Consider the following 72,089-nt stretch of genomic DNA (forward strand, 5'->3'; position numbering starts at 1 on the left):
TTTCCGAATGTGAAGTACTTTCTCTTCTCTCGTTAATCTTCTACTTCTTATTAGCCACACTTTTACAACGATTGTAAAACATAGTTACTAATACGGAATCAAACATTCAAGTAGAAGAACCAACTGTTTTGAACTATTCAAGAACAATTTACAACACCTTCGAAAGGTGTGTTCTTGACACTTGCAAGACATTTCTTGCAAATACCTCTTCCAATGTCCATCCTTTCATAAAGAAAGTTTGTTCCCTTGGAGTTAATTTAATCTTCTTCATTTGACTTTCACCTTTGACTACATTAGTCATGGTCCCTAAACTCCCACTATCTCTCTTGAAACTTTATTTCAATTGTGTTGTACACATCAAACATTTTGGAGAGCATGTGGTTATTGTACACTACATAGTTTACAATAAACTTAGTGAACCATAAGGATAGGGACACAAAGGTGAAGTCCTTGCCTAGTTTCCGTCTCGTTAAGTGGTTTATCACTTCAACACTCAATGATTCAAAATGATCATAAGTCCATGTTAATGGACTATTTTTGTCAACCAACCATTATGTTCTAAACATAATTACAAACCTTCAAGAGTTGTACAAGGCAACTCTTATTTCTTCATACAACAAATTGTAAGTGAAGAATCATGGCACATAAAGTGTCCATGCCTTTGTGCTTCTTCTCAAGTTCTTTGTTCATTTAACAAAGAAACAAGCACTAGTGTTTGCATTGACTAAGGGTTGTTTAAAGCAACTATTATTTCTTCATACAACGATTTGTAAGTGAAGAACTAATAACACTAAAAGTGTCCTTGTCATTATGCTAATCTTCGTAAGTTCCTTTGTTCTTTTAACAAAGGATTAAGCATTGGTTGTTTGTGTTGTCCTCTTCATGATAGACTTATCTAACATGTTCTTTCAATGATACATTACCAATAGAACGATTTTGAGGATGAGACTACTTAGGTACATATACAATCCATTTAAGACATTATTTGGGATTGTGGTACCAAGTCCGGAAACTAAAACATTCGGTTTTTATTTGTCAAGTGTTGGATAACGTTTGCAAATATATTGGTAAACAAATACATAACGAATATAAATTGATTGATTTTAAGCCATTTGATTCGGGTCTTTAAATCAAATAGCACCACCTACTATTTTTGGCAAATTCCATATCCCTCATTGGAATTCGAGAGTTTTGGATGAAACTCCTAGTAGGGTATGGGAGGCTCACTATTACCAAGCCCACCTCACGATGATACGATGTTTGGCTAGCAACAATAATAATGAGAGAGTACGCTTACTCATTTGCAACTAATGCAAGTACCCATCTTATTTGGCCTCTAGAGAATGTAACCTCACAATGATATGATGTTGGCTCCATTGCACTTAGTTAAGTCATTCCCACCATGCTTAGTGCGTGAAGGGGTTCAAGAATAGCCTCACGATGATACGATGTCGGCCATCCTCGTTGCCTACACTCACCTCATCATATGTGTATGGATTCCTCCTGAGTATAAGCATGCACTTTGTACTCCCCCATGATAGGGTGAAGCCGGTGTACAAGTCATAAACGATTGGATCCCACCACGGTGGAAGGCCTACGAAAGAGTGTTCTAAGCACTCTCACACTTATCAACTTAATAATGGTTTGGTTGAGGGTTTTAGGTCTCATCACATATAAACATACATTTTAATCTTTATTAAAACTATTTTGGTCCTATTACAACTATTGGTCCATATGATTGTTTTTAGTTGTATATAATACTCCCACTATGCTTATAAAACGGTTTTTAAAGCAAGAGTATATGATACTACTAACATAACCTTTGCATTCATTTGATGGACTATATAGTTGCCTTAGGGCCTTAGGATGACTATGAACCTTTGTTTAGATTCAACACGAGCCTTGTGTTGAATCTCGGTCTAGGAATGGTGATTGATTTTAGTTACGCGTTTAATCACATTAAGGCGTGTTGTCTTAGGGGCGTTGGACCCAACTACTTCATTTTCATGCATATCAAATAAAGCAAGAAAGAAGTACTTCAAAGTAAAGGTGAGCTTATGCTCATTACAACATTTGCATAAAACAAATTACTTTAAAGTAAAGAAGAGCTTAAGCCCTTTTACAACATTTGATCAAATCAAATTACAACCAAAATCTAATCTACACATTCCCATGGTTCAAACAAATTTGAAACGGCCTATCACATAGCTCAATTATATTAGGCTTAGGTTCATAATCACCCTTTAATTAATTAACACTTTAACTAATTAAATTGAATGCAACATTTTCATTTGGTTTTTGTATCCATAAAATTGATTTAAATGGAGCTAAACAAAATGAAAATCCAATTCTCATTTAAAGAGACAAAACAATTTTGTTCTCAACCTAATTTGGGCCATCATGCAATAACCACAACTTATTTGGGGTCATAAAGCAATTAACCTCAACTTTTGGGCTATGTTGCAAAACTTTCGGGGTCACTTTGTAAAGACACAAAAGTCCACTACTTCATGTAATTACAATAGAACCCAAAATTTAATCAATGTAAAAACTTCATTAAAGGAGCAAAACAATTTGTCCTTTAGCGTTTTTGGACCTAAACGTAAAAACGTAAACTTTTGGGCCAAAGTGCAAATACACAAAAGTATCAAAACTTTATGTAATTGCATAAAAGGCCCCAAAAGTACTCCCATTGAGGGAGGGCCGGTTTTTAGAGAGGGAATGGGAGTGGAGATAAGTCCACAAAAATTTGGAAATTTTTTCAACAATTTCATAAAGCCTTGCAAGTGGTTTTTGGTTGGTGTAAATCATTAAACCATGCATGTGGTGTGTAAGGTGTGTAAGTCTTACACACCCATCACAATTTCTATCACCTTTCAAAAATTATAAATGTTTTGATGATAGATATTTCACACCAATCAACACAAAACAAAGACTTTATGAAATTAATCAAAACTTTGAATCAAAACACCAAACTTTTTGTTCTTGGCAAAAATGTCAAGAACAATGAAGAACATTCATGAAAAACCCAAAATTTTTCCATGAACTTTTTCCACCCAAAAACATTCCAAAACCATTCAAACTTTAGGGAAATAACATCTAACCAAACTAGGGTACATAAGGGTTCCAAAAGTCACTTGAAAACACTTTTAACAAGTCAAACAAGAACCCAAAAATCCACCCTTTGTATTTGGCCGAAAATTCCCAAAGTCATGGCACCAAATTTTAGCTCCAATATTCATGCTTATATGAACTACATCTACAACATTTGAGATGGCAAATTTTCTAGCAAAATTTACATTCAAAAAACAAGAATAAAGCTTGTAACATATTACAACTTTTAAATCACAAACTATGAACTACAAAACCCAAAAGGATTCACCAACTACTAGACCTAGGCTCTGATACCACTTGAAGGAATATTTTGTGAAAACATGTTCATTTAAGCAACATCAATAAGCATGCAATTAACAATTAAAGGCAGAATCATGCTAGCATGCACTTAAAAACAAAACATTAACCAAGAAATTCAAAGCCTAGTAGATTGGTGAACCAAAACTCAACTCAAATCAAAGTGAGTTGAAATTTATACCTTTGTAGATTCCTCTTTGCATAAGCAAAGGCTAATCACCCAAAGAGAGGGCCTTCATTCCTTGCATCTAAAATCTATGGATTTGGACGGAAGAATAGGTTTCTCCAAGTTCCCAAAATTGAGAACCTCTAAGTCTCTTCACCAAGGAAAGATTGGAGAAGAAATGAGTGACCTTGGAGTAGTGGGATTGCAAGATGCACCCCCCAAGGTGGCCGGCCTCTTTAGAGAGAAATGGAGAGACAAGTTCTCACCAATTTTCTCCAAAACAAACCCTTAATGAATTTTGGCTATAAAGTCATATTTATACCTTTATTCATTTGAGTGGCAAACTTGTAAATAAGTCCAAGTTCACTACCCTAAACATCATGGCCGGCCATTGGGATATTATTGGGCTATTATGCCCTTGTGAATCTTTATTCATTAAGTTGTCATACAACCTAAGTCAATGACGTTCGAAGCCCATTGGGCCTAAACGTCCAAAACTATCCCGAGGTCTTTTAATGAACTTATTCGTTTGATTAATTAACATATTAATTAATCCTTGCCATAAATAAATGATTAAACCATTTAATCATTCTTACTCATCTCCGTTTAATCTCCAATCTCCACCTCTTATGGTGTGCGATCCATTAGGTTCCTTTTAGCGAGGCAGTGGGCGATTAAAACCATTTCAAATCGATTGTGAATTGAAACTTACTTTCAATTCTCCCTTTAGTGATTATACACGTTTAGGGCTTCCACAAACCATGAGTGACACCTTGCAGCATATCATGGTTACCCAAGCTAATCAGAAGAGGTAGAGAAAACCTATTCAGTTTGGGATTACAAATGCAATACGGTCTTTCTCTAATCTAATACTCCTGACCACATTGTTTGGTTTGATAGTTTATTTATTCATGTCTACTATCCAATGTGATTCATGTGCTTATATGATTACCTTGAATGTGATTTGGAACGCATTCCTAAATCTCATTCATACTCTGGCCAGAGATTCTAAATCATATCATAGAGTATTCTCCCTCAAACGGTTTGAAGGTTAGAGATCCCTTGTTGCGCATTCACTTGCCTCCATGACTAAGTGGCTTAACCCCAATGATGCCGTGGACACCCCGATGGGGTGACTTTGACATAATCAAAGATCAAGGACTTAACCACAAGACAACTGTGATGCCTCAGGTCAAAGGACTAATTTGCATTATCCCAAACATGAGTTCTCATGTGACATGAGTATGAGAACTCTTCGTTGATCACGTTCAGTGAACTCATTCTCTACTGAGCACCTACGTACTTGTCTTGATGTCACACACACCAATGGCTCGAGACTAGTCATTCTCCCTGAGAGAAGACATAGCACGTACCGATCTTGACGGACTGTCAATGCCCAATTGGCAATCCTATGATCAGGAACATTTAGGATGTGTCTACGAAAGAATGGTCTCATGAATCTAACTTCATTAGATTACATTCTTCCAATCACATATTCCTTGGACTTTATCGTTTAAGCATCTAACATTTACATGAGACGGCTCAAACAATAATCTTTGCCCTTTATAGTTAAACTAGATTAGTTTAACATGCGAAATGTTCGTAAAGTATCATCATATGATTGGTTTTAGGGCACATTTCCAACACTCAGCATAACGGAGTTTCTGAACGGAGAAATCGAACCTTGATGAACATGGTTCGTTCTATGATGAGTTCTGCTAATCTACCAGTATCATTCTGGGGATACGCTCTATACACAGCAGCTTACTTGCTTAATAGAGTACCTTCCAAGTCAGTTTCACAAACGCCATATGAGATATGGCATGGCAAAAGCACAAATCTTAATCATATTAGGATTTGGGGTTGTCCGGCTTACGTTAAAAGGCTTGAAGCTGACAAGCTTGAAGCAAGATCTGTTAAGTGCTATTTTGTGGGGTATTCCAAACAGACTTTGGGATACGAATTCTATCACCCTGACGACCAGAAAGTCTTTGTCGCCAGAACTGCTATATTCATGGAGGATGAATTTGTTCTTAATAGAACTAGCAAGATATAACTGAAAGAAATTAATGAGATTAATGATGAACCACAAACCAGCACTCGACAAGTTGACAACCCTGTTCCTGAACCCCTAGCTCCACGTAGATCTGAACGGGTTAGTAGGCCACCTAAGAGGTATGGCTTAGACAATGACTTTGATGAATTGTACCTTCTAGGTGACAATGAAACAAAGGAGGACCCTAGGAACTACACTGAAGCAATGTCCGACATTGATTCAAGGAGATGGCAAGAGGCCATGAAATCCGAGATGGATTCCATGTATCAAAATCAGGTCTGGACTCTTGTAGACCCTCCAGAAGGTATTGTACCTGTTGGAAACAAATGGGTCTTCAAGAGGAAGATAGGCGTTGATGGGAACGTGAAGACTTATAAGGCTAGATTAGTAGCCAAGGGTTACAGGCAAATAGAAGGGATTGACTATGAAGAAACCTTCTCTCCTGTAGCCATGATTAAGTCCATTCGGATTTTGCTTGCTATAGCTGCGTACCATGATTATGAAATCTGGCAAATGGACGTGAAGACGGCCTTTCGGAATGGCTACCTAGAGGAAGAGCTCTATATGACTCAACCCGAAGGTTTCGTGTCCAAGTCTGAAAAGACTAAGGTATGCAAGCTTCAAAGGTCTATTTATGGACTTAAGCAAGCCTCTAGGAGCTGGAACATTCGTTTCGACACTGAAATCAAAACGTTTGATTTTACTCAAAACGAAGAGGACAATTGTGTTTATCAAAAGGTCGTTGGGGAAGCAGTAGTATTCCTAATGTTATATGTAGATGACATATTACTATTCGGGAATGACACTGCAGTACTTTCTTCTGTAAAAGTGTGGTTGTCTAAAACCTTCCACATGAAAGATTTAGGAGATGCATCTTATGTACTTGGGATAAAGCTCTATCGTGATAGATCCAGAAAATTAATTGGATTATCCCAATCTATGTACATTGATAAGGTGCTAAGTAGGTTCGAAATGGAACAATCTAAGAAAGGTTTTCTTCCTGTGAGACATGGAATTCACTTTTCTAAGACCATGGAACCTAAGACTCCTGAAGAGATACGGCAAATGAGTTGTATTCCTTATGCTTCTGCCATAGGAAGTCTCATGTATGCCATGATATGCACAAGGCCAGATATTGCATATGCTGTGAGCATTACTAGTCGATATCAATCTAACCCAGGATCAGAACACTGGGGAGCTGTCAAGACGATCCTTAAGTACTTAAGAAGAACTAAGGACATGTTCCTCTTGTATGGAGGAGCATCAGAGTTGCGAGTGGAAGGCTATACAGATGCAGATTTCCAATCTGACGTCGATGATAGAAGTTCCAACTCCGGATATGTATTCACTCTGAATGGTGGGGCTGTCAGTTGGAAAAGCAAGAAGCAAAGTGTAATTGCTGATTCCACGACAGAGGCTGAATATGTCGCTGCAGCTGAAGCCGGTAAAGAAGCGTTCTGGATGAAGAAGTTCATCACTGAACTTGGAGTGGTTCCAACCATTACATCACCAGTAACTTTGTACTGTGATAATAGTGGGGCGATAGCTCAAGCTAAGGAACCCAGGGCACATCAAAAGAACAAACATTTTGACAGACGCTTTAATATCATTAGAAGATATGCTGCCGAGGGGAAAGTCAACATCCTCAAAGTTGCTTCAGCCGATAACGTAGCAGATCCACTGACAAAGCCAATGTCTCAAATCCAGCTTGATCGTCATATGGAAAAGATGGGTATTAGATATATGGGAAGGTGGCTTTGAGTGCAAGTGGGATATTGTTGGAAGTATGCCCACAAAGCCACTCATTTGATGTAATAGCTTTTTGGAATACTTAATGTATTAAACTTTTATATGTTTAATGGAGGGCAAATCTTATTGTTAATCACTATTTATTGTATCATGTGTTTAAGCAATAAGGGAATCCAAGGAATATATTTGTTCTAAGAGATAAGTGATCTAAGTGAGTTAGATTATCGAGACCTTTCTCTTATGTTCATTACTAAAACGTTCCTAGCCATAGGATTGCCAATTGGGCATTGACAATCCGCTAAGGTTAGTATGTGTTATGTTGACTCAAGCGTGAGTATAACTAGTCTCAAGTCATTTGGTGTTGGACACTAAGACAAACACATAGGTGCTCGAAAGAGTACTCGAGTACACTGAACTACGATCAAAAGAGAGTTCGAACATACATGTCATGTATGAACTGTAAGGTTGCAATATGCAAAGTAGTCCTTTGACTTGAGGCATCATAGATGTCTAATGGTTAAGTCCTTGATCTTTGATCATGTCAACGGCATTCCTTCGGAGTGTCCACGGCATTGTTGTGGTCAAGCTATCTAGTCATGTAGGCATATGAATGCACAACAAGGGATCTCTAACCTTCCATGGTGGAGGGAGAATACTCTAAGATATGATTCTAAAGTCTTTGGCCAAAGCAAATGAATATGACTTAGGAAGTTTGTTCCAAATCATATTCAAGGGAATCATATAGGAAAGTATCACATTGGATAGTAGACATGAAACAAACTATCACTTAAACAATGTGATTAAGAGTATTGTATTAGAGAAGGACCGTATTGCATTGTAGTTGTAACTGGATAGGTTCTCCAACCAATTCTACTTAGCTTGGGTAACCATGACATACTGCTAGGTGTCACTCATGGTTTGTGAAAGCCCAAATGATTAGGTAACACTAATCATTAAAGGGAGAATTGAAATGTGGTTTCAATTCACAATCGATAGTTAAGAGTAACATCGCCCACTGCCTCGCTAATTGGAACCTAATGGATCGTACACCGAGTAAGGATGTATGTGAAGAAATTATATGAAATGGATAAGCAATTAAATGGTTTAATTGAAGAATGGTCAAGATTAATTAATTAGTTAATTAATTTTACGAAAGGTTCGTATAGGGCTTATATGTTGGTTTTGGGTTTCGGGGCCCAAAAGCGTTTTGGTCCAAAAGGCCCATTATGTTTAAGTTGTATGACAACTAAAACAAAATGGGAAAATAGCCCAATAACACCAAGGAGGGCGGGCCATTAGGGTGAGTGGGCAAGTTTGCTTAATTGCAAGTTTGCCACTCACCAAAGAAATGAAGTATAAAAGGAACTTTATAGCTTTATTTTCATTTAGGGGTTTTCTAGTTGAAATTGGGTGAAACATTTTCTCCATTTTCTTCCAAGAGGCCGGCCACTAAAGGAAGGGACATCTAGCAATCTCTTCTTCCTTAAGTCATCCATATCATCTTCACAAGATACATCCTTGGTGAAGAGACTTAGAGACATCAAGTTTTTGGTGTTTTGGAGAACCAATCCTTATTTCCTCAAATCTTCAAAGGAGCACTAAAGGGAGGAAAACACAAGGAGGATCCAAGGAGCAAGGAGGTGACTTGAAGGCCCTCCACTTGGGTGAATCCCTTGTGTAATCAAGGATGAGCTTCAAGGGTAAAGAATCACTAAATTCTTCTTTCTCTTTAATGTTGTTAAAGAGTTTATTTTGGTTCACCATATACTAGGCTTTGAAAGTCATGGGTTTTATGAATTGTTTTTGGATGCATGCCTACTTTAAAGTGTTAATTGCTAGCATATGTATTCAAATGTTCATACTTGTTCTTAGCTAGGACAAAAAATTTCCTTCAGAGGCTTCGTGGAAAATCTTGGTAATGGAGATTTCCTTCAATGGTATGATTCTCAATCCACTCTATTGTACTTTACTTATACTCTAACGTCATGTGTGAAATGGGTTCATTCCCGCTCACTAACGCACTCTTTTATTTAGGCACTTTTAGGTTTAAATTTATTCACAATTTCCACATCACTACACTTTATGGCTTCGTCACCTTCCAAGTGTCGGCCAACACAACTCGATTTAGAGTCCTAGTAGACACTTTGGGTCGGGATGTGTCACCCTGTTTGTAGCCGTTGAATCAAATTTCAAATGATTTGGAGAGGATCTGGGTTTGATATACACAATAGCAAATTAGCAAAAAGGCCAAGATCTTTCTTTTTTGTATTTAGTCAATGAATTCAAATAGTTAAACGATCTTAAACACTTCGAGCATATCATGCTCCGGTGCATAATAAAAAGCTTCACCTCTTATGGCACGTTTACGTACCCATAATCGGAATCAATTTACGAAATTGGATTCCGATTACGGGATACACCTTTGTTTACATAATCTTAGGGAGTCAAAATACCTGTGGGGTCCACACGCATTAAGGAATCCAACTCCAAATTTTGGAGGAATTGGACTCCCTACATAAGGGAGGTATTTCAATTCCTTGTGACTTGAGGAATCCGGAATGAAGTTTATTTACCAATTATGCCCTCACTTGTTTCTTATTATCCCAACATTGCCCTTCATTTGACACTCATTATGCCATCTTTTAATAAATAAATAAAACCTATTTATATATTTTATATAGATGAATTTTATTATGTAAATTTAATTCAATTAATTAGTATGAAAATAATTTATTTATGTAAGGGCAATTTAGTAATCAAACTAGTTTTCATTTCGATTGAAGTGAATTAGTAAACAACTTATATGAATTCAACATCATTCCTACCATCTTTTAATAAATAAATAAAACTTATTTATATATTTGTATATAGATGAATTTTATTATATAAATTTAATTAAGAATTTAATTTAATTAATTAGTATGGAAATAATTTATTTATGTAAGGGAAATATAGTAATCAACCGAGTTTTCATTCCGATTGAAGTGAAGTAGTAAACAACTTATATAGACTCAACATCATTCCTACTCCAATTCCAGACAGTTTTAGTAAACAACTTTAACATGAATCTGATTTTGATTCCACCTTATTTCAATTCATCCTTAATCCAATTCCTTCTCAATTCAATTCCTCTTAATTTGATTCCGGATTAGTAAATGTGCCCTTACTACCTGTTGACCCTAAAAACTACCAAGCCTATATGGTGCACATTTCGAGTAATTAATAAGCTAACTACGTCATTCGGTTGTGTGCGGGGCGTGCCAACTCAACGGCCGAGCTTGGCTGGTGAGTAAAATTTGTTGATGTTGTGTTGGGCGCATTGCCGACTTCTGAATCTTGCGATTGCGGCTGAGGAAGGAACACGTCTCGGCCTTCGGGTTCTAGAGCCTGAAGACAAGGTTGCTAGTTCTGCAAAGTTCAATATCAAATTTGGCACTCAATGTGTTGAATGTAGTAACCTGGTAACACCTCACTTCACCAAGAAGGCTGATGAGATGACCTCTGCCAATAAGGATTCAAAATTCCTCCTCGACCGAGACTTGGATAGGTAATCAGTCAGCCGAGAACCAGTGTTGTTTATCCAAACTGAAGGTGCTCCTTGATCGATTGATTATACGGCTCTAGTGTTGTTTATCCAAATTGAAGATGTCGCCGGTTGCCTTCACAATGCTGTTTATCCAAACTGAAGATGTGTCGGCGAAAAAAGAAAATAAAAATCTCAAAGTTGTTGAGAGGTTTCGCGAAGAGCGAGAGTTTGCGTAGGGAAATTTTTATGTTGAATTTGAGGGAGCCTCGAATATTGCATGATGTCTTATATTTATAGGGACGGATATACGGTCCATACGCTTTGAAGTTCCACCATGCTACTAAAACTCTTCCACCGCTCAAGCTTCGATCAAATCTTAATCTCTTTAGTGTAATCCGCATACATCTTTATCATGTGCCAATGCGAAGGCAAACAGTATTTCATGATGAGACCATGTGCTTGATGAGATGTACTTCCATCTCAAATGGGACTCTAGGTTGATAACAAGGAGACACGTGGGCTTGTCTCTGCCTCAAATGTCACATGCATGCCTATCTCCATGAAATCTTTATTAATTCACATGGAAATTCACAAACCAACTCAAATTGATTGTGAGTCAACCACTCATCACCTGCAACCCCGTACCTAAGCAAGATAAGCACCCACTGTTTAATAGAACGTACACCTTTGATCAAAATGTCTTTCATCCCAATCACTTCACCTCCATGCATATCATTTATTTTCACCTTTATCTCACTTGCTGACTATTATAACCCTTATTCAACACCTTATTATTCACATCCAACGACTTAGAACCTTGTTCATTTAACGGTCATGATTGCTCGAACCGATGGTGCAAAATTGGGTCCAAACATTGCCCCCTAGTTTTCTTGAGCTTCAACTCGTAAGCCGAACGATTAAGGAAATTGATTGTTCTTCCTTGGTATCCTCAAATTTCTCGGCCTGAGTGTGAAAGGCCTAAAAAATATCGTCGAACCAAGCGCCAAATTATGCTTTCTTGAGACTCCATCTAACAAAATCACTTCACATCACATGTGCAGAGACATGTTTCTTTTGAAATGAAAACAAACTCCAACATGTGAACATGGAGAATGCCATGCATCCAGCATGTGAATAGGGAGAATGCCATGCATTCCGATAAAGCACATGGTATCTCATGTTTTGGATGATGGCAAGCTCCACCGTATGAACTGGAGTAATGCTACTCCACATGCAAATGTCTATCACATTTTCATTCTTTTCTAACTTGATATATATTTTTCACATGTGATTGGGCAAACAAGTCAGCAAGCTCCCACATTTCTCTTGGACTTGAAAATTACCCCCTGGCTTTTGGACTTAACCATTTTTCAAATGGAATTGATTTGTAGTCAGAAATGTAAGGAAATCATTCTTCATCTAGCCAGGCATTAAATCGAGCCCTGTCTTCGTTTACCCATTGCTCTTGTAGGGTAACATGAGCTTTTATTCTCAACATATAGGCGAATGATTTTTGCTTGGCTCTCACGCCACGAAGAACTTTTACCGCTTCCCATGATCTTTTATCCTCCTCAAGGCGTTTTCTATCCTCCTCAAGATGTTTTTTACCCTCTTCATTGCTTCTTTTCAATTGCACAATAATCTCGTGCAATCAGCTACACGAAGCCGGATTGGAATCTTGATATATCATATGAACTTCGTAGTTTTAGCATTGGGTCCCACCGGGCGTGCCAAAATGTTAACCCTAAAAATTACCAACCCTACGTGGCGCGCATGCTGAGTAATTAATAAGGTAACTACGTCCTTCAGTTATGTGCGAGGCGTGCCAACTCGACAATCGAGCTCGGCCGATGAGTAAAATTTATTGATGTTGTGTTGGGCGCGCTGTGATGCAATGAAAGTTAAGCACTCAAATTAAACCCTCTTTTGACAATTGTAGTATATGTATAAGTAGGGATCGTTCTTAAACCGGGGATTAGGAGGGCTTGCTAAAACCTCTAAAGTTACTCAAAAACATAAAAATAAATTAAAAACGTTTGAATAGACTCAAGGGACTCAAAACAGATTCTAAAGACTCAAAACAACTTAAAAACACTCAAAACTGCCTAAAAACAAAGACTAGGCAGTTTCTGACTCTAACACAACTTTGGACGAAATTTGGTTTTTGACTTGACTCAAAACACTCTAAAACACAAACAAAACAGATTTTAACACTTTGAAACAAGAAAGTAAAAGGGGGGTTTTAGTTTTGATGAATTTGAAACAAACAAACAAACAACTTATAAAATTAGACAGATTGTAAAACGAATTTAAGAAATGAGATGATGGATGGATTAGTTAGAGGTCCGTTCTTCACACATGACACACTTGTATATGAATCGATTTCCAATTGCTTTTCAATTAACTATGATGCTCAACACCCCAAATTAACCGTAATGCACAAATTAACCCTCAGATTTTCCTTTACTCATTGAGTTGGATGAATGCATGCAACAACCCAAATCATTCTCTAAAAGTCCCCTATATGAATGCATAATAGAGATACAATCAGAGATCATTACGTTCAATGAAAATCATAAGTGTTGACGAGGCAATTATAACTATGAATGCATGATACATTTGCCAAGAATTCAATTAATGCGATTATGATAAACAACCTTCACTACTCATGAATATAAACTTGTAACGATTAGGTGAAACTCATTTATATTCTAGCATCTAATTCATGCATGAAAACTAAGTATGCATCCTTAATAAACATACAAGAATTAGTTATGAATAAAATAGATAATTGAATTGCAATCACAACTTATCAAATCACAATTGGAGGAAATCAATTCAAATCTCAAGCATGTTCATGGCTTCAAACTTCCCCCTAACTAAATAGGGGTTTAGCCACTCATAATTGCAACAAAATTAGAAAGTAATAAAGTAGACATTGAAAGCAAAAACGAAGTACACCTACAACGCTCCAAAGTTCCAAGCTTGAAACGCCAAGGACCTTTGTTTTCACCACCTTGTTGTAGCACAAGTGTCTAGGATGTGTATGGATATATGGATGGAATGGATTTGCACGGCTAAGAGATGAAAGTGTATGGATTGGTGAGATGTAGTATGGCTAGATGAATGGACGGAGGTCACTACAAGGAAATTGTGTTTGTGAATGAAATGAAGCTCTTTTGATGGATCAAGATTGTACCCCTTTAGAAGGGGGGTGATGGATGTATTTATAGGCTAGGGAGAGGACCACTCCATTTCCTTTGCATGTGCAGATTGCATGGGTGTGTGCTGTCCATGTTTCTCCTTTCCTTTTGCACACACATGCTTCATCATTTCAGCCACCAATCCACCCATTTTTTGCCCATGTTTCTCCTTTCCTTTGCATGTGGGTGTGTCTTCTTTTTCTAGCTGTGCATTTCGACCTGCTCCGAAGCCAAATGAGTGCAATCATAACCCCATTTGCTGCTGAGTGTTGATGACAAAGCAAAACACAAAACAAGTGCCTTTACTTTCTCATTTTATTAGCCAAATCTGCTTAGCCCTTTTCTGAACCTTTCAGTGTTACAATGCCAATAACTTCTTCTAGAAAAATGATATTAACAATCCGTAAATTTCTCCAGAAAATAGACATCCGTAGCTTTCCAAGAATATAAGGATCATTCTCTCATTCATTCGGAGCTGTTCGTAACATGCTTCCAAAGTCAGCTAATCTGCACAGGCAGTTTTGACGAATTTGTTGGCTGTCCATGTTTCTCTTTTGCACATGCCTTGTATAATGTTGTCTCCATGTTCTTGTGGCAGAAATGTTAAGTAATGATGAAGGGTTGCTGCTGCACAAGTGTGAAGGATGGTGCTCAAGGCCTCTTTGCATGTGTGTGTATGTCCATGTAATCATCATTTCCACATCTTCATTCTTCATTTTCTGATTTCCTGTTACCCATGCCGTGTGTTTCCTTGCATTCCCATGTGTGTGTGCTGCCATCTAGTCATCATTTCCACATGTACAAGCTGTCACACTTGCACACACACATGCTCTTCATTATTTCAGCCACAATTCAACTCATTTCCTGCCCATGCCGTGCCTTTCTTTCCCATGTGTGTGCTGCCATGCTTTCTTCCATGTGCCGTGCCTTTCTTGCTGTTTTCTTCTTTGCATGTGTGTGTTGTCATCCTTGTTTCTCCTTTGCACATGACATGTGCTATCCATGTTTATATCCCCTTTGCATTTGCACACACTTGCTTCAACATTTCAGCCACAAACCACTATACTTTCTCTCCATGCCGTGTGTGTGTTGTCTTTGCATGTGGGTGTCTTTGCATGTACCTTGCATGATGTTGTCTCCATCACATGGCAGCTATGATGTTTGTTAGTTATAGGTCACACACTTACACACATATGCTGAATTCTAATCTTCCCAAAACGTCCATCCTCATGTCTCCAAGTGCATGCAATCCATTTCATCCAAAAATTGTTCTAAAATGCACCAAAATGCACTTTTCTTGCCATCTTTGTTATTAGGACCTACAAACATACGAAAATGGTTTAAAACACTCTTATAAGCAATAACTAACTAAGTAAGTGTAAGAAAACATGTTAACTAAGTTGCATAAATATGCTCCTATCAAATTCCCCCACACTTAGCTTTTGCTAGTCCTCGAGCAAAATAAAGAAAACAAACAAACAAAACAAAGTAAATAAAACACATTCTAATCCTTCCAACATTTGCCTCAGGGATTTTCAATGCACATGACATGTTAAAAATCATTATTCCCACAGATTTTAGTTATCTTCACACTTGAGGACATACTTAATCACAGTCACCACTTACTAGTTCACATTTAACCAATTAAAATGATGTTTTGAATGTAGTAACATGCCTTAGAGAATTTGCTCAATTCCTTACAAGATACTCTCTATTTTCACACATTTTCTGACTACACACCCTACACTAGTTATATGTGAGAAGATTGATGTAAACATGGAAACGAACACTCACATATATGTGTTACAAAGAAAGCAATTTCTGGAGTTATTAAGCATGTTTAGATATGATCTCATGAATGGAATGCTACTACTTAGATGCGAGAACCAGTGACACCATATGCTCATACCAAATTCAAACTCCACAAATTGAAACACATAACACTCAAGATAGAAGTCAAGGGTTGTAACGGGGCTTGGGGTAATGGTTAACAAAGGAAAGATAGGGATAACAAACGTTCTTAAAGCAATAGCAAGCAAAGTAATGAAATCGAAACTTAGAATTCACTTTAGAATGCAGAAATCAACTTTTAACACAAATGGAATATTTAAGCAACACTTAGGGCCGAATTCAATGTTTTGGACCCTTTCTTCAACAAACAACACTTTAGAACTCTTTTTCATACATTTTCACAACTTTTTTTTCTTTTTTTCGACCCGTGCCTTATTAAGGACTTTGGCACACACACACACAAGAATCACTTCCCCCACACTTGTTTTCTGCAATACATTAATCAAAAGGAATTCAATTTGAGTCATGCTTTACTATGCTTCAAGAACAAGGGTATGGATGGTCCTAATCTAGGCTAGGTGAGGATAGTGTGGGTTAACAAAGAACGTAGGCTAAACAAGGCTCAACGGGATTAAACTTAAACATATAATGAATGGGATAGGCTTTTTGGCTCTCGGCTCACTAAACAACTTCATCTTGAATATGTGTTATGCAAATTAATAACATGCTTTGTATGAAATAGGTATGAGTTCTAGCATTTGGAACTAAATGATGAAACACCTTCTAAGTAGCAACCAAGCAAAAAATAATGAGATCATGCAATGACTTTAGAAAACAATGATGCACAGTTTATTAACTCTCCAAATAAACGTTTAGGCTCAAGTCTCACAAGGTTGTGGCGTACATTTGAGTTCCTTCTTTCAAGCATGTTACAAAACTGATTTTTCCTTTATGATTGCATGTGAATTCATAAATTATAACCACAACCAAGCATACACCAAAGAGTAAATCAAATGTTCATCCATGTTTATAACTCTCTTTAACAGTCATGTAATTAAAAACCAAATCCTCATCATTGTGTTGGAAGGTACCCTAAGACACATACAAAAACAACTCTTTTTGGTTTTTTTTTTCAAAACAATTTTTCAAATTTTTATGAGATTTTCATGTCAAAACACACTAAAATACTCCAAAATAGCTTAAAAACACTTAAAACAGCAAGGAACAACACTAAAAGTAATGGGTGATAAACTCTTACGAATTTCATGCAAAACAACTTGGTTACCCCCCCCACACTTAAATCAAACATTGTCCTCAATGTTTTAAGCATAAACTCACACAAAAACAAGCAAACAAACAATTAACGAATAAACATGACAAATATGGCAAAGTAAAAACCAGACAGAGTAGAGTTTAAGAATGCAAATTTGGTTTTGGAGATAGATGATCTTGTTGACTTTCCACAGCTTTGATCTCGAACTAGTTTGGAATTCTGAGCGAGAAATATGAGAGTTCCTTGGTTTCAAATCAGACTCCTTCTGCTGGGATGATTTGATTGTGCAGTCTGCATTCTTCTCTGCTTGTTTCTTCTGCACGGCGGGTAGGCACGAGGTAAAGGTGTTGGTCTGTTTCTTTCTTCAATCTTTCCAAGTGCCCACCTCTTGCTTTCTTTCTCCTTGTCCCTAGCTGAGGATGAATTGGTAAATTAGCTCCACATGCTTCTAGGTATCATTTTCACTTCCCTTATCTGTTCCTCAGGCAGATGTGGTAGACGAAACGGAAGCATAAGATGATGAAGATGAGTACTCGAGAGCAAGGCTAGGTAAGCAATCAGGAAGGTGTTCCAGGCAGTCAGTTCTAGATCGGAAGATTGATACCAAGTGCTGGCTGATTACTCACTTTCTCCTTGTCTTAAAACAACGACAAGGAGAAGGACAGGGAGAAAGCATGATATGAGATACTCTTGCTTTCAAGCTTCATGATATGAAATACTTTTGCTTTGGATGGGTTGTTTGCAGAGGTACCCCAAGGAATAAGGAACACTGAGTGACTCGAGAGGGTTTATTGGAAAGGCATTCTCTGAGAAGAAGAAGGGTTATGTATGTCTGCCTTGCAATTGAGGGTGAAGGATGACATTTATAAAAATCAATAACCGGTACTAGTCTTTCACTCTCGTCAGCAACCGTTGGATGATTTAATAGTAAACTTCACGTGTTTTCTACTTCACAAGAGATCTTCGACAGATTGCCCGTAATTTCCGGAAAGCTGACTCTGCATGTGACAGATGTTGACACGTCTGGAAAAACAGATGGTTGGAATCGGTGTTTCGACAAACTGCCCGTGATTTCCAGAAAGCTTACTCCGCATGTGACAGATGTTGACACATCTGGAAAAGCAGATGGTTGGAATCGGCGCTTCGACAAACTGCCCGTGATTTCCGCATAGCTTACTCTGCATGTGACAGATGTTGACAAATCTGGAAAAGAAGATTGGTCGTGGTTTCTAAGCAAGCTCAGCTTTTGAGAAAGCTAGCGCCTCTTTGATTTTTTTTAGTTGGCCTCTTCGATTTCTGAGCTCGCCTCTTCGATCTCTGAAATCCCATCGCGTGCTGATTTTTATAGAGGTATGCAGGACGTTCAAAGCACACTTGAATTTCTGCTTGTAAAAACTCCCGTTTTGCACTTCTACGATCTTGACTTGTCCGATCTCCTCTTTCTTTAACACCTCTGAAAAATGTCTGGCCCTTCCGACCGTCGTTTTGACTTGAACCTTGGTGAAGAGGCAACCCTGCCTTCTCCAGACAACATATGGCGCCCATCCTTCATATCCCCTACTGGTCCCCTTACTGTTGGGGATTCAGTGATGAAGAATGATATGACAGCTGCGGTAGTGGCCAGGAACCTTGTCACTCCCAAAGATGACAGATTACTTGCCAAACGGTCTGATGAGTTGGCTGTTAAGGAATCTCTGGCTCTCAGTGTGCAGTGCGCAGGTTCCGTGTCCAATATGGCCCAATGCCTATTTGCCCGAACCCGTCAAGTTGAATCATTGGCGGCTGAAGTGATGAGTCTCAAGCAGGAGATTAGAGGGCTTAAGCATGAAAATAAACAATTGCACAGGCTCGCACATAATTATGCTACAAACATGAAGAGGAAGATTGACCAGATGCAGGAATCTGATGGTCAGATTTTACTTGATCATCAGCGGTTTGTGGGTTTGTTCCAACAGCATTTGCCTTTGTCTTCTGGGGCTGTGCCGCGTAATGAAGCTCTAAATGATCAACCTCTGATGTCTCCTCCTTCTGGGGCTTCGCCGACTACTGAGACTTCTCCTAAGCAGCCTTTGTGAAGGCTCCCTCTTGTATTTATCTGCTTAATGTTCCTTTCTTTTTTTATGAATGTAAAAATACCTTGCATAATTGTCAGTGTTTCAAAAATAAACCCACACCAAAAATAATTTAAACAAGCAACAAAATAAAAATGACAATCATGACAAAATAAAACTACAGAAAATGGAAGGTTTTTAGAAACGCAAAACTGATTGTGGAGCAATTCAAAAATCTTCCTTATTTGAATACATGGGTTGCCTCCCAAGAAGCGCTTTCTTTAACGTCTTGCAGCCGGACGATACCTCATTTTAAGCTCCATTAGGGCTCACGGCATGGAGAGGTATTTCCTCCACGATATGCTCCTCAAACAGGTCGTAATAGGGCTTCAAACGATGCCCATTCACCTTAAATTCATGGCCGGTTTTCATGCTTTGGACTTGGACTGCACCATGGGAAAAAACAATAGTAATAACAAAGGGTCCAATCCACTTAGAGCGTAACTTACCGGGGAATAACCAAAGGCGAGAATCAAAGAGAAGCACTTTCTTACAAAGCATCTTGTCATGATACGCCTTGGTCTTATCCTTGTAAATCCGAGCATTCTCGTACGCCTCGTGCCTAATCTCCTCGAGTTCATTTAATTGGAGCTTTCTATGCACCCCGACAGCATCTATATCCATGTTGAAGCTCTTCACAGCCCAATGTGCTTTGTGCTCTAACTCGACGGGAAAATGACATGGCTTACCATAGATGAGCCGAAAAGGGGACATGCCAATGGGAGTTTTGTAGGCCGTACGATAAGCCCACAATGCATCGTCTAAGCGCAAGCTCCAATCCTTCCTTGTTGGCCCCATAGTTTTCTCAAGGATTTGCTTGATCTCTTTGTTTGAAACCTCGGCTTGCCCATTGGTCTGAGGATGATAAGGTGTTGAAACCTTATGTGTAACGTTGTACTTTTTTAGCAAAGCCTCAATGGTTCGATTACAAAAGTGGGATCCTCCATCACTAATGAGAACTCTAGGCATTCCAAACCTAGCAAAAATGTTAGTTTTCACAAAATCTGCAACAACCTTAGAATCGTTAGTATGAGTGGCTTTTGCTTCCACCCATTTTGAAACGTAATCAACAGCTAGCAAGATATAAGTGAAACCATAAGATGGAGGGAAAGGACCCATGAAATCAATACCCCAAATGTCAAAAATTTCAACAAATGATAGGGGTTGCTGCGGCATTTAATCCTTGGTACCTATGTTTCCCATTCTTTGGCACCGATCACACGTTAGACAATAAGTTCTAGCATCTTTAAACAACGTGGGCCAATAAAATCCACATTCAAGAACCTTTAATGCCGTTCTTTGAGTGCCAAAATGTCCACCACAAGCATAAGTATGACAAAATCTTAGAATCGAAAGAAATTCACAATCATGCACACATATACGCAAAATCTGATCAGAGCAATACTTCCATAAATAGGGATCATCCCAAACATAGAAACGTGCATCTTTTCGAAGTTTATCACATTGGTGCTTGGTGAGAGTGCTAGGAACTTGTTTAGACACTATGTAATTCACTAGATCGGCATACCATGGTTCACTTACCTCAATGGACAACAGCTGCTCATCAGGGAAAGTTTCAGGGATAGGCACGTTATGCTCATGCTCCTCATGGACCATTCGGCTCAAGTGGTCAGCCACCACATTCTCGTTTCCTTTCTTGTCTCGGATTTCAATGTCAAACTCTTAAAGAAGAAGCATCCAACGAATGAGCCTCAGTTTTGCTTCCTTCTTCGTTAGTAAGTACTTTAAAGCTGATTGATCAGTATAAACAATCACTTTAGTTCCAATTAAGTAAGATCGAAATTTATCTAAAGCAAAGACAACAGCTAGAAGTTCTTTTTCCGTTGTGGAGTAGTTCAATTGGGCATCATTGAGAGTTCGAGAGGCATAGTATATAACATGCGGCTGCTTGTCTTTTCTTTGCCCCAAAACAGCGCCTAATGCATAGTCGGATGCATCGCACATAAGCTCGAAAGGAAGGCTCCAATCGGGAGGAACAATGATAAGGGCTAAAGTGAGCTTCTCTTTGAGCTGCTTGAATGCTGATTCACACTCCTCATCAAACTGGAAGGGCATATCTTTTTAAAGCAATCGGCAAAGGGGGTTGGATATTTTGGAAAAATCCTTGATGAAACGCCTGTAGAACCCTGCATGGCCAAGAAACGAACGAACCTCTCTAACCGAAGTAGGAGAGGGTAAGTGACGTACACGGTCTATTTTTGATTTAACTACTTCAATTCCTTTTTCTGAAACAATATGGCCTAAAACTATACCTTGTTTAACCATAAAGTGGCATTTTTCCCAATTCAACACAAGGTTAGTTTTAACACATCGTTTCAAGATCAAGGTCAGATTATCCAAACAATTATCAAAAGACTCCCCAAATACACTGAAATCATCCATAAATACCTTAATTATCTTCTCAACATAATCGGAGAATATACTTACCATACACCTTTGGAAAGTGGCAGGTGCGTTGCATAGGCCGAATGGCATGCGACGATAGGCAAAAATTCCAAAGGGACATGTGAATGTGGTCTTTTCTTGGTCATCCGGTGCTATCACAATTTGGTTATATCCAGAATATCCATCAAGAAAACAATAAAAAGCACGATCGGCTAACCTTTCAAGCATTTGGTCGATGAATGGCAAAAGAAAGTGATATTTCCTCGTTGTAGCGTTTAGCTTCCTATAGTCAATACAAACACGCCATCCGGTTTGAATTCGTGTAGGTACCAACTCGTTCTCATCATTCTTGACAACAGTAACTCCAGACTTCTTGGGAACGACTTGAACTGGTGAAACCCAATGGCTATCGGAGATAGGATAGATCACGCCACAATCTAAGAGCTTGATTATTTCCTTCTTCACAACTTCCATCATAGGAGGGTTGAGACGGCGTTGAGCCTCTCGAGATGGTTTAGTCCCCTCCTCAAGAAGTATGCGGTGCATGCAAGTGGTGGGGCTAATTCCCCTAATGTCGGCCAAGGTCCACCCCATGGCTGTTTTGTGCTCTCGTAGCACTCTCAAAAGCTTTTCTTCCTCATGTGTCGTGAGACTTGAAGAAACAATGACGGGCAATGTCTCATCATCTCCCAAAAACACATATTTCAAATGGTCCGGCAACGGCTTAAGTTCAAGAGTAGGTGCCTGATCAACAGAAGGTAACATCTTAGTAGAAACTGAACTTGAAATTGAGAGCGGAACCTTACCATATTGTCGTGGAAGCGATTCAAGTACAGCCACAACCTCCACAACTTCCTCATTAAAGGGCAGGACATTGGGCTCCCCAATTTGGCCGTGGGTTTGCATTGCCCCAAGTTCTTGGTTTTTTAGTTCTATGCCCTTCGTAATGGCTATTTCAAGGGCATCCTCGTTCAATTCCTCAAGATACTCCTACGCCAAAGAATCAATAACATCAATAGAAAAGCAAGAGTGATCATCAACAGGATATCTCATAGTTTCAGAAATATTAAAATTGATAACTTCCCCATCAAATTCCATCTTCAAAGTTCCTTTGTATACATCAGTCTTTGTACGGGCTGTCTTCATGAATGGCCTACCAAGAAGAATCGGCAAAGAGGTGGAATGGACTGAATCTTCCATGTCTAAAACATAAAAATTAGCCGGAAAGATCAAATGGTTCACCTGTACTAAAACATCCTCCAAAACACCTTTTGGGTATGCGTTAGAACGATCAACCAATTGTATAATCACACCATCCTTTTTCAATTCACCCAAGTTCATAGATGCATATATAGAGTAAGGCATGACATTTATAGATGCACCTAAATCTAGCATTGCATTTTCAAATCGAGTATTGCCAATCACATAGGGAATCGTAAAACTTCCGGGGTCTTTGCATTTAGTGGGCAGTTTACGTTGCAATACGGCTGAAACATTTTCACTTACCTTAACTACCTCTTTGTTCGACATTCTTCTCTTGGTTGTGCATAACTCTTTGAGAAATTTGGCATATTTCGGGACTTGTTTAATTGCCTCAAGGAGTGGAATGTTTACTTGCACTTTCCGGAATGTTTCAAGAATGTCCTTCTCATTCTCATCCTTCTTCGATTGCATGAACTTACGAGGAAAAGGAACATGAGTCAGATTAGTATTAAGTGAATTTGAACTCAACTTACCTTGTTTGGCCGATTTAGGAATGATAGGGGCCTAGGGCAACGGTTGATTCACTCTTTCCGTGGGTGTGCTAGTGCTCCCCTCCTCATTTTGCAGCTTTTCATCCTCTTTTTGGGCAGATTTAGGAGTGTCGGACTCACTTCCAACTTCTTTTCCACTACGCAACATGATGGCTTTGGCGGATTCGAATCCGCCCTTTGGATTCACATTTGTTGAACTTGGTAACTTGCCTTGTTCTCTACTGAATTGCCCCATGAATTCAGCCATTTGTCCCATTTGTTTTTTCAAATCTTCCACCTCCTTGTCTTGATTTTACATGCCCTGCGCCACATTGGTTAGCAATTGAACAAGTTGATCATTATCCATGGGCAAACTTGTTCTCGGTTGGGCCGGGGGTGGTTGATTTTGTTGATATGGTCGTGGGAACCCAGGGGGTTTTGCCTAAATCCCCCTTGTTGTGCAGGTTGTTGGGGCTCTCTCCACTTCATATTAGGGTGATCTCTCCATTCGGGGTTGTATGTGTTCGAGTATGGATCGTATTTGGTTTGATTTTGGCCTTGGAATCCAATAGCATTGGTAGATTCCCATCCACCATTCTCGATCAACTGAGGGCATTTCTCGGATGGATGCCCTTGGATGGAGCACACGGTGCAAACTTGATTTTCTTGTGGTTTTGACCCAATTACAACCTGAGACACAAGAGAGGTAAGATTAGCAAGTTGTGATTGAATTTCAGAAATTGCATTTACCTCATTCACACTATGTTGCCGTGGGCCTTCTCTTTGTCCAACACCCTCATATTGTTGTGCATTGTGTGCTCGGTTTGCAATTAAAGTCTTGGCAGCCACCGGAGTCATGTTAACCAACGCACCACCCGCCGATGCATCTAGCATTTGATGTTCAATGGGGAGTCCTTCGTAGAAGTATTGAATGAGCAGCTCCTCCTTCATTTGGTGCTGTGGACATGAAGCAACAAGAGTTTTATAACGTTCATAATATGTGGGAAACGATTCACCTTGATTTTGTTGAATCCCACTAATCTTCTTCCTCAAGAGAATGACTCTCGAAGTGGGGAAGAACTTCTCTAAAAACGCCATCTTCATGCTTTCCCAAGACGTGACCGTTCCGGGTGCTAACTCATAAAGCCAATCTTTAGCCCTTTCCAAAAGAGAGAATGGAAAGGCCTTCATCATCAAAATGTTCCCATCGACATTGATGGGAGTCATGCTCGAACAAACCACTTCGAACTCTTTAAGATGCTTGTTTGGATCTTCCATGGACAGCCCATGGTATTTAGGAATGTGTTGCAACAAGCTTGACTTCAATTCGAACTCATTGGTCTTGCCTTGCGCAGCCATAGGGTATTGAATGCAAAGGGGTGCGGCATTTGCCAACCCCGAGGCCGAGAGTTCTTTGATTGTACGATTGTCCGCTGCCATAACTTCTTCTTCTTTTTCTTCAAATTCAAATTCGGCCTTTGAACTTGAACCAGGTTCACTAGGTTCTGGATGCCTCTTCTTTCTTCTCAAAGTTCTTTCAAAATTGCTGTCGAACTCCGAGATGTTTGCACTAATATGTTGAGAACTACGAGTCATAAACTAGTACCTGAAAATAAGAAATAAACCCAATCAGCAAACTAAAATAAAAACACACAAAAATAAATAACAAGAAACAACGAGGGATTAGCAAAGTTGCTAATTCCCCGACAACGGCGCCAAAATTTGATGCAATGAAAGTTAAGCACTCAAATTAAACCTTCTTTTGACAATTGTAGTATATGTATAAGTAGGGATCGTTCTTAAACCAGGGATTAGGAGGGCTTGCTAAAACCTCTAAACTTACTTAAAAACATAAAAATAAATTAAAAACGTTTGAATAGACTCAAGGGACTCAAAACAGATTCTAAAGACTCAAAACAACGTAAAAACACTCAAAACTGCCTAAAAACAAAGACTAGGCAGTTTCTGACTCTAACACAACTTTGGACGAAATTTGGTTTTTGACTTGACTCAAAACACTCTAAAACACAAACAAAACAGATTTTAACACTTTGAAACAAGAAAGTAAAATGGGGGTTTTAGTTTTGATGAATTTGAAACAAACAAACAAACAACTTATAAAATTAGACAGATTGTAAAACGAATTTAAGAAATGAGATGATGGATGGATTAGTTAGAGGTCTGTTCTTCACACATGACACACTTGTATATGAATCGATTTCCAATTGCTTTTCAATTAACTATGATGCTCAACACCCCAAATTAACCATGATGCACAAATTAACCCTTAGATTTTCCTTTACTCATTGAGTTGGATGAATGCATGCAACAACCCAAATCATTCTCTAAAAGTCCCCTATATGAATGCATAATAGAGATACAATCAGAGATCATTACGTTCAATGAAAATCATAAGTGTTGACGAGGCAATTATAACTATGAATGCATGATACATTTGCCAAGAATTCAATTAATGCGATTATGATAAACAACCTTCACTACTCATGAATATAAACTTGTAACGATTAGGTGAAACTCATTTATATTCTAGCATCTAATTCATGCATGAAAACTAAGTATGCATCCTTAATAAACATACAAGAATTAGTTATGAATAAAATAGATAATTGAATTGCAATCACAACTTATCAAATCACAATTGGAGGAAATCAATTCAAATCTCAAGCATGTTCATGGCTTCAAACTTCCCCCTAACTAAATAGGGGTTTAGCCACTCATAATTGCAACAAAATTAGAAAGTAATAAAGTAGACATTGAAAGCAAAAACGAAGTACACCTAAAACGCTCCAAAGTTCCAAGCTTGAAACGCCAAGGACCTTTGTTTTCACCACCTTGTTATAGCACAAGTGTCTAGGATGTGTATGGATATATGGATGGAATGGATTTGCACGGCTAAGAGATGAAAGTGTATGGATTGGTGAGATTTAGTATGGCTAGATGAATGGATGGAGGTCACTACAAGGAAATTGTGTTTGTGAATGAAATGAAGCTCTTTTGATGGATCAAGATTGTACCCCTTTGGAAGGGGGGTGGTGGATGTATTTATAGGCTAGGGAGATGACCACTCCATTTCCTTTGCATGTGCAAATTGCATGGGTGTATGCTGTCCATGTTTCTCCTTTCCTTTTGCATACACATGCTTCATCATTTCAGCCAACAATCCACCCATTTTCTGCCCATGTTTCTCCTTTCCTTTGCATGTGGGTGTGTCTTCTCTTTCTAGCTGTGCATTTCCACCTGCTCCAAAGCCAAATGAGTGCAATCATGACCCCATTTGCTGCTGAGTGTTGATTGCAAAGCAAAACACAAAACAAGTGCCTTTACTTTCTCATTTTATTAGCCAAATCTGCTTAGCCCTTTTCTGAACATTTCAGTGTTACAATGCCCATAACTTCTTCTAGAAAAATGATATTAACAATCTGTAAATTTCTCCAGAAAATAGACATCCGTAGCTTTCCAAGCATATAAGGCTCATTCTCTCATTCATTCGGAGCTGTTCGTAACATGCTTCCAAATTCAGCTAATCTGCACAGGCAGTTTTGACGAATTTGTTGGCTGTCCATGTTTCTCTTTTGCACATGCCTTGTATAATGTTGTCTCCATGTTCTTGTGGCAGAAATGTTAAGTAATGATGAAGGGTTGCTACTGCACAAGTGTGAAGGATGGTGCTCAAGGCCTCTTTGCATGTGTGTGTATGTCCATGTAATCATCATTTCCACATCTTCATTCTTCATTTTCTGATTTCCTGCTGCCCATGCCGTGTGTTTCCTTGCATTCCCATGTGTGTGTACTGCCATCTAGTCATCATTTCCACATGTACAAGCTGTCACACTTGCACACACACATGCTCTTCATTATTTCAGCCACAATTCAACTCATTTCCTGCCCATGCCGTGCCTTTCTTTCCCATGTGTGTGCTGCCATGCTTTCTTCCATGTGCCGTGCCTTTCTTGCTGCTTTCTTCTTTGCATGTGTGTGTTGTCATCTTTGTTTCTCCTTTGCATATGACATGTGCTATCCATGTTTAGATCCCCTTTGCATTTGCACACACTTGCTTCAACATTTCAGCCACAAACCACTATACTTTCTCTCCATGCCGTGTGTGTGTTGTCTTTGCATGTGGGTGTCTTTGCATGTACCTTGCATGATGTTGTCTCCATCACATGGCAGCTATGATGTTTGTTAGTTGTAGGTCACACACTTACACACATATGCTGAATTCTAATCTTCCCAAAACGTCCATCCTCATGTTTCCAAGTGCATGCAATCCATTTCATCCCAAAATTGCTCTAAAATGCACCAAAATGCACTTTTCTTGCCATCTTTGTTATTAGGACCTACAAACATACGAAAATGGTTTAAAACACTCTTATAAGCAATAACTAACTAAGTAAGTGTAAGAAAACATGTTAACTAAGTCGCATAAATATGCTCCTATCACGCTGCTGACTTCTGAATCTCGCGATTGCGGCCAAGGAAGGAACATGTCTCGGCCTTCAGGTTCTAGAGCCTGAAGACAAGGCTGCTAGTTCTGTGAAGTTCAATATCAAATTCGACTCTCATGGTGCCTGATGTAGTAACCTGGTAACACCTCACTTCACCAAGAAGGCTGATGAGATGACCTTTGCCAATAAGGATTCGAAAATCCTTCTCGACCGAGACTTGGATAGGTAATCAGTCGGCCGAGAAATAGTGATGTTTATCCAAACTGAAGGTGCTCATTGATCGGTTGATTATACGGCTCCAGTGTTGTTTATCCAAATTGAAGATATGTTGGCAAAAAAAGAAAATAAAAATCTCAAGGTTGTTGAGAGGTTTCGTGTAAAGTGAGAGTTTGCGCCGGGCAATTTTTGTGTTGAATTGGAGGGAGCCTCGAATATTGCATGGTGTCTTATATTTATAGGGACGAGTATACAGTCGATAAGCTCTGAAGTTCCACAATGCTACTAAAACTCTTCCACTATTTAAGCTTTGATCAAATCCCAATCTCTTTAGTGTAATCCACATACATCTTTATCCTGTGCCTATGCGAAGGCAAACAATATTTCATGATGAGTCCACGTGCTTGAAGAGATGTACTTCCATCTCAAATAGGACTCTAGGTTTATAACAATAAGCCATGTGGGCTTGTCTCTGCCTCAAATGTCGCATGCATGCCTATCTCCATGCAATCTTCATTAATTCACATGGAAATTCACAACACCAACTCAATTTGATTGTGAGTCAACCACTCATCACCTGCAGCCCTGTACCTAAGCAAGATAAGCACCCACTATTTATCAGAACGTACACCTTTGACCAAAATGTCTTTCATCCCAATCACTTCACTTCCATGCATGTCATTTATTTTCACCTTTATTTCACTTGCTGACTATTATAACCCTTATTCAACAAATTAATATTCACATCCAACAGCTTAGAACCTTGTTCATTTAACAGTCTTGATTGCTCAGACCGATGGTGCAAAATTGGGTCCAAACATTGCCCCCCCAATTTTCTTGAGCTTCAGCTCGTAAGCTGAACGGTTAAGGAAATTGATTGTCGTTCCTTGGTATCCTCAAATTTCTCGGCCTGAGTGTGAAAGGCCGTAAAAATATTACCGAACCAAGCACCAAATTATGCTTTCTTGAGACTCGATCTGACGAAATCACTTCACATCATATGCGCATAGACACTTTTCTTTTGAAATGAAAACAAACTCCAACATGTGAACATGGAGAATGTCGTGCATCCAGCATGTGAATAGGGAGAATGTCATGCATTCCAATAAAGCACATGGTATCTCATGTTTTGGATGATGGCAAGCTCCACCGTATGAACTGGAGTAATGCTAATCCACATGCAAATGTCTATCACATTTTCATTCTTTTCTGACTTGATATATATATTTTCACATGTGATTGGGCAAACAAGTCAGCATGCTCCCACATTTCTCTTCTTTCAGCGCAAACCTCACCAAATGTAATACGGTTTGGCCTATTGAAGTTCCATGGCAGCACTTATGAACGCGAGAGACGAACAAAACTTGAGATTGCTCGGACCGGTGGTGTAAAATTGGGCCAAATACTACCATAGACCGTAATGTTTGGAGTAGGATAAGACTTTTCCTGGTTGCTTGCATTTATGTGGAGAGGAGTCGAAATTTGCCTTTGGCAGTAAGTCTACCCTAGGTTGTCACGTGGAGGCATGTGATTCATTAGTGTGGTGAGCTCGTTTTTATTATAAAAATGGAGAACAGTGGGAAAACAGGGTATGATTGATGTCGGAGTGTCAGAGATGGGAAGTGAAGTGTATGACTCGGGTGAGTTGTCTTGTTTGTACTCCATGATGAAGCTCCCTCTTAGACAATCTCCAATTGAAAGGGCTAAAAATAGTTTTGTTTAAAATTATAATCTTATAAAAAATTATTTTTATATAAACAATTTTAAGTCATACTCATATATCATTTCTAACCAAATAGCTAAACCTATCCCTCTCAATAATTTATTAGTTTTAAATTTATACTTTAAATTTATTGGTTAATTTAATTAAACTATTGTTGAATGTTTTTAAATTTAACCGTTAAATTTGAATCAATTATTGGAATCGAAAAGTTGATCGCCAAAAGAGCTAAAAGGGGGCTACATTTGAGCAACCTGATTCCCTTTTGGCTAAATAATGGTCTTGTGGGCTCCATAAAAATTATAGCCTTGTCATCGGCTAGAGATGGTTTTTGGACAAATCAAGCTATTTTTTGGTTTTTTAACCTTTGACCCTCTCCATTGAAGATGACCTTACTTCATGATCTTTTAACGACTTGTCGTTTGTCTCATGCTTCTTCATACTTCTCTCCTTTCCTATTCTCATCATTTTTCCTCCTCTCCTCAAACACTTTGTTTTTTTGTCTTATTTTCTTTATAAAAAAAATTAATATAAAATATTGACGTAACTTAACCATAGTTGTTCAAGTAGCAAAAAAGGAGAAGGTGAGAGAGAACAGAAGGAGAGAAAATCTGTGAACACGGAAAATTCCTGAAACGAAAGAGACAAGAACGAACGTGCACAAACAAATATTTGTATTTGTGATGATTTTGGGTTACAATCTCTCTCTATTTTGATCCTCTGATTCGATCTCCGTAAGGTGTGTATTTGTGGATGTGTGATTGATCCAAAGGGCCGTTGGGCTTGATCTAAGGATGAACGTTTCTTCAAGGGCTGTGGACTTGATCTTGAAGGTGGATTTGAGCGGATCTTCAAAGTGTTATTTGGGCTTGATCTTTGAAGAACAGTGATGAACGGATCTCCAAGGGCTTTTGGGCTTGATCTTGAAGAACAGTGATGAACGGGTCTTCAAGGGCTTTTGGGCTTGATCTTGAAGAACTGTTGGATGTATGGATTTGTCGACGTTCGTTGATCCAAATGGCCGTTGGGGCTTGATCTTGGATGAACGGATGATGAACGATGGTGCTTTCTTCAAGGGCCGTCGGGGCTTGATCTTGAATTAGTGGATGATTGTTGATCCAAAGGGCCTTTGGGGCTTGATCTTGGAAGAACGATGAACGAAGAACACTTTCTTCAAGGGCCGTCGGGGCTTGATCTTGGAAGAACGATGAACGAAGAACGAAGAAGGCTTTCTTGATTCTTCAGGAACCTGGATGCTTGAGAGCTTCGGAGTTTCAGAGCTTCAGAGCTTCAAGGTGTAATATGAATTGGTTCCCTTAAATGAATGAATTAGCCTTCTATTTATAGAATTTTCCAAGGCCTAGTTTTGAATATAATATTCCAGATGAAATAAGTTGTTTCTGCCAGGTGTTGACACGTGTCCTATTTGATGACTTTTCCAACTCATTTCAATTTTCGTTGAGTTGCACGCTACGTGTAAAATTTATGTAATACATGAGCGTTGACACTTTAATTTATCGGTCGACATTTATTTACCGAAATTTCGATGTCTACAAAATCATCCTCCATTTGAAAGAACCAAAAAAGGACATTAGACTTTCCCTTGTCTAGGCCCGAAAGATTGGTTGAATAGGAGAGATTTTTCAATATTATGAAAATACGGTTTGGTACTCTAAATATAATAAACCATTAGTTGAAATAAATTTCTTGTTAATAAGATAGAATCATGTGCAAAACATGTGAGTAATTTATCTTCTTCTTTCTTTTTTTAATTTGTTTTTATCAAATAGAGATTCATATAAAAGTAAGAGGAAAACCTAAGAAAGAACTACAAGACTTATGTGGCACGCAGATTGACTAATATTGAGCTAACTGGGAAAGGGTCCAGATTAGTTGATGGGGAGGATTTGGTGGAAGGGATCCGGAGAGGATCCCTTTCCAGCTAACTACATCATTTAGTTGATGTGGGCATGCCAATTCTCAACCAAATTCGATCAGAAAAATGAGATGAATGCGGTGGTGTGGTGATGAACCGCATTGCTAATTTATGCACCGAGTGGCTTTAGCCAAGGAAGAAACATTCTCGGCCTTGAGTTTTAAAAATTGAAGACAAGGCTATGTACAAAATTCAATCTTATGCACCGGGTTTAGCCTCTTTAACTATATTTCTGAAAATATAGGTGCGTCGAACTGGAATCATGTTGTATGAACAAAAATAATTAGAGGAAATGAGAATCTTTACGGTAAAGGTACCGAACTCTAAATGCACTTGTGAGTAACTTCATAGAACACCTCACTTCATTGGAAAGGCTAATGAAGTGACCTATTTAAGCGAAAGAATTGTAGATTCTTCGTAGGCTAAGACTTGAGATAAATAACCAACCGAAATATTAGTAGCGTTGTTTAACCAAACTGAAGGTACTTCAAAACCGACTATTTTACGACTCCACCGATGTTTAACCAAACTAAATATGTTGCCGGTTTGTCAACCTAATAACATTGATAGTTTGGCTAAAGGCAGTGTTCTAAAACGCGGGCTAGGCGGCTGCCTAGGCGTTAGACGGCAGGCCCTCGCAACGATTATTATGAAATCGTTCAACAAATCGAAAGGGCTATTAATCGGTATCTAGGCGGCCTCTTGGTTTTGTAATACAAAAAAAAAAAAAAAAAAAAAAACTCTTTGTACTAACGACAAGAGAGTGATCTGTTGAGGAATGAGAGAGAGATCTACAATTTTGTTGTTGAAAGAAGAGAGAGAGAGCTGTCTGGAACTTCTTGAAACCATCGCCGTTGGGGATCACCACTACACTGACCTACACAATTCAGTTGATTTTTAGGTTGGGTTGGTTAAAGGGAATCCTAGTCCTGCTGCTTGGGGGGTTAAGGATTGGCATGGTCAATTTCTTGGTGGTTTTTGTCAAGGTATTGGTCATTGCAATTCCTTTTTGTGGAATTATTAGGAGTTCTTCTTGGTGTTGATTTTGAGTATCAGAGGAGTTGGCATATGCTTTGGTTGGGATGTGATAATTCCATGGCCTCTTCATACACAATGGTTTACTTTTTTGGCTCGCTTCAAGATGATGACTTTTTACTGCTTTCACATTTACTGGAAAGGGAATGTTGTTGCAGATAGCTTTGCTAACATGGGTTTGGCTTTCTCAACCTTGGTGTGGCATGCTTCACCTCTGTCGACAATTCTAGCTTCACTGCATTCAGATTTTCTTGCCTTACTTGGTTTTCGATTTTCAAATTAGTTTGAATCTCAGTTTACATGTCAGTCTTTTTCTCATGATGTGTGATTTGATTATTTTTCTAATATTTTGTATTTGGTGTGTTCAAAGTTTATTTTCTAGGTTTCTATATTTTAGGCATTTTTTTAGTAAACGATATTATCTATACTACGGAGGTGGGGGAGTGGGCTAAGCTTCACAATGGGCTAGCAATAATATGGTTCAAATTTTTCATTGGCAATAATCAAACATAAGACCTCTCATTTATAAGTGAAGAGAAATATCACTAGACCGTAATACTTAGGCTTTGTTTTAGAGGGTTAGGTTCTATGCCCCCTTCTTTTTCTTGTAATATTATTTTTGTTTTCAGGAGGATCAGGTTTATGTTCCTCCACTTTTACTTGTATTTTTTTTTGTTTTAGGTGATGTTATCCACACACCAATTTTTATTTTCCATACACCCTTTGATTTTCTTCAATCATTCAATTTGACAGTCGGAAATTAAGAGGATTTATGAGAGATAAAAATGAATGTGTGGATAACATTACCTTTTGTTTTTTCATCTTCTTTGTAATAAGAGGGATAAAATTCATGTCCTCCTAAGTATAACTTTCTTTGACCCATCAAAACTCACCACCTTCCGCCGAGGTTCGATTGAAAAGAAAAAAAAATATTAGTCGCAACTTGTGGATGCATGCTTTGTTGGAAAAGTCCAAATTCAAAGCCACCTTAATTATTATAGTAAAACAACCACTTATTACGATAAAACAAGCCAGCCAACTTACCATATTCTCAATCTTTGTTCTATATTTGGTTTTGAAAGTCAAAAGCATTTCAGACTTGCAAACTAAGCAACAATCAAAAGGATCGATGGTCGTTGATTACATACAGTGTGTGGATTGGCAAACTAAGCTACATTATTAAGAATACACGCGTAGTGGTCTGTCGTTTCGAATGGATTCGGGGGCTGCCATGGCTGATGCAATATACACATAAGAGGTCGGTAAACGTTGGTTAATTTTCGTTTTAGTACTACGTGAGGCTTCTTTCCTTAACCGGACTTTTTCCCACTGGATTTTTCTCGGTTAAGATTTTAGAGGCCGTTCTCTTTCACATGCTTGTTAATGAAACTGTGTAAATTCATAATTTTGTACTAATTAATACACTAATTAAACACAAAAGATCAAAGTGAAAACTCTATCTAACACCGAAGTTTAACCTATTATTATAAAAAGTGCTGTAGTCAGTTTCCCACATGCACGTGGATCATTTTTGTCCGTACATGTATGTAATCCTAAAGGAGTGACACGTGTTAACGACAAATGTATGTAAAGGAGACGGGCATTAGCATTCAAGTGCATTGAACATGTACTGTTTATCCAATAAAATTCATGCATTTATAAGGATGGTGCAGCCTGTCAGCAACCCCACCTCCAAACATTAATTTAATTATTTTATTTACCTAATTGAAGAAGTTGGCTAGGATTTCATTAATATATTTGAACTTGTAAGGTTTAAATAACTTTAAATACGACCAGTTGGATATATCTTAGTGCAAAAACCTGCAACGACCTTAACATCCATCCATTGCCATGGAGTTGAATTCTTCGGCTAAAAGTAGTGTTCCAAGATGGACACCAAGTCCAAGCCCAACAAGAACATTATTGTCATCAGATGATGATCATATGCAAAGGCAACAAACCAGAGATTCTGCAGAAGAAGATGATGATGGTGGGAACATATCATTGTCCTGCTCCAGCATGGACAGAATTTTCCCGTTCCGCATTGAGTTTAAAGGCGGTTTGGCTTCGAACTCCGGCAAGGACGTTCGTGAAGCTCCGCCTCTGAGACTGGAATCCGTTGCAAAGCTGAGTTGCGGAAATGATCATCAAAGTAGTGGTGATGGTGTTGATGTCGAAATCAGGTCGAAAAGGAAGGGAGTTTCTTTGACATGGAAGGACCTGTGGGTTGGTGTAGCTGATGGGAAAAATGGGCAAAGAATGATCTTGCAGGAGGTTACAGGGTATGCTCAACCTGGTGAGATGTTGGCTATCATGGGTCCTTCTGGCTCTGGCAAATCTACCCTTTTGGATGCTTTGGCAGGTAACTCTCAACTATGTATAATTCTTTTGGAGATTGGCTGAAATGATGAAAATACAAATCTCAGAAGAAGAAATGACCATTTGTTAGATCTTGTCAAGTTATCGTTAATATTTAATGGATTATGTCACTAATATTTGATCCATATATTATTGGAGATGTTTATCATTTCAACATTTGAAAGGGTAAAATCTTCATTTCAGCCTATTTTTCAATATATTTTTTTATGAAAAACTGACCAACTTTATATAACAGATCATAAAACAAATTTAAAAAATTCATTTATTTCTTTGATTTCATATATTCTTTCTTGTTTGTCATGTGTAACTGTGTAAAAAGGCTTCTAATTTTAGGGGGAAGGGCAAGTTGAAATTGTTGGAGAATATGATTCTATATTGATCATATATAAAATAATATATAATTAATATATGAGAGTTTTCATTTTAATATCACCGATATCATTTGTTGATGAAACCTAATATTTAATATTGTAATAGTAGGTGGAGAAGTTGGGAACCTGACAAAATATAGATTTTGTTTTGGTGTCTTTGCTACTGGATACACTTCCTCCAAATCTCTTTCGTTTCTCCAATTTTGGTCTGCAATGAAATTCAATTAGTCACTGCTCTAAAATCTGGAAGAGAGAGAGATGTCTGGAGCATGAACGCAGGGAGGAGAGAGAGCGGAAGGGGGCTTAAAAGCATGGATTTCTTTGTCTTTTCATTTTCTAAAAGTTTCTATTTCGGCACAACCATTTTGAAAGCCACTTATATCTTTTTATTTCGGAACAACCTGTTTGAAATCCGTCTAAAACGGCTAATTTCCCATAAAAATGGAGCAGCCATTCTGCTACGTGAAAATTCTGATAAAGTCAGAGCTCCAATTAAGATCTATAATCAAGGTTCTAAAAGATGGTAGGCGCTACTCGGGCGGCATGTTGAGGTTTAGCGCCTAGGTGGCTAAGCAAGGTCTAGGCGGTGTCTAGGCAGACTAGACGGATTTAATTAAATCTATTATATTTCGTGTAAAAAAATGTATGTTTATACTTAAAATACATATAATTTCATCATAAAATACAAAATAGAATGACATATATATTATGAGGTGTGCTATCCACACACCCCTTTTTACTTCTCCCACACCCCTTGTTAATTTCTGTCATTTGATCTTCTTTAATTTATCCGATCCGACGACCGAAAATTAAAAGGGTGTGAGAGAAGTAAAAAGGGGTGTGTGAATATCACACCCCTATATTATTAGCTATTGGAACATAATGAAAACATGAGAACAAACATATAATGTGTGTTCATTTAAGTATTTAATAAGTCTATTACAATTTATTGGAAAAAAAATAAAATGCAAAATAAAAGTTATCTATTTCTATCTAAGTGAATTGCAACCTAGGCAGATGCCTAGGCGGGTCTGGGCGCGCTAGGCAAGTGCCTAGGAGGGCGCCTCAATAGGTTTAGGTGTCATTTCTTAATTTTCAAACGTCTAGACATTAATTAGGAAGGTGGCTAGCCGCCTAGCGCCGTAGAGATTTTTAAAACGTTTAAATATTGCAGGAAGGCTAAGTTCAAACACACAGCAGACCGGGGAGATCTTAATCAATGGCCGTAAAGAAACACTTGCTTTCGGAACATCGGTAAGAAAAATGAACATATATGAAGATGTACAATCTCATCACTCACATATATAATGCATCACTTCCTCACTTTAATGTCATAATTCCTATTTATTTTAGGAAATAATAGTTCCTACGTTTGATTTCTCGATGATATAGGCGTACGTGACTCAAGACGACACTCTAATGACAACATTAACAGTAAGGGAAGCTGTATATTACTCAGCGCAGCTGCAACTGCCCGACTCCATGTCCCAAGCAGAAAAGAAGGAAAGAGCGGAGATGACGATAAGGGAGATGGGGTTGCAAGACTCCATGGACACAAGAATTGGAGGTTGGAGCATAAAAGGACTTAGCGGTGGCCAGAAAAGAAGAGTTAGCATTTGCATTGAAATCTTGACTCGCCCGAAGCTTCTCTTCCTTGATGAGCCTACTAGTGGCCTAGACAGTGCAGCGTCTTACCACGTCATGAACCGCATTGTTAAGCTAGCTCACCGTGATGGAAGGACAGTTATTGCATCGATTCATCAACCTAGCAGTGAGGTTTTCGATCTTTTCCAAAATCTTTGCCTACTCTCCTCTAGTAGGACAGTCTACTTTGGCCTTGCTTCAATGGCAGAACAAGTAAGCTTTGAACTCTCATCAGCATAAACTTGTTTACTTCTTACATACGAGCGATTAAGCAATAGTACTAATCCGAATGGTGCAGTTTTTTGCTTCAAATGGATTCCCATGCCCGACTCTGAGAAACCCATCAGATCACTACCTTAGAACTATCAACAAGGATTTTGATGTTGTAAGTCTTCTTAGAACAATCTACTCGCTATATTTCAACTTTTTGATACCCCGAAAAAAAAAAAAATTAAATAAATAAATCTTGATAGGAAAACTAATTAGATATCTTCATATGATAAAAATATGGAAACTCCAACTACGAAAACTTACGTGGAGCCTTTGATATTAGGATATCGAACAAGGGCTTGGGGGCAAAACAAGCACAGAAGAAGCGATTAATATTCTCATACAATCATACAAGTATTCAAATATTAACAAGCAAGTTCAGCTGCAGGTAGCTAGTATTTCCCAACAGGTAAACCATCTGTCACTCAATTAAAGTATTATGAGCTGATCGAAAGCATAGAAACGAAAAAAGAAAAGAGGTTAGCGAATACTACTTAATGCGCTTTTCTTTTGTATTGTAGAAAGGTGGAACTCTAGAGAAGGGAAGTCAAGCCAGCTTCGTAAACCAATGCCTTGTTCTCACAAGGAGATCGTTTGTGAACATGTATCGCGATCTTGGCTACTACTGGCTTCGCCTTGCAATTTACATTGCCTTGTGTTTATGCGTAGGCACTATCTTTTACGACATTGGCTCCACTTTTGGGTCCATACAGGTAATTCACTGAAGATATCACCGATATATTTCTCTACTGTCATGCAAAACATTAGCCAATACTAATTTAATAGCTCCAAAAATGACCGAATTTTCAGGCGAGAGGTTCGATGCTTATGTTTGTTGGAGCATTCTTGACTTTCATGGCAATAGGTGGATTCCCTTCTTTTGTAGAAGACATGAAGGTTTGTCAGTTTGCTGGATCGTTCCTTATTTTGTGAGCATTGCATCTAATAAGCATTATTGATGATCTGACCGCCTTTTATTTGTCTCACGAACCAGATCTTCGGGCGAGAGAGATTGAACGGGCACTATGGTGTTTCGGCATTTGTTGTTGGAAACACGTTTTCCTCCATTCCATACTTGCTCATCATCTCTTTAATTCCCGGAGCTATAGCCTACTACCTTGTCGGTCTTCAAAAGAGCTTTGATCACTTTGCCTATTTTGCATTGCTACTCTTTGTGACCATGATGTTGGTCGAGAGCCTAATGATGATTGTCGCAAGCGTTGTGCCAGATTTCCTCATGGGAATTATTACCGGTGCTGGAATTCAAGGAGTAATGATGCTGAACGGAGGTTTCTTCCGACTACCCAATGACCTCCCTAAGCCCTTCTGGAGATATCCAATGTACTACATTGCATTCCACAAGTACGCAAATGAAGGATTCTACAAAAATGAGTTTGAAGGACTGACATTCCCAAACAATCAAGCAGAAGGATATTCAACAATTAACGGTGAAGAAATTTTACGAAGCGTTTGGCAAGTGCAGATGGGATACTCCAAGTGGGTCGATCTTGCCATTTTGTTTGGAATGGTAATAGTTTACAGGCTCATGTTTCTGGGAATCATAAAGTTCACAGAAAAGGTTGTACCAATCATCAAAGCTCTCATAGTTGCTACTCCGAAGCACTCGAAACAGATCACAGAAAATCCACCCCCCATACCCTCAGATTAAGCAAACTTGTAGTGTGTTTTTGTTAATTTGTAGCACTAAATAGAACATTGTTTGAATGTATTATATATGTACGTGTATTCCAGCTATGGTTGAACGGACTATACCAGAAAGAAAATATTCGAAATTTATTTTACAAAGTATATATATGGAGGAGTTGGAATCCCGTCAATTCCTCTCCACTCCCCTCCCCTCCTCTCCCATTCTTTCTTTAAAGAAGTCAATACAAGATGTGAACATGACGTTAACATGGTTTAATTGTGACCGTTGTCGAAATTTTAAATGGTATTTCAAAACACATTCTCATCTTAAAAGTACCCTTGTTGTTTATATTTGTTTTAATTCAAAATTAAATTTGATTCTTTTATTTAATATAAGGATTAATCTCAGTTTACTATCCTGAAATTTCTTCATTTTTAATATTTAATACATAAAGTTTTTTTCATCTCAGAATGGTGCATAAAGTCATAATTTTGGAATACTTTTATATATTCATTAAGTTTGCTGTTAAATCAACCGTTAACTGATGACGTGACGTTCACGTAGACAGTGACTAGACACCATGTGTCATAGGGGCCCACATAAATATTATTTTTTTAAACAAAAAAAATAAAAAAAAAGATTATGGGTTGTCCCCTACCTCAACCCCAGACCTTCATCTTCGAACCCAAACACCACCAGACTCCTCCGCAACGACGGAAACTTAATTTACGGCAAATGGGAGAGCTTCGCCTTCCCCACTGCATAGTGTTGCCGAACCAGAGCATGACCGGAGCTAATTACACCCTCTTCTCCAAGAACGGCAAGTTCAGCGTCGTCAACGCGAGTAATTTAGGCTTCAACGACACTGACGTCTATTAGAGTCTCAGCAACGCTTTCCAGTCTCTGGACTCCGAAGGCAAAGTGCAGCAGGCAAACGGCGAGTCGTTTATCGCCTCCGATTTCGGCCTAAATCGATCTCAAAAACTGATGATTGACGACGACGGGAATTTCAGAATTTACAGCTACGATCCCAGTCTGCGGCAATGGAACATCATCTGGCAAGCCGGGTACGAATTGTGCAAAGTCCACGGCATGTGTGGGCTGAACGCCATCTGCGTCAGCGACGGTTCGAGCTCCTCTTACTGCGTGTGCCCGTCGAGATTTAGAGGATCCGCCGGCGGAATCAAAGACGGAGGGTGCGAAAGGAAAATTAAGCTCACGAATTTGGGGAACACCAAATTTGAGCGGCTTGATTACGTGAATTTCACGGGCAGGTCCAACCAGTCCAATTGGCCCGCCGTCAATTTCAACATCTGCGAATCGAGATGCCTGGGGAGAAACGATTGCCTCAGATTCATGTTCAAATACGACGGCAAAGGCTACTGCGTGCTCCAGCTCGAGAGATTGTTATACGGGTACTGGTCGCCCGGATCCGAAACCGCTATGTTTCTCCGGGTCGACAAATAGGAGACTGACAGGTCGAATTTTACAGGGATGACGGAGCTGCCGGAGACGACGTGTCCCGTTCAGATAAGCCTCCCGCTTCTGCTGGAGGATTCGAACGCGACGACAAGGAACACTGTGATTATATGCACCCTTTTCGCGGCGGAGCTAATTTCCCGTTCCGGCATGCAGAGGAGAAAAGGGAGGGAGGGGGTCGGGGTTGAGGTAGGGGACAACCCAGAAACATTTTTTTTTATTTTTTTTTGTTTCAAAAAAAATTTAGGACCTCCTCAAAAACTTGAATTGTTCTTAAAACTAATTTTCAGGATCATCTCTTAGAAACTGTTTTTTTTAGGTTTCAAAAACTTGTTTGGCATTGAACTTAAAAACTATTTTTGAATCTAAAAATTTGAAAACTTGTTTGGTTTAACTCTTGAAAACAGTTTTTTTTTCTTCCAATTATGTATTTGTTTTAAGATATACAAAACATATGAAATTAAATCTTAAACATAGTATTTTAATATTCATGTGCTGATACAACACATATATGCTCAATAATCAAATTAAACTTCAAGTCTTAGATAATAAATATTACATTAAAACATTCTAGAAAACAGATAAACTTTGAGACTAATTGTTATTGACGTGATCAAACCATATTGATCTGGTTATATGGTCTCTAACATCATTCGTAACATTGTCGTCATTCAAATGCATGTTTTCTCCTTGACTTGCCCCCGAGCTTTCTCTACCACATCAACATCATTGTCTTCAAATTGTTGAAACAAAGTATCATTCCTTGATTGCATTCTAATGAAATTGTGCACAGCACAACATGCAACAGGAATGCATCTTTACTTCCTAATTGGATAATTTGGCATCAACTTATGAATGTTAATGTTAAAGTATAATATTAAAGTTTATACTAAAGTATAATGTTAATGTTAATGCCATTAGATAAAAAAAAGAGAATAGTAAAAAAGAAAGCAGCAACAAAGAAAGGGATTTGAGAAGGAAAAAGACCACACACAAAAGAAAAAAAGAGGACATGGAGATGTTCATAATGATGAGCACTCCTAGCCCTGAAAATACCAGAAATATTGAAATCACCTCCTACACTTTCCCAACATGGAAACTTTACGAAAACTCTTTTTATAAGTATCGAAAACTCCATCAAAATCCACCCCTCCAACAACAAACGGATCGATAGTCTTCCGATTATAATAAATAGTTACATACTATTTGTAGGTAAGTAGATGCTATTTGTACCAGAGAATCCAATGTATCTAATGAATAAAAACAAGATATTCACAAAGGCTCCTATTGAAATTTGTCAAGTTCGGTTAGATGGGAAGTGCTTTTACCACTGCACTCATCCCGTCTTTCCAGCCTTTGAACATGATGAATCAAATGGAGAATCAAAGCAAATCAAGGGTTCCAAAAAACAGAAGGGTACATGAGAACACAAGTGAAAATCACTACCCTTATTGAATTCCAAGGGTTAAAATCCAAATTGCACAATTTTCGACACCAAAATGAAAACGAGACTTCTCTTATTAAATCCAAACTGGAACCATCGCTAAAAAACACAACGTAATTCAAACACCAAGTCTATCATTAAAGCATTCAGAGAGAAAATATGAAAAATTCATTTTCGAACTCAAACATTTGACGTTTTGGCTACTCCAAAGACTCGTCCAATGAAACAAGTATATCACATAATATTACTTGCTACGTACATGTAGCAAATGTCAGAAATCCATTCTATGAAACCATATGAATTTTGTAACCAACCACATATTTACCATGTCAACATCAAAAAAGGATCTGAACCCATCAGCTAATTCATGCCATCTCTCGATTCAAGATAGCAAAAATCCACCTTAAACAAATGATTTTCAAGCTCTTAGCCATCTAATAAACAAATCCCACTTCCAAAAAAACTCCTCAAAAGTTGAGTTTGATTGGAAAAACGGATACAAATTATGACCATCAGACTAACAAAAAATGGATTTTTTATGTAAATTAATCACAACCAGATAACTCCGCCTGTGTAAGTTTATCTTACACTGCCGGTCCCAAGCCCGGATAAAGGAGGAGGGGGAGGGCGTCGGGTAGTCGACAGCCGGCACTCCACAGTTACGTCGAATCCTTATGACAATGAATCCAGAACGAAATCGCGCTAAAGTTAGGACGTAACCCGTAAGTGGCGCGCTGTGTGGCCCGAGCACAGTGATAAGTGAGTAAGGGTCGCTGTATCTCCATCGGCACCCGGATGCAGTGTTAAATGAGCAAGGGGGCCATAGAAACTTCTTTTCGAACAACTCCACTCAAAGTTGTTTGGGAGCATATGCTCCTATCAACTTTACACAGGACACACAAAAGAAGTACTTTGATCCTATTAGACGGGAGATGGTGAAGAAGCTAGGATAGAAGGGTAGAGTTCAAGAGAGTAGAATGCGTTTAGGAACGTGGAATATAGGAACCTTAACGGGAAAATCTATGGAAGTAGTGGAAGTTATGGTGAGGAGAAGGATAAATATTATGTGCCTACAAGAAACTAAGTGAGTTGGTCTTAAGGCAAAGGATCTAGAAAACTCAGGGTTTAAGCTTTGGTATTCGGGCACAAATAGAACGAGAAACGGTGTTGGCATCATTGTGGACAAGACCTTGACACAAGATGTAGTAGATGTCAAGAGGGTAGGAGATAGAATCATGGCAATCAAGATTGTAATAGGACAAGAACTCATCAATGTGATTAGTGCGTACGCACCTCAAGTAGGATTGGATACGAGTTCGAAGGAGAAATTTTGGGAAGACCTTGGAGACTTGGTGCAAGGAATTGCTCAGACGGAGAAGTTATTTATAAGAGGAGATTTAAATGGACACGTGGGCAGGGAGACATGCAACTATGGAGGTTTTCATGGTGGTCATGGTTTTGGGGAGAGAAATGAGGATGGGGAAGCTATCTTGGATTTTGCAATGGCATATGATCTCTTCTTAGCCAACACCTTCTTTAAGAAGAGAGAAGAACATGTGATCACCTACAAGAGTGGGTCGTCAAAAACACAAATAGATTTTCTTCTAATGAGGAAAGGGGATCGTATAACTTGTAAGGATTGCAAAGTTATACCGGGAGAGAGCTTGGCTAATCAACATCGCTTGTTGGTGATGGATGTACATATCAAAAGAGTGAGAAAAAAGAACAAGACTTGGAAGTGCCCAAGGACTAGATGATGGAATCTAAAAGGAGAAAAACAAGTCATTTTCAAAGAGCAAGTAATCACCCAGTGTGTGTGGGATAGAGAGGGGGAAGCTAGCCAAAGGTGGGATTCCATGGCTAGCTGTATCCGAAAAGTAGCAAAAGAGGTATTAGGAGAGTCCAAGGGCTTTGCTCCACACCAAAAGGAATCTTGGTGGTGGAATGAGGAGGTACAAACAAAGGTGAAGGCTAAGAAGGAATGTTGTAAAGCCTTATACAAGGATAGGACCGATGAAAATGGTGAAAGGTATAGAAGAGCGAAGCAAGAGGCGAAGAAAGCTGTGAGAGAAGCTAAGTTAGCGGCTTATGACGATATGTATAAGCGACTAGATACCAAAGAAGGAGAGTTGAATATCTATAAACTAGCTAGAGCAAGGGAAAAGAAGACAAGGGACCTAAACCAAGTGAGGTGCATCAAGGATGAGGATGGAAAGGTTCTTGCTACAGAGAACGCGGTCAAAGACAGATGGAGAGGTTCTTTTCATAATCTTTTCAATGAAGGACATGAAATGAGTACTCCTTTAGGGGAGTTGAGTAACTTAGAAGAGTGTAGAAACTACTCCTTTTATCGTCGAATCAGGAAGGAAGAAGTGATTGTAGCTTTGAAGAAGATGAAGCATAGAAAAGCAGTGGGCCCAGACGATATACCGATTGAAGTGTGGAAAGCCTTGGGAGAGACAGATATAGAATGGCTCACTGACCTTTTCAATAGGATTTTGAAAACGAAGAAGATGCCAAACGAGTGGCGAAAGAGCACCTTGGTGCCTATTTACAAGAATAAGGACGATGTACAAAATTGCATGAACTATAAGGGTATTAAGCTAATGAGTCATACAATGAAGCTATGGGAGAGAGTCATTAAGCATAGATTGAGGCAAGAGACACGGGTTTCGGACAACCAATTCGGGTTCATACCAGTGCGCTAAACCATGGAGGCAATCTATCTCTTACGAAGATTGATGGAAAGATATAGAGATGGGAAAAAAGATTTACACATGGTCTTTATAGATTTGGAAAAAGCGTATGATAGGGTCCCAAAAGACATTCTTTGGAGGATTTTAGAGAAGAAAGGAGTACGAGTATCATATATCCAAGCTATAAAGGATATGTATGAAGGAGCAAAGACTGCCGTAAAAACTCATGAAGGACAAACCGAAAGCTTCCCCATAACTGTAGGATTACATCAAGGCTCATCCTTAAGTCCTTACCTTTTTGCGTTGGTAATGGATGAGTTAACAGGACAGATTCAAGATGATATTCCTTGGTGTATGCTTTTCGCAGACGATATAGTGTTGATAGATGAAACTCAGGAAGGGGTAAATGCGAAGCTTAACCTTTGGAGAGAAGTGTTGGAATCTAAAGGTCTTCGCCTAAGCCGATCAAAGACAGAATATATAGAGTGCAAGTTCAGTGCAAATGGAGGCCGAAATGAGTTAGGGGTGAGGATCGGAGATCAGGAAATACCAAAGAGCGACCGTTTTCGCTACCTAGGATCTATCTTGCAAAAGAACGGAGAATTAGATAGAGATCTCAACCATAGAATACAAGCTGGATGGATGAAGTGGAAGAGTGCATCCGGCGTTTTGTGTGATCGTCGTATGCCACTGAAGCTTAAGGGAAAATTTTATAGGACGGCAATAAGGCCGGCGATGCTGTATGGCACATAATGTTGGGCGGTGAAGCATCAACACGTACACAAAATGGGTGTAGCGGAGATGAGGATGCTTCGTTGGATGTGTGGGCACACGAGAAAGGATAAGATTAGGAATGAGGATATCCGAGGTAAAGTAGGACTAGCCGAAATTGAAGGAAAACTGAGAGAAAATCGGTTACGGTGGTTTGGACATGTGCAAAGAAGGCCTACTGACGCTCCGGTTAGAAGATGCGACTACGGGACAGAGGTTCAGGGCCGAAGGGGTAGAGGAAGACCTAGGAAAACTTTGGAAGAGACTCTAAGAAAAGACTTAGAGTACTTGGATCTAACAGAGGACATGACACAGGATCGAGCATAATGGCGTTCTAAGATTCATATAGCCGACCCGACTCAGTGACTTGGATTTTTCAAGTCTCAAATCGAGAAGTTTTCCCCACTCGGGAAATTAAGGGAACACTACCTCAACCTACATGCTCCACTCACAAAGCTTCAACATACAAGCTTCAACAAAAGAAAAATTCAAAAAACTTAGTGAAGAAGGCTTTGGTGTATTTAACACAATACGTTGAAATGAAACAAAGCTTATTTTTTGATATCTCTAAGAAGTTACAAATATGTACATATACACGAGTCAAAATAAACAAACAAGAGGGAGTCTTCACAAAGGTTGCTTAGGAGAAGTCTCAGCAGTCGGCAGAGCCCCAGAAAGAGAAGGCATCGGAATGGGATCATTCGGAGCCTCAATACTGGACAACACCCTAGAAGGAGGAGGCATCGGAGGTTGATCATTTGGAGCTTCATTACGCGGTACAGCCCCAGAAGACGAAGGCAATAAATGCCTTTGGAACAAACCCACAAACCTCTGATGATCATGTAAAATCTGACCATCAGATTCCTTCATCTGGTCAAGCTTCCTCTTCATGTTTGTAGCATAGTCATGTGCGAGCCGGTGCAACTGTTTATTCTCATGCTTGAGCCCTCTAACCTCCTGTTTGAGACTCATCACTTCAGCCGCCAATGATTCAACTTGGCGGGTTCGAGCAAATAGGCGTTGGGCCATATTAGACACAGAACCTGCACACTGAACACTGAGAGCCAGAGAATCCTTAACAGCCAACTCATCAGACCGTTTGGAAAGTAGTCTGTTATCTTTGGGAGTGAGAAGGTTTCTGGCCACCACCGTAGCGGTCATATCATTCTTCATCACGGAATCCCCAACGGTAAGAGGACCAGTAGGGGATATGAAGGATGGGCGCCATATGTTGTCTGGAGAAGGCGTGGTTGCCTCTTCAACAAGGTTCAAGTCAAAACGACGATCGGAGGGGCCAGACATTTTCAAAGGTGTTGAAGAGAAAAGAGGTTGGACAAATCAAGATCTTAGAAATGCAAGAAGGAAGCTTCTACTGGTGGATATTCAAGTGTGCTTTGGAACTTAATACCAGCCTCTATAAAAATATGCACTCGATGGAGCTTCAGAAATCGAAGAGGCACCTGCTCAGAAATCGAAAAGGCGTTTGCTTTCTCAAAAGTTGGGCTGCTCAGAGACCACGAGGGCCGATCTCAGGAATCGAAGAGGCGTTTGCTTTCTCAAAAGCTGGGCTACTTAAAGACCACGAAGGTCGATCGCAGAAATCGAAGAGGCGCTTGCTTTCTCAAAAGCTGGGCTGCTCAGAGACCACGAGGGCCGATCTCAGAAATCAAAGAGGCACCTGCTTTTTCAGCCTTGTCAGCACCTGTCACATGCACACTCAACTCTGCAGAAATTACGGGCATTCTGTCGAAGATTTCTGGTGAAGTAGAAAGCACGTGAATGTTACTGTTCAATCATCCACTTTCCACACGCAACATCAGCTCACGGGTACCACAGATAACTTTGCCAAAAATCTTTGACAAAGTTTAGACACGTGAAGCTTGCAGCTCCCATTACATCGCTATGACCAAGAAGGGTAAAAGAATAGCAAAGAAACAGCACTAACAAAGTTTAGACATATAAATTTTGAAGGTCTAGCTACCATATTATTACCCACAAGGGTAAAAGAACAGGACCACTGCTGGATAATTGGAAAGTCCCTGTGTGTCAACCTCTGTGCTCCGTGGCAAGGTAGACTAGCAAACAGGCCTAACCTTTACTCACATTCGAGAAAACACTCCCAACAAGATTGCTTGCTTCAAGATCGAAGAGGCACCGTCCTCCGAATCTCGAGAGCCAGACTCCCAACATGATTACTTTCTCAAAAAGCGACGAGACACCGCTCTCCGAATCTCGAGAGCCAGACTCCTAGCAGGATTGCTTTCTCAAAAATCGAAGAGGCACCGTTCTCCGAATCTCGAGAGACAGATCCCCGACAGGATTGCTTGTTTGAAAACCGAAGAGGCACCGCTTTCTCAACATCGAGAGCCCCTTAGATAAAGCTTGTCTGTAATCCTCACACCGCTTTCTCAACTTCGAGAGCCATATCTCCTTGGATAAAGCTTGTCTGTAATCTTCACACGTAACATCAGCTTTCCAGATACCACAGACCACTTTTTCAAAGTGCTCTGACAGAGTTAAAACACGTGAAGCTGGCAGCTCCCACTACCGTGCTATGACCAAGCAGGGTAAAAGAATAGTATTACTCCTTCTTGTTAGGGAGACTCCTATATATGTCGACCTCCATCCTCAACAGACAGGCAGACCTGCAAAAATGCTCAACCCTTCCTCATATCTGAGAGGGCACTCCCAACGAAGCCTCTCGAAATACTCAGCTTTCTTTCCCCCCGAGAATACCTCTGCAAACAAGCTACACCAGAGCAAGAATATCTCATATCATCAGGGTTAAAAGCAAGAATATCCCATATCATGCTTTTTCCCTGTCTTTTCCTTTGGCCTTGTTCTTACCTGCAAGACAAGGAAAAAGAGAGCAATCAGTCAGCACTTGGAATCAAGCTTCCAGTCCGGAACTGACTGCCTGGAACCCCATTTCTCTCAAGTACTCATCTTCAACATCTTATGCTTCCCGAGAAGATACCACATCTGCCTGAGGAACAAATAGGGCAAGTGAGAAGGATACAAGGAAGCATGTGGAGACAAGCGCAACAGAACACGTGCCGATACATCCACTACTTTGTCAACAGCAAAAGTATCCCATATCAGCAGGGTCGAACGTACTCTAGATTTGATGGACTTGTTTTGACCCTCAAATTCTTCAGTTGGCCTTATACTCTAGCGGAAACAAGAAAACCCTCCAGCCCAGTTCAAGAGTAAGCCAGGGGAAAGTTACTTCTTCAAAAGAAAAAGTATCTCATATCACATTTTCTCCTTTTCTTCTCTTTATCCTTCATGCTACCTGCAAGATAAGGAGAAGGATAACAATCAGCCGGAACTCGAAATCAAACTTATGATCTGGGACTGATTGCTTGGAGGTCTGATTGCTTACCTTGTCTGTCACCTCTTTCAACAGATCCCCTAGCTCGGCGACTTGGGGGACTCCTACTACATGGTTTGTATCGCGCTTGACCAAGCCTGAAACTACAAGTAAGCGTCAAGTGAAATTGATACATTACCTTGTGCATCTCCACCAGTTAAAGATACCACCCCTGGAGGGAGGAAGAGTACTTCCAAAGAAGATGCCACATCTACCTATGAGACAGATAAGGCAAGTGAAGACGATACCACACTTCGGTACTTAAAAGTTTCGTGATTACGAGATCATTCTTCCACATTATTTCCTAATGTCATTTGTACTAAATCATTCACTTGTACTCACTAAAGGAGAGCTTGAACCTATATATTGTGTAAACCCTTCACAATTAATGAGAACTCCTTTACTCCGTGGACGTAGCCAATCTGGGTGAACCACGTACATCTTGTGTTTGCTTCCTGTCTCTATCCATTTACATACTTATCCACACTAATGACCGGAGCAATCTAGCGAAGATCACAAACTTAATATTTAAGATGATATTCTTTGGTGTATGCTTTTCGCAAACGATATAGTGTTGATAGATGAAATGCAGAAAGGGGTAAACGCGAAGCTTAACCTTTGGAGAGAAGTGTTGGAATCTAAAGGTCTTCGCCTAAGTCGATCAAAGACAGAATATATGGAGTGCAAGTTCAGTGCAAACGGAGGCCAAAATGAGTTAGGGGTGAGGATCGAAGATCAGGAAATACCAAAGAGCGACCGTTTTCGCTACCTAGGATCTATCTTGCAAAAGAACGGAGAATTTGATGGAGATCTGACCCATAGAATACAAGCTGGATGGATGAAGTGGAAGAGTGCATCCGGTGGTTGTGTGACCGTCGTAGGCCATTGAAGCTCAAGGGAAAATTTTATAGGACGGCAATAAGGCCGGCAATGCTGTATGGCATAGAATGTTGGGCGGTGAAGCATCAACACATAGGTGTAGTGGAGATGAGGATGCTTCGTTGGATGTGTGGGCACACGAGAAAGGATAAGATTAGGAATGAGGATATCCGAGGTAAAGTAGGAGTAGCCGAAATTGAAGGAAAGAGGAGAGAAAATCGGTTACGGTGGTTTGGACATGTGCAAAGAAGGCCTACTGACGCTCCGGTTCGAAGATGTGACCACGGGACAGAGGTTCAGGGCCGAAGGGGTAGAGGAAGACCTAGGAAAACTTTGGAAGAGACCCTAAGAAAAGACTTAGAGTACTTGGATCTAACGGAGGACATGACACAAAACCGAGCGCAATGGCGTTCTAGGATTCATATAGCCGACCCCACTTAGTGGGAAAAGGCTTTGTTGTTGTTGTTGTAATCACAACCAGATCGTGGTCCCCAATCCTTTTCTGAAACTAACTAGGTAAAATGCGAGTGATGAACAATCAAATCATTAAAGCATGGGTTTTTTATTTAAATATATATATATATATATATATATATATATATATATATATATATATATATCAAAGAACAGAGAAGATGAGGAGGAGGACCTTGTTCGATGATCGAATTCTTGAGCTCGTAAGGCTTGTCCAAAATGCTCTTCACCGAGAATGAAAACGACCGAGTCTGATTTGATGTCCTTGTGAACAAAAGCTTGTATTTGTTCTTCCTGGAACCGAAATCGATCAACTTGGATTACGATTTGCAATGCCACACTGTCTCTGCTCCGCTGCTCGGTTAGGTTAATATATATACACAGTACATAAATGAATCACACTAATTAGACAGATAAACTCAATTTCTCACAACCCAACACAGAAAACACATAAATCCAACTTTCTGATCATTTTCTCCATTCCGAGGAACCAAACAAAACAGTAAAAGAAAGACCCATTACCTTGATTGTTCCTGACAATGAAGAGAATGGCCCAGTCTCATCCTCAATCAACCACTCAGAGATTCGAAGCTTAAAGCTATTTGCCGGAACCTTCACCCTACTGGTCGTAATCTCTTGGTCGTTCGTGGTTGGTGAGGCGGAAGGCCTGTTCGTGGTTGGCGCGGCGCAGGTCACTCAGACCTCCATCGCGATCTGAATCTGTGAAGAAAAAAATAATACTAAAACCTTACTTTTGTTGTTTTCAAATTATAATGGGTTGTTCTTAAAAATTTTTTAGTCCAATTTTGCATAATAGGCTTACCAAACGGGTTTTTCTTACCTTAAAACTTAAAAATTATTTTTGAGTTAAAAACTTTGGACTCAAATTCAATACCAAACAGACACTTAATTTTTTAATATTTATGTTGGCCCTTAGACATGTGGCGTCTAATCACTGTCCACATGACCGCCACATCACCAGTTAATTGCTGATTTAACAACAAACTCAAACTTAACGGATGTATGAAAGTGTTTCAAAATTATGACTTTATGTACCATTCTGGGATGAAAAAAACTTTATGTATTAAATGTTGAAAACCAAGAAACTTCAAGGTAATAAACAGAGATTAATACTTAATTTAATTTCCTTTTGGTATAAATTCATTTATAATCTTTCCCTTTAGAAATAACTTTCCATTGAATATTTATACTACACATTCAATGCATTAGACATCAAATCTTTTATATGATTGTTTTGATTCCAATCTTTTTTCAATGGACTGTTTGGATATGGCATTGGAATTGGTTCTTACTTATTGTTATTTTTAAGTTAGATGAAAATGTAAACACAAAAATTCTGTAACAAATGAAACAAAAACTCGTGTACAAAGTAGATTTGTATTGATGAATTTGTAGGGTTACAATCTCTGTTTACAATTTTCGTCTGATACAGTCTTCAAATTTGATGTAAATGCGTAGGTTGTTGATCTAAGGGTGCAATGACTTGATCTCAGATGAAATATTGAACGATTGCTTTAAGTTTTGAGCTTGAAATAATGCATGGATAGTCTTCACCTCTAGGTTTGTGTATGGCCTGCGGAAAAAGTGATGTTGATGTGGGATTTTGTTGATTCAAGGGTCTTGGTGACTTGATCTTGAATCGAACGTCGTTACAAGTTTTAAAGTTGCAACAAAGTCTTGAAGGAATCGGCACAAGTGCTTGTTGATTCTTCAAGGGAATGCTTTGGATGTGGTCGAAAGAAAGCTTCGGCTTTGGTTATACGTTCTTCGAAGAAAGCTTTGGCAGTGTATTAGTCTTCAAAGATTTGGCAGAGGTTCCATTTTGTGAGAATTTTAGCCCTTCAATGTATAAATTGTCTACCTTTATGCTTGTCTGAGGATCTTGTATTTATACACTTCTCAAAAGCTTTGATTTGGATGGATTTGGCTTTGATTTGTGTCTTGATTCGTCCATGAGAGAATTTAGGCATGTTTTGTGCCTTAGTTTTAGCCACTTTCCTTTGCTTGGCTAAAATTTGTAGGGCTTTCTTGCCTATTTTGCGAGCAATCTTCAATTCGTGCTTGATTTGTGAAGATGCTTTAGCTTTCTTTCAGGTTTTGGGAGCAATTTGGGCCCCTTGCCGATTTTAAGGAGATTTCTTCCTTTTGGCCGAATTTTGGGGAAGTTTTGAGCTTCCTTTGCTTGATTTGTGCCACATGTCATTAATGACTTGTCCATTTGTGATGAGTCATATGTCACGTGGAGCTTTGTGATATATCATTTGCATGCGACGAAATTTACATGTCTACAAATGCCCCCACTTCAAGGCGCCTTGTAGGCATGTGCTTTTCACATGTAGGAAACGTGTTTTGAAGTCCTGTAATATGAATGTTCTAGCTTAGACTTGATCTTGAATTAGTTTGCTTCTTTAAGGGCCGTAGAGGTGTATGTCTTGAACGAAAACATTTCTTCAAGGGTCGTTGAGGCGTATTTCTTGAATTGAAATGATGAATTTCGTCAAGGGCCGTTGAGGCGTATTTCTTGGAAGAAACATTTCTTCAAGGGCCATAGATGTTTGATCTTGAATGAAATGAAAATTGTCTTCAAAGGCCGTAGAGGCTTGATCTTGAATGAAAATGAAAATTTTCTTCAAGGACCGTGGAGGCTTGATCTTGAAAGAAAATGAAATTTTTCTTCAAGGAGGGCCGTATAGGCTTGATCTTGGAAGAAATGAAAATTTTGAAAATGGATAAATTGGCACATACTTATTGTGTTTATTGATTTTCCATAATTTTTTTTTGGCAAAATACATTTGGGGTATTTTGAGACTTGGATTTTTTCCTTGTGGTTGTGGTAAAAATGTTTTTCCTTCCTTAGGTAGGTATCTCCTTCAATTTTGATAATGAGGATGATTTCCTTCAAAATGTTGGAAAGTTTTGGTGTTTTCCTTCAAGGTTTTGGAAAGATTTAATGCTTGTCCTTGGGAAAGTAGGATTTGCATTTTTCCTTTCCCTTTCTTCGTCTTTTTTTTTCCTTCAGCCAAGGGGGTGTTTTGCCCTTTGGCTTGGGAAACTTGAAGGCTTATCCTTGCTTTGGAAGGATTCCCTTTTGTATTTTGGCAAGGAAAAATACTTTCCTTTGATATTTTGGAACTTTTAAAGCCCTTTACTAATTTTTTTTTGTTTCCTTTTCTTTTCTTTGCTGATTTTGTTGTAAAAACAGCATGCTTTTTTTCCTTTGTGGCCGAAATCACCTTTCCATTTTTTTCTTGGAATTTGCTCCCTTCTTTTGGTTGGAATGTATTTCCTTCTTTTGATTTTCATTTTTCAATTTGGTATGTATTCTCCCTATAGCATTAGGAAGCAATTGATCCTTATTTATATGACAATTAGTTGTGTGTTTTTGTCACAAACTACCCTTGGTATGCATTGCCACTGTGCTTGCTGATGTGCCATGTGCAATTGTTGCTTGTTGCCATCAGTTTGTTTGTTTGGTGCTTGTTGCAGTGCGTCACCTTTTACCAAGGTATTAAATATCGATGATATCGACAATATCGGTAGTCCGAAAATACGGAAATATTGATAGAAATATTGGGATATTATCGATATTGATAAAAATAATATGGAAACCACGGAAATTGTAAGAAAAACTTGGAAATTTTTATTGAAACTTTGTAGGATGTTTATTTAGTCAATTATCTATTAGTTTATCACAAAAAATTGGAAGGAAATGCATTGCATGATGGATTTAACATTATCAAGTTGATTATATAACGAGCTGGCAAACATTGTGAGTGTAGAAAATATGTAGTAATTAATGAAAGAAGTTTAAACACACCATAATCATTTATATATAATGAATTAGTACAATATTTTACACTTTATACATTGCATGGTAAGATACATAAGTGACTTAGTACCACATAGAGTTCCTATGAGGTTCAAAAATTTTCACTATCTTCATCATCTCTATGTGTAGAGTGAGTGTATTGTGAAGAGTAGTTATCAAATGATAAATCCCCAAAATAGTTTTGTATGTATTGGGAATATTATAAATGTGTGATATGGTTCAATCCCGCTTACATACGCCCTATAGATTAGTCACTTTTAGGTTTTAATTTATTTACATTTTTCACATCACTACATTTTATGGCTTCGTCACCTTCCAGGTGTCGGCCAACACATCACGATTCAAGTGTCTAGGTGGACATTCCGGGTCGGGGTGTGTCTTAAGTTATGACATCCTGTCCCCCGATTTATCGTATTTTATTCTTAGTAGTAGTGAAATTACCAAAATACGATGCCACGTGGACCTCAATTTTCCCTTCATTTTTCCACTCTTATTTTACTATTCTTGAGTAATTCTCATTTTTACGAGCACGTGGCTGTAAATGGAACTCAATTCGGACTTACAACGAACAAGTTATGCTCGAAAATGTGTAAAAATATCTGAGGCGAATTCAAACTCGAAATTCTTGTGCAGTGTGCCATTGCTTTGGTCTGATTTTCTGAATAGCCTTGTGGGTTGTGTACGTTGGAAACCAAGAAAGTTGTTTTAAGTGTACAGCAAGTGGATAATTTAATATTGTTTTATTAGGTTTTGAAAATCCACATTTTTGTGCCATCATCCATCAGACATCATTTCTTTTCCATTTTTTAAAATATATTTTCCTTCTCTCCCACAATCTCACATATATCTCTCTCTCCCTCTCTCTTTTACACACTCACACACGCCATATCCCATCACATTTCCCTCGCATCTCTCTCCCTCACAGTTCCATTTTCCCCCATTTTCCCTCATTTATGCTGATTCTTTCCCTCTTTTCCCACTTACTTCCATTCATTTCTCTTTCTTTCATTTCCTTTCATCTGCAACTCTCCTTCCCATAGTAGACAGACACACACACACACACCCCACTTCCCTATGTTTCCCTCTTCCTCAATCCCTTGAACCTTCTCCCTCATTCATGTCCTTGTTTCTTCTCCCTCGGAGCACAGACCACCACATCCACACCCGCCGAGCACCACAGTGGCACACACTCCGACGAGCACCATCACCACCTGTGGATAATTCCTCCTCCCTTTCTCACCTCCCGGCGACCACCATCAGGTAAGGGGATCCATCAAACGGTTTGATTCAAACCCGAGCAGGTTTTGGGATTCGGAGAAAATTGATTTTTCATTTCCGACGACGGAGGCGCAGATTTTGGGTCTGAGCCTGGATTGCAGAGAGAGATCTGGGCAGCTGCGACGACGCAGCCTCGGCTGCTTTTCCGACGATGGAGCCACGAGCTGTAAAAGCTTCAGCGTTCTTCTCCGATGTGCACATATCCAAAATATCACGATATTATCGGTAATATCACGATATTATCGATAATATTGCGATATTTTGACGAAAACTAATTGGATACCTATTAAAATATCAGTAACGCGAAAAACCGATAATATCAACGATATTTCACCGATATTATCGGCATTTAAGACGTTGCCTTTTACCATGTGGTGTTGTGCAAAATGATGCAGCAAGGTTACACTATGTAGTGCCTTTTGTTCATAGTTTTCCCTTGGTGGTGACGTTGCCATACAGTGCAAGAAATTGCTTGCGTAATCGTTACGGGGTTGCGTAGTGCGATTGCGTAACATTTTAGTTTTCTTTGCTACTGTAGCGTGCTTTTGAAGGATCATCTTATAACTGCCCTTTTTGTTGTGCTGCTCAAGCTTTGTGGCTAATTTATTTTTATCGTTGTGACTTTGTCATCGTCACCCTTCAATGCTTAAGGTTTATCTCGCACGTCTTTTGCTTTAGTGAAGCAATTTTTTTTTCTTATCTCCCCATTCTTATGCTTATGTTGCCTTGTTTGTTTTGTTGCAGCCATGGTATTTTTCAAGTGCTTTAAGAGCAATACCATCACCGTTCTTGCGAATGAAGGTGGTTCACAAGATAGGGGAATGACGTTGCAGCTTTATGCGTCGTTGACTGGCCCTAAGGTACTTGTTCTTCTTGCAAAAGACAACTCGATGCATATCAAGTTGTGGTCTTCTGAAGTATCTTGGGAGGTGAGAAATTTTGGTCAACCAAATACGAAGAAGAAAACGTGTACATCGAGGATTCTTATCTTGAATCCTTCGCACCATGTTTGTGACAATCCACCAGCTTTATTTAAGCTTCTTAGAGATATCATCCGTAGCAGAGCTATGACTTGGAATGACACCTTGTCGACTACTGGAGAAGCCATCTTTGCTGAGTTTTACTGGGAGTGGCTTAAAGATGTCTTGAGCCGATCTAAGGATGTGCTTACCAACGTGGGCATTTATCACGTCGTGTACACATCTTTGTTTAGTTATGATCGTCATCCTTCCGTCCTTCATGCGTTCTTTGAGCATTGGTGTTCAGCGACCAAAACACTTCACACGTCATAAGGGGAGGTGTCAATTTCACTTTGGGATCTTTACAAGATAGGAGGCTTACCAATCCAGGGTAAGTTTTACGATGAGGTTGTTCTTAGCGTGGAGGAATTTTGTCATAACAATAGCCGAGGATTTCTTGTGAGTTACCACTATTTGTTTTGGGCATATCACAAGCTTTCCTAGGAGGCTTTGGGTAAGTCAGGCGTGAAGATTTCTTCATGGATACGATTTTGGTATTAGGATGCCATGAAGTACATAAAGCCTTCAAAGAAAAGTGGCCGTAACAAGACCACTAAGCTAAATGGAGACTCAGACCCATCAGGTGCCATTGGTTCAGCTAGGCACTGTGCCCCTGCCAAGTTGAAAGCGTTTGAGGATCTTAGCGTAGCATCAGAGCACGTGGAATAATTTTACCTTGTCGTTTTCTTAGCTTGTTGGCTTTGTAAGTTTGTTTTCCCCAAAGACGTGACATCAACTTAATCAGCCCTAGAGTCTTCAAAGTGGCTAGCAAAATGGCTACATGTGAATCTTTCAGCTATTCCGATTTTAGCCAATATTTATGATGGCTTGATTGTTGTTTCGAACTCGGCGAGCACCGAAAATCATGCTGCAATACTTCCCTACCACTATGTGTACGGTTGATTGGGTGAGTATTTTGGTACTCATTTTTCTTCATTGACTTTAGACAAGTTGGGGCCTTTTTCATCAACTTCAGCCAAGCTGGGGCCTTTGATGACAAATTACTATGCGTGCTTTCTGCAAAGAGCCTTGATGATTTGCAGGTACATGTATTGTTTATAAGCTGTGAAGGTGTGTGAATGGACCATCTAGCAAAGGTTGGCTCGGCATGGCGAGGCATCATAGATGATTCGTACCTTTGTTTCTCAGACTTGTCCTATCTTACAAGTCTTCGCTCGATGTATTGTTCAGTTGTATAACCCTTACCTTTTCAGCAGGAAATGTGGTTTTGTTCAACATGTGCCAGGCAAACTAAAGGAAAATACATAGCAGGAATCTTTGCAAGTCGTGTATATGCATTGTGAGTTTTGTACCCATTCATGCAAAAATGCTTCTATCACCTTGCTGACCAAGAACGAGTTCAAGAGCAATCCGGTGACTCGTGCCTATGTATGTTGGTGGTCAAAGGTACATCATGAAGACCTAAGGATGGCAATTGGTACTAATTCTTCTCATTCACGCCATGACGTGTCGAAATGAGGTTGTTCTGCTATTCCTACGTAGTTGTCACCTTTTGATTATGCGCGTGTAGCTCATTTGCAAGATGGACCTGCGATTTTAGCTTCTCAACGCCCATGTTTGTCTTTTCATCGTTCGGATGCTTCTGAAGAGGCGGGTGACAAAGTTGACTCACACGAAGATGAACTTGTTTTGCTGCAACGTCAACAAGTTTTAAACAAGCGATCACTTGAAGGTGCTCAAGATGACAGCGATGTCAATTTTCATCATAAGAAGAAGAAAGTGTTTAGGCCTCCTTAATTTGATGTTCGTGTGTCACTTAAGAAGATGTATATATTTCCTTCTTTCTTATGATTTCTTCTGGTTTTATTGGTTTAGCTTTTGTTTCTAACATCTTTCTTTGTCTTCTTTAAGCTGGGCCCTTTTGGTCTTTTGATTTGGCAAACATGGGCGTTCATTCCTTTATGGAGATGCTATTTGGAGGTAATCTACCTACAGACAAGGATATTGGAGATTCTTTCAAATTTGCCAAGTGACCTAAGGTTGCTGAATGTAGATGTAGGCATACCAGAGCTTGTCATGCGTCCAATACCTTTGCCAACTAGTTCTGAGATTTCTTTTATAGGGTCGAAGCTTAGTTGCACTAAGCAACTCATCCATCGCATCAACCTTCGCGCGACTATAGATATCTAGAGCCATATTGATAAGAGGATTTCAAAGTGCCCATTAGAAGACCTTGCATTGCTTAAGGAAAACTTGTCGAAGCTTGTTTCTATGATTAACAATCTTAACGTTGATTCCTCCCTCTTGAGAGTTAAGATTGCCGAGCTTATGGCTACCTCAATTGAATATTCTTTTTTTCATGTTGTTTTCTTGAAGAAGTTGAATCCAGAGGTTAGAGCTTATCAACTTGCAGCAATAGACTTATCAATTGCCCATGTTCGGTCTTTGTAGCAAGTCGTTTCAGAAGGTTATCAAGCCACAAGGACTTCTTTGGCTTTTGTCCAGGTGCTTCTAGAAGCGTTGGCACGAGAATGAGAATAGTTGGAAGTCAAAGCATCACTACTTCAGGGTGTTCTCTTGGAGCAAGAAGCTATACTTTCTCAGTAGCAAGAGGAGATTTCATGCTTAGAGCAAGAAAAAGGCATGGCTATGAAGTTACCCATCTTGTCTCCCACCGATATGGAGACTTTGAAGACTTTGGAAGGCTTGCTTGAAGATCGTTGTCATAGTTTTAAGGACATAGCTTTCAAGTAGTGTCTTCTGTGCTTTGTACTTTAAGGCTTTTTATTTTTATTTTTTTTTTATTTTTTGTAGTAAGGCTTTGGAACCGACTTTTTCCTTTAAAGAAATAAAGTATTCACATTTTGAATTTGCTCCTTATTATTCAAAGTGTTTGCATTTTTTTTGTTGGTGATATGACTGTACTTGAAGTTTTGAAGTTTCAAGTTGCCTACGTACCCTCTGTTGAGGAGGGATCAAGTCATGACGTAGTTCAAAGGAAATGATGGATTGTTTTTTTATGGTTTTGATGTTGATTTTGATGATGATTTTGATTTTTTTTGTCATACACAGTTTTATGCTCTTGTGGGCCAGGAACGTTAGGTGTCGCCTTTTAAGCTCGTGCGAACAAAGAGCATTGGGTGTCGCCTTTTAAGCTTGTGTGAACAAGGAGCATTGTTGCAGTGTGTAGTTTAGGCTCGTGCAAGCGAGGAACTTTGTGCTATGTGCAGTTTAGGCTCATGCAAGCGAGGAGTATTGTTTATTTGGTTTAGGTGGTTTAGGTGTAGTAATGCTTCAAGAATCTACCATTGTAGGCGCCGTTGGTGTAGACCTTTTGTATTACGTAAGGTCCATCCCACTTTGATGTGAGCTTGCCTTTTGTTTTGTGAGTTATGATGATAAGCCTTCGTAATGCCAAGATAAGATCTCCAGTTTGGAAAGACCTTGGGCAGACCTTCTTGTTGAATCCCTTAGATAGTTGTGTTTGGTTGCATTCCAAGTGTTGTTGAGCTTCAAGCCTCATTTCATCGAGTGCTTCAAGCTCTTGAAGTTGTAGCTTTGCATTTTACTCTTTAGTCAAGCCTTATTGTATAGCCATCTTTAGTGAAGGGATTTGACTTTCGAGTGACAGAATAGCTTCTATGCCATATACGAGAGAATAAGGCGTAGATTAGGTAGGAGATCTATGTGTCGTCCTATATGCCCAAAGTTCTTCACTTATTTTTTCGTGCTAGTCTCTCTTTGTTCGACCGATTACCTTGTTCAGGAGGTTGCACAACGTTTTGTCGAATGATTATGTGAGACCTTTGGCCGGAGCATGATACATGGAAGACTTATGCTGCTTGAACTTGTATTTCTCACAAAGCTCATCCATGAATCAGTTGGAGAACTATTCTTCGTTGTCAGTGATGATGTAATGAGGCACACCATATCGGTGGATGATATGCTCTTTGATGAAACAGACGATAGTTTCCTTCTTGACTTCTTTTAGGGGTACGACTTTAGCCCACTTGGAAAAGTAATCCATTGCAGCTAAGATGTAAGCTTCTTCTGCAGATGACTTTGGTGTGATTGGTCCTATGACTTCCAATCCCCATGCATCAAACAACTATGAGGCAACTATAGGGTGTAATGGTTCAGGCGGTTGATGTATGAAGTTGGCGTGGAATTGGCAGGCTTGGCACCTTCAGGCAATCTTTCACCATGCTTAGCCAGTGGTAACCCATTCTTTTGAGTTGGAAATATAGCTTTGGTCCGGACTGATGCGCCCCACATACGCTTGAGTGTGCTTCTTCCATGGCTTGATTAGCTTCTTCCTCACCGAGGCATCTTAGAAGTACTCATTCAAAAGAGCATCAGTAGAGTGTTCCTTTGTAGCAAAAGAAGCGAGGTGCTCATCGAAGTATTTCAGAACTGCACTTAGGATCGTCCGGAAGCTTTCCATGCTCCAAGTAGTCAATCAACGGCTGTTTCCACTCTTCAGTGTCGACTGGAAGTACTAAGATAACGTTTGTATCATCCCCTAGCATTTTAGTGACGAGCGGGATCACCCATTTTTAGCAAACTGGCACATCCGCAGTTTCTTCTTCTTCTAGGGCCATACTTGAGGCTAGGTTAGCGAGAGCGTCAACCATTTGATTTTCTTTTCTTAGTCTAGGCGTCAAAATTTTGTAGCAGTTAAGTTGATAGTCGAAAGTATAGGATGAGATTATCTTTCCTTACTTCATATTCAGTCAAGAGTTGATTAATTATGAGCTTGGAGTCGCCATACAATTCTAGTGTTGTGATTTCCACATCGATCGCCATTTGGAGTCCAATGATCAGCGCTTGGTACTTAATGACATTGTTGGATCATAGCTCTCTTAGTCAGAAGGAATAGGGTAGTACTTGTCTTTGTGGTGACATGAATACTATTCATGCCCCCGCTGCATAGATCCGTCGAAGAACATTGTCCATGTTGGGAAGATGTCGATGTAGGACACCTCATCGTCAGGCAAGTCGTCTGAGATTTTCCAATCTTCTAGGATTGGATGATCGGCAAAGAAGTCTGATAGTGCTTCACCCTTGATGGCTTTAGCTGATACATAAATGATCTCGTATTGATTAAAAAGCAATGCCCATTTAGCTAGTCGCCCTGTCATAACGGGTTTAGACATAACGTACTTGACTTGGTCGGCTTTAGCAACCAAGTGGATGGTGTAAGCATGCATGTAATGTCTTAGCTTTTGGACGGCAAAGACTAGGGTAAGGCACATCTTCTCGATCGGTGAGTAGTTAAGTTCCGCACCAGTGAGAGTTATACTTAGGTAGTAGAGTGTTATTTCCTTTTGGTCTTCATTTTCTTATGCCAAGAGTGCTTCAATGGAACCCTTTTATGCGGCAATCTATAGGATGAGCGGCTTTCCAGGCACGATAGCTCCTAAGACAAATGGGTTTTCCAGGTACCTTTTTATGCTCTCAAAAGCATTGCGACATGCATCATCTAAAATCCATGTCTTACTTCTCTAGTACCTAAAATCAAGGAAACAAAACTAAATCAAATATCAAAAGTAAAACAAACAAAAAAAAAAAAAACACAAACAGAAACAAAGTCAGTAACTAAAAACAAAAGACACGAAAATATACAAAAAGAAATAACAAGGGATTAGCATTTGCTAATCCCCGGCAACGGCGCCAAAATTTTGATGCGAATTTTACTTAACACACAAATTAAACCCTCTTGTATCAATTGTAGTAAAGAATGTAAGTAGGGATCGTTCTGGACCGAGGATTAGGAGGGCTTGCTAATAACCTCTAAACTGACTTAAAAACATAAAATTAAGTTTAAAACACCAAACTAGACTCAAAAGATGCAATACAAACTAAAAAGACTCAAAACTAGTTTAAAAGACTCAAAACAGTTTAAAACAATGAATTGGACTATAAACTGACTCTAGGGATGGTTTTGGCCGAAATTAGGTTCTAACTTGACTCAAGACACTTAAAAACACAAATCAAAACAGATTTTGACTAATAAAACATTTTAAAGTAAATGGGGATTTGATTTTGATGAATTTGAAAACAAAACAAACAGATTGTAAACTAAAACAGATTTTGGACGAATTTGGGTAAACTATGAATGATGAGCTAGCTTGAGGGTTCTTCTCCACACATGACACACTTGCTCATAAACCAATTTTCAGTTGTTCTTTCGATAAATCATGAAACTCAACACCCCAGGTTAATTAAGTCTGCTTAAATTAACCTTCAAGTTCTCCTTAAGTTATTGAATTGGATGGGAAAGCGCATACAATAATTCAAGCATTCTTCAAAAGTCCTTTTTGTGAACATCACAATAAAGATACAATCAAAGATCATTAAACATTATGAAAACTATAAGTATTGACGGGGCATTCGTTACTATGATGAGCATGAAACTCCTGCCAAGAATTCATTTAACGCGATCGTTTATAAGCGACCTCCACTACTTGTGAATATAAGTTTGTAACTATTAGGTGAAACTCCCTTATACTCTAGCATCATATTCATGCATGCAAACTAAGTGTGCACTCTTAATAAACATACACGAATAAGTTATCAATTAAGCAGTTTAACAAATTGAATTCACAACTTATGAAATCACAACTAAAGGTAATCAATTCATATTGCAAGTATGTTCATGGCTTTGAATTCCCCCTAGCTAAGGGGGGTTTAGTTCCTCATACTCACAAAGCAAAGATAAACAAATTTAGACATTGAAAATAAAAGAATGAAAACACCTAAAAACGCTCCAACAATCCAACTTGAATGGCAAGCACGTCCAAGGGTCCTCATTCTTCTCTTTGTTGCGGCACAAGGTGTGGTTTGATGGATGTATATGGATATATGGAAGGGAATGCCTGAATGTGTTTAGGTTGGATGGAGGTCACGGCAAGGAAAGGGAAATGAAGGTGCATGGAATTGTGTTTTTGTTATGGGAATGTGTAAAATGGTTAAGAAGAAAAGACTCTGCCTTGCGGCAGAATATGTCTTCCTCCTTTCTTCCTAAACTGTCCCCCTGAATGTGTCTTTGGATGGATATATTTATAGGCTAGGGAGAGGATGTAGTGGGTTGTGGTAATGAGTGGATGTAGTGGTAGGTGAATGTGTTGGGTGGTTGAAATGAGTGGATGTGTTGGGTGAAATGAGTGGATGTAGTAGGTGAATGGATGTATTGGGTGAAATTAGTGGATGTAGTGGTACGTGAATATGTTGGGTGGTTGTAATGAGTGGATGTGTTGGGTGAAATGAGTGGATGTAGTGGTAGGTGAATGTGTTGGGTGAAATGAGTGTGCTAAAATGGTTATTTATAGGGAGAGGATGATGCACAAACTTCAAATTTCGTCCATTCCTTTTGCTCCAAGCATATGTTATCCATTCCATGCCCAAAAATGCTCCAAAATGCACTTCTTTGCCACATTAACCCTTTGGACCTACAAACACACGAAAATAGCTTAAATTACTAAAATAACTACGAATTAACAACATAAATGCCAAGAAACAAGCTAACTAAGTCGCATAAATATGCTTCTATCATGCCCCGAAGCCAAGTAGCAATCACCTTTGTTAAGTGCCCGCAATTCTCCTCCTCCTCCGCCTAAAGGAAGATAAGTGTGTCATCTGCGAAAAGTATGTGAGATATAGTCAGACCCGAGGGGCTCATTTGTACTCTTTTAATCCATTTCCTCTCACATTCCTTTTGAATAAGAAGCAAAAGAACATTACTGACTAAAAGGAAAAGATAAGGGGATAAAGGGTCTCTCTGCCGAAGCCCACGAAAGGGGGCAAATTTAGGTTCGGGTTGTCCATTCAAAAGGATAGTAAAATTTACCGAAGAAATGCAGCCCAAGATCAAGGTTCTCCACGTACTATCAAACCCCATTTTCTCCATCACTGCTAATAAAAAGTCCCACTCGACCCTATCGTAGGCTTTGTGCATATCCAATTTAACACCCAATTCAAACTTGCATTTTGCTTTCCTCGTTTTTAGAAAGTGGAACAGCTCATGTGCAATGCCAACATTGTCTTGAATTAGTCTTCCAACCACAAAAGCATTTTATGTTGGGGAGATTAAATCCGGAATAACCTGCTTGAGACGATGAGCTAATACTTTGGAAAACACCTTATACAAGTAGTTGCACAAGCTTATGGGCCTGAACTGAGAAACAAAATCCGGGTTTTGTACTTTTAGAATCAATACCAGATGAGTAGCATTAATACGCCTTGGATCCTCAGACCCGTGCATCATTTCCCCAATTATTTTGTTCACATATGCCGCTAGAATGTCCCAATGAGCATGATAGAATATTCCAGGAAAACCATTAGGGCCCGGAGCCTTCAAACGACCCATCTACATAGCTGCTGCCTTCATATCATCAGTTGAGACCGAACCCAAGAGAGCAGCATTCATTTCGTCGAAGACCTTTGGAGTAATGCAGCCAAGGATTTCCCCTCCCCCCACTCTCGTTGTCCCGATGAAGTGAACAGATTCAAAAAGTGTTCGTCAACTAGCCTCCTCACCTGGTTTGGATTCATAACCCAATCCTCATTGTTGTTCTTTAGGGAAACCACGTTATTCCTTCTTTTTCTATGCAAGGTAGATTGGTAAAAAAACCTTTGTATTGGAGTCCCCTTCCTTTAGCCATTGAACTCGAGATCTTTGCTGCTAATAACTCTCCTCCTGACTCTAAAGTTGGTCCACTTTTTTTTATCAAGCTTCTATCTCTTGAAAGTTCCTACTCCAATTTTTTTGAAGGTAACCCAGGTGGTCCATCATCTCTTTTATTTGTTTTCCATGTTTTTTGAACTTTTCATTGCTCCATATAATTAGTTTGGCACAGCAAGTATTGATTTTGGAGTTCCAGCGATCAAGTGGGTTCCCCTTTTTGTCATTGTTCCAAGCTCCTCTCATAATATCTTTGCATTCCCCGTCCTTTGTCCAAAATGCTTCAAAACGAAACACCTTTTTCCTCTTCTCTGGTTGAAGCCCACACTTCACCAAAATTGGGCAATGATCAGATCCCAGAGATGTACCATTTGTGACCATAGCAAGAGAGATTGCCAACTGGCATTCACCAAACACCTATCTAGCCGAGCCTCTACCAATTGCCCATTTCGAGTTCCCTTCCATGTGAAATTTTGACCATTGAACCCCAGATCCATAATTTCCGTTTTATTCATGAACTCCTCCAGGTATCTTGGTCGGTTGTATCACACTTCAGCACCACCCACTTTTTCATGAACCTATAAGAATTCATTGAAATCACCCCCACAAATCCAAGGGATACTATCCGGGCTAAATTTATGAACCATTCCTCTCCAAAACTCCTCATTCTCCGCTAAATACGACGTCCCATATACCCAGTAAACCTGAATATAGACTGCGAGTCCACAAGGCTACATTTTGAGTCAATGTAATGTTTGGATGAGTCTTTCACTTCTACCTGGATTGAGTCATCCCACCAGAGACTAAGACCTCCTGCTTTACCAACCAATGCAACATCGAACCCATAAGAGTACCCTATACGTCTTCTCACCCTAGCTATTCTATGATCTTTCATCTTAGTTTCTGATAGAAAGATCATAAAGGGTCTATGCTCCTTTATTTGCCCATGTAGGGCACGAACTACCGTGTCGGACCCTAGACCACAGCAGTTCCAAAAGAGGTGTATCATGGCAATCTTGCGACTATTGAAAGCCAACCGCCACTGCCTCAAGAAGAGGATCCCGTTTTCTTTACCATCAGAGCGTTCTTCTCACCCACATATATCTTGTCCATGTAATTCCACATGTCCTGATACTCGATTGGGACCTTTTGTAGCTCCTCCTCCGCAAATATCACCTTCTCTGTCATCGAGCATCGCTCTCTGAGGTCATTTTTCTCAACCTTTTAGCAGCCCTTTTCTTTCTTTCTGTTACCATTTCTTATTCCTCATCAGTTTTTTTTTTTTTTTCTGGGGAGAGTGTACCACCTAGTTAATTTTTACCTCCAATTCCCGTTTACTTCTGCCTCTCATCTCCTCTGTAAGAGTAGCGAATTCGCTACCGCATTCCAGCCTTTCCATACTAAGATTAATCATTTGGTTTTGCGAAACCGCAACTCCCCCCTCCAGTTGTGTAGATTTAACCTCCTGAATTTCCTCAATAAAAACCGATGGGTTTCTTCCATATTCATTTTAGACCTCCACATGATTGAAGCCCATGACTATTCGATGTTAACCCATCAGCCCACATTCATCTAGGATCCACTTAGTCGAGTTCAGGTTCAGTCCCTCCCTTCTTCTTTGCAACCTATGCCATTTCTTTTTGCTATTGCCCATTTCCTAATCTCTTTATGTTCGCCTAGGGTCTCCAACCTCAATAACACCTTTCTCACTAGATTCCTTTGTACCATTCTCCATTTGGTGATGAGGCGGGACCCTAGTTCCCGCTCTAGTAGCACCCGCATGTCTACGCTCCCCTGAAGTAATGGCCAAGGGTTTTGGGGGTTCAGTGAAGTCCCTTACTGGTGGTGCTTTTGTCCACTCCCCGTACTCTGCCATACCCCCCTTAACCGCCTCAAACATACACTCCGTGTTTATATGTCCAATTCTCCCACATTTATAACAAACGTTTTGTAGATTTTCATACCAAAATTCAATCCATGTCTCATTGTTGTTGTGTTTCGGTAGCCAACACCCTGTGGTTAAGGGTTTCAACATATCAACAGCTATTTTCACCCTCAAGAATCCCCTTGCCCTAGCAGGATCCTCAGTATCTTCCACTTCCCTGATCTTGGACGCTAGGCACCTTACATTTTATTCTAAGCTCATATTAGGCGGACACCCTTAATCTGTATCCAAAATGAGATATCATCCATCTTTACTTCCTCTAAGTCTAACTTTTGTGCCCATCTTTTGATTGCAAAGTTCTGGTTCATAACCGCCCAAGGCACCTGATCTAGGATCTTAGTAGTAGTACTTTCATCATGAATTGTGATGATGAAAGAGTTGCCTTTAACCCACTTTATGTCTATCTCTCTCCAAACTCTTTCCATGAGGATCTGAGTATGTTTTGGACGCCTCATTTGTTTAGGGTTTTATTTGCCAATACATTACCCACTAACTTGACTCTTTGTTCCATAGTAGATAAATCCATATTTCTCTTCAGATGAACCACAAGTTCCTCTATCTCCGCTCCAGCCATCTCTTTCCAGGGCTTGGTTAAATCATAATCAGCTTGGAATAAAGTATACGATAGATAAATAGATGAAGCTTTACCCAGATTCTGACTTTGAAATTTTTTTACTTTCCTTCTATTCTTGTAGCTAATTGAGATAAATGAAAGTACCACAGAGTCACCCAAAAACTAACAAAAGTTTGTATTCCCCCAGGGAAACATACCTCATCATTAATTCCCAAATTAATTATTCTTGGGTAGTTGGCCTTTGATGTAGGTATAGAAATTGGCTGAGGATATTTGTACTTCACTTTATTACCTGGAATTGGTTGATTGAATTTAAGGCAAGGGTCGTTGCTCTGCAAGTTCGATCTGCCAAGCTCCTTAAGTTTCTTGGTCCTTTTATGTCTGGTAGGTGGATACCCATAATCCCTCATGCCTGCCATCTTGTCAATAGCGTCGCTAACCCAGATCTGACCCGATAGGGAATGAACTGACTGGGGAAAAGGGTGAGGTACGAAAAGCGGAGCAAAGAAACCAGATAACGAAATGACGAGGGTTTGGAGATTATGACGGGCTGGGCATGGTTGGGGAAGTCTTAATTTCTGAAGGAAGGTTCAATTGAGAAGTTATTGTATAGATTTGGTGGTTGGGAGTGTTGGTATATGGTCCAACCCATGATGAATGTTCTAGATTATTCTAGTAAGCAAGTGAGGTGGCTGGAGCATGCTAGACAATTCTAGCATGTTATTAAGTTGATGGAAGAAGCTAGAGAGTACTAGCTTCCTTGGTTGCAAATGGAAAGATCTAGAAGCTACAATTTTGTGGCTAGTCTAGAATTTTCTATGCTAGAGCTTTGAAGAATACACTAGAAACTAGTAGAATGCCAAACCCTCACCTATAAATATGGGTGTGATGTTGTAGTGAAGTAACCAATTAAGAACCAAGTGTGAGTAGCAAAGGATGAAGTCCAAAGCTAGAGTTTCACTCCAAGAGTGAGAGTGAGAGTGTTCCACTACACATTGTGAGTGAAATTTAGAGTGATAGAAAGTGTGTGTCATACTTTCTTGTATCCATCAAGCCTTGTCTTTGGCTTGGTAAGACTAATCTTGTTGTACTCATCTTTTTCATATAGTGAAGATTGATCCTTGTTTCATGGACGTAGACATAAATTGCCGAACCACATAAATTCTTGGTGTCCATTTTCTACTTTACCTTGAGCATTCTCTATTTTGTAGTACCGACATTCCTAACAGAGAGAGCAATGAATCATATCTGTGGATTAGTATCAGTGGAAAACACCTGGCAGTTTCCAAACCCACACAAAGGAAGGACTCTCACGGAGAAGAGAAAGGGACTTTTTCCTTTATTAATATTGGGTATGATTGAACTTGTGGTAGGAGAAGCATGCAGGTGTATCGCTTGATTAATTGGCATCCAAGAATTTTCATTGTCAATGAGAGCCTACAGGAGAACTCGTACCCAGAGGATTCAGATGAGATGAGTTTGAAGTTCGTTTCATTATATATGAAATTTACAGGTTAGCTATTAATTAGTTATTTATTTATTTTATAATTTAAAATTATAATGATTTGTTGTGAGCATGATTCGTTATAGTTATAGCCAACGGGAAATGCATGTAAATATTGGTTTTTAAGTGGTTTTGTCACATTCAAAATTAAGGTGCTGGACGTAGTGATCGCCTTTAGATTAAAAAAAATTACAAGCATTTATTGGTTACTCATATGCCCATGGATAATTATTAAGATATGGCATGCTATAAATATCTTGATTATATCTTAAATAAGGGGGTTACATGTTATTTTTTATTGATGGAATTTTTCTTATTGATTAGGATGATGATAATTATTTAACGTTTGTCAAGAGAGTTAATGGACTTATGAATTTCATATTGAATAAAATATAATTTAAATTGTGGAGGTTTGGAATTGTTATTAGCACTCCAAAAATCTCATTTGGCACTTCAAATTTTCTATAATTAGAAAGAAAAATACACTTGTAAGAAGTGTAGAATGAGATTTTTGGAGTGCTAATAACAATTGCCATATTTCAATTTTGTTTTATAAAACTTGTTGATCAGTAGTCAAACTTGATGCCTAGAATTGTGGGGGTTGTCGAAAATTTGATTGCTTGCTTTATGAAGGGAATCGATAATAATTTTATTGACTTCATTATTATAAATGGCATAGAGGAATCAAATACGGGAAACCTCTCTTGCGTGATAACATGTTCACATCATTAAGAAAATATTTTGTGATAATCTTAAGACTACTTTGCATTGTTATCTATTTTGTTATACATGAAAATTGGTTGTGATTAACTACATTCTTAGTATTGAATTTTTGGTGGAGATATTATTATTCTTATAAGCTTTCTACCGAGAACCAAAAACGATACCTAGAGTACCCTAGCTTGCAGTCATGATTGAAGTGAGAAACAAGAAAGTAAGTGTATCCTGGAATACTTGGTATCTATTGCTATTTTGGCTAACAAATTATGTATATAGATTGAACAGTTGTACTCCAGAATTTCATGATCATTACTTGACATCATATATTGGATGCTTAACACTCATGTGAAATTTAATCTAGTTTTAAATTCAAAGGAGAATTCACAAAGGTCTCTATGAGTTTTGTTTTCTCAACGTTCTTAATTCGTGGATGATTTTAATTCTATTCATGATTGAGAACAAAAGGGAAACTGCTCTCGATGGGATTTGCGTTTCGGGGAAAAGCTTTAGTCCGGTAATGAAGTTTTTAGTTTCTCGTTGTTGAGCTATTCAACTTTTTAAGTGATATTATTGTTAATAGGCTACTTATACAATCGTTTTCCAGTCTTTAACTTTATTCGTGGAGTTACTTTCCTTTCTTTCAAACTATAGCTACATCATGTAGTATTATATGATGCTTGAAACTAATTTTTATCTCAAATTCGTATGGATCTAATGATTTTGTGGTTGAGCTGAAGTGATACTATAATCAAAGCTATTACAAATGAGCAGCGGTACAATTTTTGTGATGATTTTGGTGACAACTAGAGATCAAGACAAAGGAGTGCTATTGCATGTGCAGTTAATGTACTCCGGAAGAAATTACCTTACAGAAGAAATTAACTTACAGAAACATATTTTAGTATTTAATCGTATATTTTAAAGACTATTACATTTAACTTATTATCAGTGCGGCGGGACAATTTTGATCAATTACTTGCAGGTCTGGTTGCGTTATACTCTAGGTAATTGCCTTAACAATATTGCTGAACTACTAATGCATTTTGAGCATGGTTGAAAGTAGTATAATGGATATCATACATGAATTTCGTTACTTCGTTGAAATCGTTGGGGTTCTAATCTTCATATAATGATTTGGCACAAGAACACAATTTGTTTGTAATAAAGTTTTATCTTGAAATGGTACTGAGACTAATTAATATTCCATCTGGTCAGTAGTTGGATGCGAAGCTGGGTGACATTGATAATATTCTAACTAGTTTCAGAATACCATTTAAATTGTGGGGGTGGGAGATGCCCTTGTACGGAAAAGTCTTTTTGCATGTGTTGACATACATGGAAATGTCGGGGTAAAGCTAAGAAGATACCAAGACAACCACAATATGTAGTTGTGAATTCATATGTGACGAAACACTTAATTGGAGTACATTCAAAAGTCTTAGAGAGCCATATATTTCGCGTGCAAATATATGAGAGGTACTCTTTACTGATAGACAATGTATGGTGAGTTTTATCTTTCGTGTATGGTAATAATATTATTTCAACTATAATACTTACTTTGATATGTTGAGAAGCGATGTCTGCAGCTATCCTAATTAGACTTGCAGGCCCAATATGAAATCCAGTTGGTAGTCTTAAAGAAGACTTAACATTGGACGGCAAATGTTTTTAATCCTTTTATGTGGAAGAAATTAGCTTATCCGTGTTTATATGTGGCGATAGCCTAGCTATGAAAGCTTGAGCTGAATTTAAATTTATCTAGCATATACGCATCTGATATAATATTTCAAGATACATTCCGAAATCACTTTATGGAAATTATATGTAACAATTATGATATCAACACTCAGCTGGTGTGATGTAAAGGATTTGAACAGGTGTACCAAAAAGTTCCATGGACCATTGCAGAGGCATATTTTGAGTGCTAATTATTTTGAGGTACTATATAGTATATATTAATATGACTGAGTAGTAATTTTTATTAGACAGCTTATGGTAATGTTATACGTGCAAATGCCATATTATGTTGAGATGTCATTGTTGGCAAAAATATCTTAAATAGATATGCAGGTTCACTTTGGATTGGAAGATAAGTTGACACTCGTTGGAAAAGATTTTATTTGAGGCTTAACAATGTCTTTGTTATATCCCATATTATATGGAAGAGACCAACTTTGTTTGAGTCTATTATTGTCATATCCCACTATTTGTACAAGAGACTAGTTGGTTCATTGTGTGTGATATCATAGCTATGAGGGCATTAAGCTAAATGACATATGTATTTGATATAATTGTTTTGAGGTCAGAAATGGATCTAGCTAATCCTCTA

General features: G+C 39.0%; 2 protein-coding genes across 4 annotated transcripts; one reads left to right on the forward strand and one right to left on the reverse strand.

Moving 5' to 3' along the window:
- Positions 1 to 34,579: 34,579 nt before the first annotated feature.
- Positions 34,580 to 39,275, forward strand: LOC126605494 (ABC transporter G family member 1-like). Its single transcript, XM_050272905.1, has 8 exons — positions 34,580 to 35,160; positions 36,723 to 36,802; positions 36,941 to 37,405; positions 37,491 to 37,577; positions 37,746 to 37,871; positions 37,984 to 38,175; positions 38,273 to 38,359; positions 38,457 to 39,275. Exons 1-8 carry the CDS (start codon positions 34,650 to 34,652, stop codon positions 39,129 to 39,131), a joined length of 2,223 nt encoding a protein of 740 aa, XP_050128862.1. The 5' UTR covers positions 34,580 to 34,649; the 3' UTR covers positions 39,132 to 39,275.
- LOC126605499 (uncharacterized) lies at positions 35,105 to 50,993 on the reverse strand. 3 transcript variants are annotated; one of them, XM_050272911.1, is made up of 4 exons: positions 50,749 to 50,993; positions 50,402 to 50,520; positions 35,675 to 35,756; positions 35,105 to 35,197 (listed from the first exon to the last, which is right to left on the reverse strand). In XM_050272911.1, exons 1-4 carry the CDS (start codon positions 50,787 to 50,789, stop codon positions 35,137 to 35,139), a joined length of 303 nt encoding a protein of 100 aa, XP_050128868.1. In that variant the 5' UTR covers positions 50,790 to 50,993; the 3' UTR covers positions 35,105 to 35,136. The 3 variants fall into 3 exon arrangements, 1 of the variants encoding a protein (XP_050128868.1); XR_007616966.1 differs by lacking the exon at positions 35,675 to 35,756 and having other exon boundaries at positions 35,107 to 35,197; positions 50,402 to 50,580; positions 50,749 to 50,990; XR_007616967.1 differs by lacking the exon at positions 35,105 to 35,197 and having other exon boundaries at positions 35,733 to 35,756; positions 50,402 to 50,580; positions 50,749 to 50,990.
- Between the last annotated feature and the right edge of the window lie 21,096 nt (positions 50,994 to 72,089).

This window comes from Malus sylvestris, chromosome 15 (genome assembly GCF_916048215.2).
Source record: "Malus sylvestris chromosome 15, drMalSylv7.2, whole genome shotgun sequence".
NCBI lineage: Eukaryota > Viridiplantae > Streptophyta > Magnoliopsida > Rosales > Rosaceae > Malus > Malus sylvestris.

What these genes read in the sequence shown, in the direction of transcription:
- LOC126605494 (XM_050272905.1), top strand. Translation starts at nt 34,650, where the DNA reads ATGGAGTTGAATTCTTCGGCTAAAAGTAGTGTTCCAAGATGGACACCA. An exon ending in TTGCTTCAATGGCAGAACAA is followed by an intron (nt 37,406 to 37,490) that starts GTAAGCTTTGAA and finishes CGAATGGTGCAG; the next exon opens with TTTTTTGCTTCAAATGGATT. An exon ending in CTTTTGTAGAAGACATGAAG is followed by an intron (nt 38,360 to 38,456) that starts GTTTGTCAGTTT and finishes CTCACGAACCAG; the next exon opens with ATCTTCGGGCGAGAGAGATT.
- LOC126605499 (XM_050272911.1), bottom strand. Translation starts at nt 50,789, where the DNA reads ATGAGACTGGGCCATTCTCTTCATTGTCAGGAACAATCAAG. An exon ending in CATTGTCAGGAACAATCAAG is followed by an intron (nt 50,521 to 50,748) that starts GTAATGGGTCTT and finishes TTTCGGTTCCAG; the next exon opens with GAAGAACAAATACAAGCTTT. An exon ending in CAAAATCTATATTTTGTCAG is followed by an intron (nt 35,198 to 35,674) that starts GTTCCCAACTTC and finishes TCATCATTTCAG; the next exon opens with CCAATCTCCAAAAGAATTAT.